This window comes from Coloeus monedula, assembly GCF_965178545.1.
Source record: "Coloeus monedula genome assembly, chromosome: 3".
Taxonomy (NCBI): domain Eukaryota; kingdom Metazoa; phylum Chordata; class Aves; order Passeriformes; family Corvidae; genus Coloeus; species Coloeus monedula.
This window is the reverse complement of record NC_138783.1, coordinates 33,028,116-33,100,204: the sequence shown is the minus strand read 5'-3', so window position 1 is coordinate 33,100,204 and position 72,089 is coordinate 33,028,116.

The window sequence follows — 72,089 nt, the reverse complement described above, 5'->3', positions numbered from 1 at the left end:
GTGTGGTAAAATATGTACATCAGTTTACCATATGTTTACACCAACTGAAATAATTTTATTCTCACTTGCTCCAAATTGTCAGGAAGCCGAAAAATCATGTACTCACACAGTAATCTTTACAAGAGCAGCCTGGCTATTTGTCTTGAGCTACCAACTGGAAAAGAAAAACTAATAGCATCTATATAGCAGTTAATATGCACTTGTGTTTAATTGGTAGCAGCAGCACTGTTAGAAAATTAAGTAAGTAGCCATTTAAGTAAGCAGAAACCTTCATTGCTGTGAGGCTGATATTGTTGTTGCTGTTATGCAGGACTCATAAGATGGGGATAGCTCTAGTACAACAACCCAACATTAATCAGCTCTCAAAAGCAATATTGTTCAACACCATCTTGCTTTCTGGCTTTCGTTTTAGATCTTCTGGAGCTTGGATACAAATAGATCATTTATATTCACACATTTGTTTTTAAATGGTTTCCTAATGAAGACTCTGTTCCCTTCCATTGGGGTGTGTGTGTGTTTCATTATTATAAACCAGAATGTGTGGAAGATTAGTTGTTCCTACTTGAAATGTAAATTGCGTAGTGTACCAAAAACATTGCTTATCCTCTGTAAATATTTTATTTGAATTTAATAATCTTGTACATCTGTATTAACAGACTTTCCCTGATTATAATTGGTTGTTTTATTTTTTTTCTTAGTTCCCCTTTTCAAACCTGGGGGCAAAACATGTTAACTCACAGTGGAATTTGTAAAATATTAAAAATGGCTATACTTGGCATTAGGGGGGCAGTTACATCAGAAAATCTGGACACACAAATACACTATTACACAGGCACATCACTTCACATCACACAGGTTAGGAATGTAAGACAGGCGCAGAAAAAATAATAAAAAAATATTATTTATCAGTGTAATGATAAGAGAGGATTAAATAATTTTAATATATTATTTTCAGTATCAACATTCAAACTAGTTTCAGTAGTGCAAACTGACATCTAAAATTGTTAAGTTTCAGGCCTTACCAAAGCAGTTACCAGTTTTAAAAATCATATTAAAAAACCCAAAACAAACAAACTAGTCCTTTGTTGTCTGTCTATGCTCTGGCACAGCCTTCTTATTGTAAATAATAAGCAAAAAACAGCTGGACAAGCTCTGAACCATAACATTATGACTGCACTGGAATAACCATTCGTACTTCCTCTATTCTCATTGTCCATATATTTCCTTAAAAAAAAAAGAAGATAGATTTTTAGACTGATTTCACATGATGTATGACTTAGGGTACATATCAAGCCAGGGTTTAAATCAGCATGGCCTTTTTTGCTCTTTTGTCAATTGAATACATTAAAAAATCACAGCTGAGAAGCAGGAGAACTTTAAGCAAATTTTCATTTATGAAGAAAATAAAAAAAATTTGACTAAAGAAAAATAATGGACACTTATTAGATTTCTCAAATGTTTACAAGTTTTGAATTTTGATCAAAGTTTCTGAGTAGAAAGAGATAAATCATTTTGCATTGTTCATATTCAAAGACAACTTGAGAAAGTAAATACACCAGAAACATTGGTTATGGGTGCCTTTCATACTGAGCACTTACAGAATATTTAACAGCTCTAAGTGATATCCTCATCTCATTCAATTAAAATATAATAGTTCTGTTTTGAACAGTAGAGTCAACACTGAGAAGCAGTAAGTGATGGGAATTGCTCAAAGAGTTAGAGTGAGTAGTACTCAGAAGTGGATTTTTTTGTTGGAGAACGAGTATGTAGCAATTGAAAAGAAGCAGTGAATTAATTTCCTGTTTTGCTTTGCTTGTGTGTGTGCTTTTGCTTTCCCTATTAAACTGTCTTTATTGCAACCCACAAGTTTTCTAGCATTTACCCTTCTGATTTCTTCCACTCTCCCACTGGTGGGAGAGTAAGTGAGCAGCTGCATGGGTCTTAGTTGCTGGCTGGGGTTAAACCACGACAGTTCTGTTAGAAATGATAAAAAATCTTTAGGAGGGTCAAAGCTGTTCAAGCTGCAGGGTGCTGCAGTATTGTAAACACAAAACCCCTCCTGCTAATTGTTATTTTTGGAATAGCAGCTAGCTCAGATTTGCCATTATTGAATATTATGAACTGTACCAAGGAAAATGAAGCTGCATTGGTTTCATTTATTAACTGCTTTGGCAGTTGACTTTCTGCCATCAGATGTTTCATGGCATAAGGGTTTGCTTTCCAGTGGTGTATGGTGGTTCACTTCAGCACTAATTTTAGGAGAAAGCTGAGAATACAGTTTTAACCAAGGAAGAGAAAACTTCGTAACTGTTGATGGATTTGGGTCTTCAGTACAGACTATACCCTGGCAAACTGTCAATGCACAATAATGTTTGTAGGTTAATTAGTTAGGGAGCACTTGTGTCTCAGAGGCTTAAATTCAGCTCTGAATTGCTCATCAGGCAATCCAATCGATTTTGGTGGAATTACAGAAGGTCTAAGAGTCAATTTTGCCCTAAGAACAGACAAAATGTGCAAGAGAGATTCAGTGCAACACAAACCATAGCCCACTGGCTTATCACCGAAAACTCACTCAGCTTTATTACCCTCAAGAGAGAGAAGGGAGGGCCCTCATGCAACTGAGGAATTATAAGTTCCTCATGCAACTAAGGAATTAGATAGCACCAGTGTGCTTTAAGTTATACAATATCACAGCTTGCTGTTAATGTTGCAAAGCTTGGTTTGTGCTTGCATTGGGGCACGGTTGTTTTTCTGTGGGTTTAAAAGCCTTAAACCTTCCCTCCTTCTGCTTTGGTGTTATAGCAGTGAGCATAGCTACCTTCCAAGCAGTTGATCAGGGCTGGATTCCTGGCCAAAGCACCAAAAAGACCCTAGTGGTATAACCCTGGATGGATGCCAGCCACCCACAAAAGGCTCTCCCTCCCTCCCCTCCACAGCTGTAGAGGGGAGAGAAAATATAATGAAGGCTCCATGAGTTGAGATAAGGTTTGGGAGAGTTCAATCACCAAACACCATCATGGGCAACAGGCTCAAATTAGAGATATTAATTTAATTTATTGTTAAAAAAATCAGAGCAGGATGATGAGAAGTAAAGTAAAACCTTGGAAATGCCTTCCTCCCATCCCTCCCTCCTTCTCAGCTCTACCTCCTCCCCGGCAGCACAGGGAGACAGGCAATGGGGGTCAGTTCATCAGCTGTTCTTTTTTCCACTGCTCAGGGGGAGGAATTCTTCCCCTGGTCCAGTGTGAGGTCCCTCCCATGGAAGATAGTTCTCCATTGAATTCTCCAACATGAGTCCATCCCACAGCCAGCAGTCCTCCCCAAACTGCTGCAGCATGGGTCACTCTTCCATAGGGTGCAGTCCTTCAAGGACAGGCTTGTGAGTGTGGGCCCCTCTCAACATGGGTTTCCCACAGAATCCCAGCCTCCTCCAGGCATCCACCTGCTCTGGTGTGGGTCTCCTCCACAGGCTGCAGGAGGATATCAGCATCCCCAGAGACCTCCATGAGCTGCAGGGGCACAGATGTCTCACCATGCTCATCCCCATGGGATGCATGGAGCACCTCCTCACCCTCCTTCTCCATTGACATTGGTGTCTGCAGAGTTGTTCCTCTCACATGTTCTCACCCCGCTCTTCTCTGGCCACAATTACAACTGTGCAGTAACTTTTTTTTCTTCTAAAATCTGTTACCAACATTTCTAACTGACCCAGCCTTGACCAGCAACACACCTGTCTTTGGAGCTGCTAGGGATTGGCTCTGCTGGACATGGAGGAAGCTTCTGGCAGCTTTTCACAGAATCCACCCCTCTAGCCACCCCGCTAACAAAGCTTGGCCATGCAAACCTGATACAGGGGAAAAGCCTTTGTTCACTTGTTTTGGGGCAAGTATAAGATCCACTCTTTATAATTTAACCTTACAAATAGACTGTGATTGGATAAAGTCATGGAAGATGTATTTACACAATAAACTTTGCAAGGAGGAACATGGTCACACCTGAGGTGGCTTCTCAAGGGAATGAAGGCTGGATAACAGTATCCTAGCACATCTAACAGCACACTCCCCCATTGTCAAGATTTGTATATGCAAACAAGTTATTCTGAAAATAATGCAGAATGAAACACAAAGCATCAGAGTATTTTTTGACCCAATTTTCTGCAAAGGGAGGAAAAAGTCATGAGCATTTGGAAAAGAATGGCAGCTTTATTATGTCTGTCTCTGCTTCCTTTTTCCTGGAAAGAGTGACAGCTGTTTATATTGGGGTCAGTGGATCTAATTTCGGTGGTCTAGTGGTCACTCTATCTTCAAGGAAAACAAAACCACACACAGTTCCTGGAAAGTTTAAATTTTAGTCCTGTTCAGAAAGGAGTCAGCCTTCTGAACTTGCAGACTTCTCCAGAAGTCATTGTCTAGGACACTGATAAGCTGCTTGAAAGAGGAGAGGTGATATTCTAATTACATTAAACACACTGGAGTAAATTGAGTCTTTAAAGTTAAGATAAGGACTTTTATTTTAAGGGGACCAGATGATTTATCAAATCACACTGGGGCTAAGGCATTCTGCAAAAAAACCTGTTAACAGATTTATAATTCATTCTTGCCATGTTAAGTGGAGGTACCCCATCTCTGCAACAGGCAACTCATCTCTGAAAAGTGTATTATGCTTGTTTTGTGTGTATTCCTAGCTGTTCGTGGAAGTCTCCACACTTCTGGGACCTGCAACTGCTGTCATTTTTAGGTACAGAAATCATGGCTTCTTTTTTGGGAAGGAGAACTTTTCCATTCTAGAAAATGTAAAATATGTCTAGTTTCTAGAAAAACAAAGCTATTAATTTACCAGCATGGAGATCTTTTGGGGGTCTTTAGTAGGGAAAAGAAAACAAGCAAGCAAAAAAATAAAAGGCTATTTCTTTTTGTGACACATATAGTTGGTTGAAACTATTATAGATTTGATGTTCCACCTACTCTTTTTCCTTTGTTTTTCAGGGGGAAAAAAAGATGAATTTTCTTTATTTTCCTTCCTTCCTTCCTTCCTTCCTTCCTTCCTTCCTTCCTTCCTTCCTTCCTTCCTTCCTTCCTTCCTTCCTTCCTTCCTTCCTTCCTTCCTTCCTTCCTTCCTTCCGAATTCCTTCCTTCCGAATTCCTTCCTTCCGAATTCCTTCCGAATTCCTTCCGAATTCCTTCCTTCCTTCCGAATTCCTCCCTTCCTTCCTTCCTTCCTTCATGTTAATATTTAAATAATTTTTTTTGGTATCGCACCAAAACTTTCTGGGCCCACACATTTTCATCCTGGAAGATGGAATGAATGAAACACTTTCTTATATTCTGTGCCGACCTTTTCTTTAGGACAAAGGAATTTTCATGTTACTTTCAAATAAGGAACACAGTTACATGAAAATAATTTACTGAAGATTAATTCAGTCCAGTCTGAAAGTCCAATTAATTCATGTAATCAAAAAATTAAAAAGAGGTCTCATAATCAGTGCAGTTTTTCACCTCATGATAGGAATGGAATGGAGGGAGGGAAGAGCCCTCAAGACTTCTTGACTGAATTTGCCTAATCCTTTGGTTTATAAAATGAAGGGAACAGCCTGGTGCATGACGGCGAACAATTCATTTCCACTTGAATGAGTACAGGAAGAGAAAGTGCCCTTTTTAATCAGACAGATTAAATAGGAGCTGTTTCATGGCAAATCAGTGACTTCAGCAATTATAAAAGAAACTGGACATGAACACAGAACCTGTTCCAATTAGTTTCCATTAATGAGTTCCTTGAAGTAGTTTGTGAAAGCAGTAAACAAATGAAACTAAGAACATTTGCAATGTTTTTCATTATCTTAAATACTTTACTTTCTTGAAGAATCTTAATAGCAGCTCTCTGAGTCTGAAACTAATTTAGATACTCATATTATCTACCTTTCCCCTCACACCCCCCTCTTAGCTGATGTTTATGACCTGGAATCTCATTCCACTTTTTAGCATATGCACAAAACATATCCTTTTCACCTTTACTTACAAACTGTGCTGTGTGTATGTTTGTGAGTGTGTATGTGTGTATGTGTCTCCAGGGATGAGGTATCCAGGGAGAGTGAGGATCCAGGAGTACTTATTGGATGGACTGTGTCCAGGGCCATCTCCTGGGGGATGATTACTGGGTGATAATGGGGCTCTGTAGCCTTTGTTGGAGATTCACAAATGATCCTGGCTCAGAACATCCCTAGACATTGTTCAGAAGACTGGTATTCATCTTGGACTAAAGCTTCAGAAACTATATGAACAATCTGATGGTATGAATTTTGTTGGATCAGTACAAAGCCTCTCCCTCCCTCTCCTTCTTTTCTTTTTTCTTTTTTCTTTTTTCTTTTCTTTTCTTTTCTTTTCTTTTCTTTTCTTTTCTTTTCTTTTCTTTTCTTTTCTTTTCTTTTCTTTTCTTTTCTTTTCTTTTCTTTTCTTTTCTTTTCTTTTCTTTCTTCTTTTCTTTTCTTTTCTTTTCTTTTCTTTTCTTTTCTTTTCTTTTCTTTTCTTTTCTTTTCTTTTCTTTTCTTTTCTTTTCTTTTCTTTTCTTTTCTTTTCTTTTCTTTTCTTTTCTTTTCTTTTCTTTTCTTTTCTTTTCTTTTCTTTTCTTTTCTTTTCTTTTCCCTTTCCCTTTCTTTTCCCTTCCTTTTCCTTTTCCTTTTCCTTTTCCTTTTCCTTTTCCTTTTCCTTTTCCTTTTCCTTTTCCTTTTCCTTTTCCTTTTCCTTTTCCTTTTCCTTTTCCTTTTCCTTTTCCTTTTCCTTTTCCCTTTCCCTTTCCCTCTCCTCTCCTCTCCTCTCCTCTCCTCTCCTCTCCTCTCCTCTCCTCTCCTCTCCTCTCCTCTCCTCTCCTCTCCTCTCCTCTCCTCTCCTCTCCTCTCCTCTCCTCTCCTCTCCTCTCCTCTCCTCTCCTCTCCTCTCCTCTCCTCTCCTCTCCTCTCCTCTCCTCTCCTCTCCTCTCCTCTCCTCTCCTCTCCTCTCCTCTCCTCTCCTCTCCTCTCCTCTCCTCTCCTCTCCTCTCCTCTCCTTTCCTCCTTTCCTCCTTTCCTTCTTTCCTTCTTTCCTTCTTTCCTTTTTTCCTTTTTTCCTTTTTTTCCCTTTTTTTCCCTTTTTTCCTTTTTTCCTTTTTTCCTTTTTTTTCCCCTTTTTTCCTTTTTTCCTTTCCTTTTTTCTTTTCCTTTTTCCTTTCCTTTCCTTTTTTCTTTTCTTCTTTTCTCCTTTTATTTTTCCTTTGGCTGTATTTTTTTTTTTTTTTTAAGTTGGTTGTGGGAAGGGGTTGTTGTGGTTGGTTGGTTGGTTTGCTTTGTGTATATAGATAAAAGGCCCCAAGTGTGTACACCCAGATACCCATAGCCATCATGATTTCACCAGACAGCTCTTTCCTATTAACTTTCAACTGAGATTGGCTTTTCTGTAATACAAAATGGATTTGTCGTTATTCTTGGTGTTGGCCCCCAGAGTGTCTTTAGACATATGAGCAAATACTCCATCTCTTCCTACCTGGTTCAGTTATGTCTCTCCATGCTTCTCATCATGACGACACTGTCTGCTTTAAAATACCTCAAGCGAAAGCTGAAGAGACATTAATGGTAATCTTCCTATTTTCCCAAATTAAATGAAACTCCTGCTAGTTATTAGTTGCTACCTTGTTTTCCCCAGTTCATTGCACAGAGAGTCCTCCTGTACTGGCAAAGGAGACAGACTACTTCTCCTTCTGCTAAACTTCCTTTTGGCTCAAAACTTCTTTTCCACTGTGTTTTCTTTTTTTGGCTTTGATATTACCTGTTCATAAAAGTGTATGGAGAACCAAATAGTTGTCTCCTATTGTATTCTCCCAACTTTAAGGCAAAAGCAAAGTAGATGCCTCAAGTCTCAGAAATCTTTCTTAGTCTTTTCATTTGTCATAAATATTAGCCATTGCTTTTTGATTTTTTTTTTTTCCATCTATAACCTTTAATTGGAAAATAGCGGTTTGTTGTTGTAGTTGTTGTTTGCCTATTTTGTTTTTCCCAAACTCATATTTCAACATAACATGCCTTCAACTGCTTTTAGAAAGAAGCATTTAAGGTACAATAGCTCCTTCTTCTGTAGATCCCTAGGCCTCACTTGTGGAATAGCTTACTTTGGAACCTCCCACAGAGGACACAGGTGAAATTTTCCTTGTGGGAAATTCTGTTTGGGCTCAGATAGCACACAGCAGGTCTAACCTGCCCCAGACCCTGTACAGGCATACCATGTTCTGTGAATGCAGTCCTAGTTCTCACCCTTCACTCCCAACCCTTTTCTCATTATGCAAGTTTTCGGCTCTTTGTATTCCCTATTGTCACCCACACATTCCTTGAGTTAAAACAAACTTCAGAGCACAAGCACATTTTGTTCATCTCTTGCAGACAGTGAGGGAAACACTGCATGTATAAAAACATGATTTCAGACTAGACATAAGAGCCACCCTAGAATCCATAAAGTCCAGCACCAGCTCAAGCAAATGATACCCATTCCCAATGCAAATGACACCCATTCCCAATGCAAATTAAATTCCATTTTTTTCAACGAGAAAGCTACTAAAGTAAAAAATGAGATGCTCATTGAGGTGCTTTTGTGTTCATTATGTGTGAGACTGTTATATTGAAAAATCTCACTTAAATATTAATTTCTTTAAGTTGCAAAAACAGATGGTTTGTCCCAGCATCTCAAATGCATAAAATTTTAAGCATAAAAATTTTCAACCCTTGACCCTCTGTTTTGTGCTATACAAGACTGGTTTTTTGTGTTATTTTTTCAGACTCTTGCTCTGTCTCTAATGCAAGTATAATATTATTACTTCAACAAACTAGTATTATTGCAATTGCATTTTAAGATCCCCCATTTTGGTGAATGAAAACTCTGATATTCCAGTCTGACCTGAGTTAGAGTTTGGCAAGCAACAGATCAATATTGGGTAATCCTCTTTATATTTGGAGGAGTCTGTTATTATGAGGTAGAGTTAACAAATATGGAAATTACTGGAAACTAAAGACCCCTCCAGAGGAGCTGCAGAACTTGTAATTCTATTCAAGACCTATTTGTTGTGGTTTCATCTGCACAGTATAAAATGTAGCTAGCCAAGCATCTGCTAACAGAAATGTACAGAATGAAAATGCAGAGAGCCTTCCCTCTGACTGGGGAGATCTAGAAGCTCTCTAATCCTGCTCTCATGGTTTGGCAGGAAAGGTACAATACTGGCAGGAAAAGAAATAGGCTGTATCCCTTCTGTGCCTTGGAACCCTCTACCCTGCAACAAACATAGCAATGAAATCAAGGCTTTACCCCTCTACCACTGAATTCAGAGAGCTGAGGAAAATCATCAGCATAGTTTTAAAACATCCTAACTGGGGACTTTGAGTCTAGTAATGAAAATATACAATAAGGTTTAGAAACAAAACTGTTGGTAGAGATTTACAGTTACAAAGTCTCTCTGTAAGACTGGGCAGGGTTAGTAATAAAAATAATGAGGTTTCTGTATGCATGGACAAGGATTTTTATTTATTCTTATGCTTCTCAAGATTCCATTGAACATGTTGTGCCTGCTTTTGGCAGTTGAACAGTGTTCATTCTTTGCACAGGGCATCTGTATCTAGCAAAGATATGGGAATGCAGATCAGAATCAACCTCTATGCGCTGTGTTTGATTTGATGTCACTAGAGAAACCTCAACATCTGTTATGCAAACTGCTATGGAAGAATTCAGCTTTTACCCATACAACTATCATAGGCGTTATTTCTGTCTGCAGTCATTCTTACTCTAAGGAAAGAGTGTCTCCTCAGGAAATTTGCTGATGGCACAAAGCTGGGAGGAGTGGACAATACCCCACAGGGCTGTACAGGCTGTCAGAAGGGCCTTGACAGGTTGGAGAGATGGGCAGAGAGGAACCTTCTGAAATTCAACAAAGGCAAAAAGTGCTTTTCCTGCACCTGGGAAAGAATAAACCCACGCAGCATCACAGCCTGGGGGCTTACCTGCTGGAAAGCAGCTCTGCAGAGAAGGACCTGGGGGTCCTGGTGGACAACAAGCTTCCCATGAGCCAGCACTGTGTCCTTGTGGCCAAGAAGGCCAATGGTATCCTGGGGTGAATTTTCAGCATGTCAAGAGTGGTGATCCTGCTCCTCTACTCAGCTCCAGTGAGGCCAAATCTGAAGTGCTGTGTGCAGTTCTAGGCACCTCAAGAGAGGTATGGGACTCCTGGAGCAGGTCCAGAAGAAGGTGACAAAGATGATTAGGGGACTGGACCAACTCTCTTACAAGAAAAGACTGACAGAGCTGGGTTTGTTCAGCCTCAAGAAGAGACTGAAGGGAGGGTGTCAAGAGGATGAAGCCAAGCTCTTCTTGGTGATGCCAAGGATTAGGACAAGAGACTAATGGGCAGAAACTGATGCACAGGAAGTTCCACCTGAACACAAGGAAGGCCTTTACTATGCGGGTGGTAGAACACTGGAACAGATTGACCACAGAGGTTGTGTAGTCTCCCTCACTGAATATAACTTAAGAACCACCAAGATACAATCCTGTGCAATGTTCTCAAGCATGACCCTGCTTGAGCAGGGAGGCTGGACCACTGTAGTAGTCCTTTTTGACCTTGTCCATTCTGTGATCCTCTGATTCTGTGAAAGAGTAGATGGAGATGGGAGGTGTTCTTCTTAGTATCAATGTAATCTGAAAAGAGATAGAAATGTCATGAGTTTATCACTGAATATCAGTCCATTTATACTTGCATGAAATCTGAGTACCAAAAATGCCTGTTTAAAAGAATATTTGATATTTGTGTACTCTAGCACAAGGATCTTAGGCCATGCTATGGGACATAGCATCCCAAGAGGACCGTGAAACTAACAATGGTCTCAGAAAACACATCAGTGCTTTTCCTGCTCTGTCTGTATACGTTGCTTTCCCTCAAAAGGAAATTATTAATGTCAAAATACACTACCTGTTCCAAAATATCCCTTGATTACACATTGCTGAGGTATTGCATTACAACTAATATCCAGTAATATCACTGCTAATACTGAAAGATTGTGAAAAATAATGTGAAATAAAAATGCTTCTGCTTTTATGGATTAAGATACAGAATTTAATAATACAAAGAGAAACAGTTCATATGCTTCAAGTTTTAAAGTGCATTCAAACATATTATCCCAACAAAAAGAACTAGAAGGATTTTTAAAGCCTGGTATAGACATCTAATTTGTAATAGAACAGGGACAATGACCTAATGTCAAAAGGTCATTTAAAATTTCAGGCCAGTTTATCTTTCCAGTCAGGTATCAGTCCTCCAGTGGACATGTGTAATGTCTTCTTGCATTGCTTGCTGCAAGGATTTTTTTCCACATTTGCCTTCAAATGCTGATGGCTCTAGGGCTAAGTGAATGAAGGATCTGCAGCAGAAATGCTAGGGAATGAATTGCTGACAATCAGCTCTCTAACTAGTTTTGAGAATGTATGCATGTACTTCTACCTCAGCAGAGTAACGAATAAAGTGCATAGACATTAGTGTTTTATTGCCTTTTCTACATCTTGTCAGCAGTTTGTGATATGGAGTGGTGTATGCGTTTCTGAATTGTGCAGATAATGCCTGCCATGAATAAATATTTTGGCAGGGTAAGATTGCTTTCTTATGAGCCTTAATTTGCATTTTTTGTCTGCAAAAGCCATCAGTGTGCATACCTTGTATACAACTTCTCTTTTTGGAAGTACTATTGTTATTACAGAGTAGTTAGCAATGCTTATCCAGTCATATTACTCAAACAGCTGGCAGGTGGTTTGTTCTACAGATGGATAAACTCTAGCACACGGTAAACTGCAAGTATCTAGAAGTGTTTTGTCTCATCTTTGTTGACCATCCAACCATCTGCCTGATTTTCTTTAAAGTACAGCCCATGGTGATTTGACAGAAAGTGAAAGTGGTGTAGTATTTGTACTAAGGTGCTTAATCATCCCTATAACATCCCAGCAAACTCTTACTTGCCGAAATCTAAATTAGTTGGGCAGATGTATAGACTGCAAAGTATTCCAGATATTCTTTAAATAAATATAACCTTTAAAAGGTTCAATAGCAGCTGTAGTACAAGTGTGATCCTTGACTGCATAATCACATCAAATACTACCAAGGAAGTGCTTTGCATAACGTAGTGATGAGGAATTCAGACACTTGAAGGAAAGGAAAAATCATAAGATCCCAGCAGTCAGTCCTGCTCCACACTCTGTGAATTACTTAAATCCCAGGATGATATAACACTCATATCTACAGCAGTGTTGGCTAACTCATCCAGGTATCAGGAACATGCATTTCTAAAGGTTACATAGTCTTTAAAATAATTCATTTGAATTAATTTATTGAATAAAAGAATTCACCCAGGAATATTAAGCACAAAGACACCACCTGTGGCTCAGGAAACCAGTGGGACACAGAAGGCTGGATGACTGTGTGTGGGGAAGTACTGGTGTACAGCTGCACTGCTTTAGACTGTTTTCTAGTGTATGCCCTTTATTGCAAGTCTTAGGAGAGTGTATGTCCTATGATCTGATCTGATCCAAATGTTTTTTGTTCCCATTCCATAGCTGAGCTACTATAAGGAAATAATCATACTAGTATCTATTATTGCTCTTATTTTTCCTTCTGTATGGAGTATACGGTTTCTGGATCAGGAAGTAGATTCACCTGTGTGTTTGTTCAGTGCCTGGCAAAATGTAGCTGTGATTTCAAAGGGTACTTAGGAGCTTAAGTATTTAAAGCATATAGTATAAGTTTAAAGTATAATTATATAGCATTTAAAGTATAAATGCTCCTTTATATCCCTTAGGTAAAACTGTATACAGTGGCCTGGGAACTCCTAAGTCTGTTAAGAGAAGGAAATATACTAATTAAGCACTGTTTAGGAAATTCAGATGTTTTTATCTGTGTTTTTGATACCTAGGGGGATTCTTTTTTTTTTCATGATATCTCCTGTTTTGCTAAATGAAGAGCTGGAAATAGGAAGATCAGTTGTCAGGAGAAAACATCACAGCATAGCATTTAATTTTATTTTTTATTATGTCATTTTTCCTATCATCATTTTGGTTTAAGAATTATTTCTGGGAAAAAAAAGGGTAGGTCCAGTAACTAACACTGCTGAGTATACAAGTCTGGCTCCAAATTTTATGTATCTCTTAACTAACATAAATTCCCAAGAACTTTGGAAGCTAATGAAGGAATCACATTCTCTTAGCTCTGGATTCTCCTTTATCCTCTTTTCTCAGCAAATCTATGACTAAACAGTCAGTCATTCACGAGTAAGTGGCAAAACAGTGAAGAATGCTATCATTAGAGATTTTCTTGTCTTACCAGATGCTTTTTTTACTAGAAAAAACTTATAACGCAAGTGAAAATATTGGAATCCAAAGAGCTGGTTGTATGATTTTGTTTCTGTGGCTTACTCAACTTCAATAACAATGCATAAAAGCAGAGCAACAGATTCACTCTGCAAAACCAGTACAGTTCTAAATTCTGGCTATATCATTTTACAATTATTCTGTTTGAAAACTTGTTTTACATATGATGACTTTCATATCCACCTCTCTGAAAAACAGCTGTGCTGTAGTGAGAACAAGGCAAAGAACCATTTTCTTTCTCAGGAATTAAATTATTTTGCTTAACACTTTAGCTTTGAATTGTTACACTAAACACATATTTAGCTTTTCCTCTTGCTGCTGCTAAAGGTATGCTTCATGCATTGGTTAAAGAACTGCAGTTCCTTAAATCAAGACTCACCCATGCTATTTGGGCTCCTTGATCACCAGAGGTGATCAGGCAATCTCGCTTGGAAATGCCTGTGCTTTAAAACAACTAGTTAGCTCTGCACTTCAGAACTTCTGTTTATTGCCATTGCAAGGCAGCTACATCTTTTAGATTCCTCATCGATTGGGTCAGTAAGATTCCAAGTTGTAAGGAAAATACATTAATTTAATGATTAATGAGGTAAAAAAGGCTTCATCTAAGTTACCAAGAAACATTACAGAGCAGGCTAGAGTTGAAAACTGTGTTTAAATTGCTGTCTTAGGTCATTAAGTATATTTTTCTGTGTTAAAAGACTCAGAAGTTATTAAACATGTTTGTGGAAGCAAGAAATTGGGCCATTAAAATTCTTCCTTTCCTACAAAATAAAAATGTGGTTTCAAGGCTTAGCGAGTTTTTGATATGACATTTGGGCAGCTTAGAGCTCAAATAAATGCAGGGTCTTTGACATCACTTTAATACTTGGATAACTTTCTATATCCAGGTTTTCCTTTTTGAACTTGAGAGCACTACTGTGGGTAGGAGTGACTGGCAAAGGAAGGGATTTGCTGAACAAAAGCTTTACTATACCCTTCATTCATCTTCAAATAAAGGATCTGGGTTGTTCCTCAACTGTCCCATCTCCTTCTTTCCATTCCCCTTTTTCAGTCCAAAACACATTTATTCCAATTCATGCAAGAGAAAGTATTTGATTTATAAAAGCAAATTAGTTTTTGCTCATGTCCTTAGCTTTTCTTCTCTTTTACTGAGCAAGACTGGCTGTCCAGACCAATGTGTCAAGGCAACTGAAACTGCCTCCCACTGAAATCATTGGGAGCGAGCAGAAGAACCAACTCAAGGTACAGTTCTAATCCTAATATAGAAATGTATCATTGTTGATGAAGTTTATCATTGGTTCCAAAAATTATGGAATTAATCCAAGATTTGTACATGCAAGAAACATCAGCTTCTTGCAACAGAGATTCACTCTAATAATTGGAACAGGCAGTAAATCACACTTTTATAACTGTCTCTAAAAGTTTAGAAGAGTGGTAATTACCTTATCTTTTCACTTTTCCACTTATTATCTCTATCAGAGCGGGGAAAATGGCACCTGAGAACATAAGTTTCTGATCTTGTTCACACTAAAGTATTTTTGAATGCAGAGGAGAAATTTAAATAGAAATCTGTTCTACATGGTTGGAAATCCAGAAGGATGAACCTCGTAGGAGACCTCCGTAAAAAGATTGATTATGGCTCAAATGACTTATCAGGTGTTCAGAGGTGATGATTATTAGCAAGATCAGTCACAAATGTTAACTTTTCATTAAATTTTAGTGGACTGGCAAAGTCTGATTCTACCATCTTGGTGATTAATTTCAAAAAACATAAAACTACTTTTCTACTTTACACAGTTCTCTAACATCTGTATAGACGCTTATACTGGTTCCTTGGAAGCATAGATGGATTAAAACTCAAATGCATTATAGGTATTTCCATATGGGAAGATGAACATCTTAAGATAATCAGCTCTATACGTGCTGAGACACTGAAAAATGACACAACACTAACAAGTCCACCTTCCAGTCATGTCTAGAACATCATCACAGGTTATTCTGATGTATTGTGAAAGTTAGAACTCTGGCAATTATTTCAAGATTTGAAAACGGTGTTTGATTTCAGAAGGAAGGCAAAGCCTGAAAAGAAACATTATAATCTGGTAAAATTTATACATATTTTTGTGAGTTTATATTAGACTGTAAAGTGTTAAAGAATGTGGGAATGTATCTATTTGTTCCCATTAAGGAACTTATACTAGACTCTTATATTTACAGTCAGAATACTTCTGTTGTGAAACATCAATGGGAAATTAAGGTCTTTTTAATCATTAAAATCAATTTCCTTAAAAAATACCTACTGTTGTGCTTCTCAAGGAAGGCTCCATGCAATCAATAGAAAGAGACCCTCTAATGGAAGTGGCCTTTGCAGCATGCTTGGCTATAGTTTTTTCTTTGTATAAGGATCATCATAATCATCATCTATGGCATTTGTACATTTGTCAAGGTCAATAAAAGAGACCAATCTATTTTAATTTACTTTCAGTCAATTTCACTACATGTATCTTAGTGTTAACAGGTTCTAAAAGTAAATGCATTCAATTATGATATTTCACTGGTTGTATAAAAAAGGACAATGTTGTTTTAAAAGTGTATTTATGGGTACTATATTGACTTTTCTATCTATCAATCAGAGATGCTGGGATCAACTGCAGACCAAATTTCTCTGCTCCAGCTGGCAGTGGGTTGTAATTCTTGTCTAGAAATATCTGTATTATCTGCATATACTGTAGGCTAGCTAACGGAAACTCATTCCATCTGTCTGTTCTCTGTACAACATTTATGAAGAATGGATGTAAATATTAAATACCTCTAAGAATGCAGTATAATATTGAAGAATTTGACTATGTCCAATCACATTAATGGATTAAAGTCCCACATGTCCATGGTTGGCTGTGTATTCATAGAAGAGAAAATGCACTGAGATGTTGTGTTCCTGCAAAACAGGTTAGACTGGCTTCATGAACTGACAAGATTAATTGCAGACCTCTGAACCTGATATGTTTTCTTAATATCCAACATGGCTCTTACTTTCCTCATTCAGGCTGAAATGTGTGGCTTGCTCTTGCATAATTCAACACCAGTCTTCTCTGTGTGTGGCACTGTTTTTAGTCATTGTAAGTGCCTGCAAATTACTAAAGTCAGTGATATGATGCACAGCAGTTTGCTTAGAGTTATTTCAATGATTATGGAAAGAAAGAAAATAAGCTTCTTTCAAAACTGTCAGAACACTGCAGAAGAGGCAGCGGACATAATTTCTAGAATAGTACAAAACAAGTTTTCGAGGGTTTTTTTTTTTTGTGCATGTCCTCTTTACTTAGTGCGAAACAGTACAACATGTAGATTCCACTCTCTGGTCTGGCCCAAGTTCACTTTACATCTGCTAATTAAAGTAGTCCAATGTTTCTTCTGGAAGTTGATATTTTTATATTTATATTTAATTTTTTTTTTTTCAAAGAGTATGCTGACTTAATCTGTTAGGTGAAAAAACCCACACATATTTAGAAACTGGCTGTTACATAATATATAAAAAAACACTGCAAAACTAATCTCCTTAGTTGGGAACTATTCCAGTACTCTACAATGGTAAAAGAGCATGGAAGAAAAAAAAGGAAACATTACTTATGTGAAATATATCCAGCTTTATTAGCCCATAAGGTAAGGAATACAAGTGTTCCTGAAGACATAAGGCCCGAGTTTATCCTCTCTAACTGAAGATTTATATTGAAGGTGCTGAAGATATATGGGGGCATAGCAGCCATAGGATCTCTGTATAGTAAAAAGCAAGAGGCAGGTATAGACAAGAAAACAGAAAGCCAACAAATGATGTGAAATACTTGGTGGAAATATGGGGAAAATATACTTTATTTTGAAAAAGAAGTCTCATTTGTGAAATTTTAATTGAACTTGGGTATTGCTTCATCAGTCCCAAGATAGTGATGATTCAGTTTATAAAGGTTAAAACAATTCTGCTCCTTGGTCTCTAATATTCTGGTATATGCTTCAGTACCTGATCTCATTTTTCTCTTAATCCTATGATGCTATGATACTAATCCTAAATTAGTAAAATAGTGTGTGTGTTCTGTGGTGCAATTGTATGCACAACATAAATGAATAATTCATGAAATTTGTAGAGTGGTGTACTGAAGAAGAAACTGGGCTGGAAAGAATTTCAAGGTGGAACCTGATCTGAAACTGGACTTGATGACCTCCAGAGGTCCCCTCCAACCTAAAGTGTTCTGTGACTCTGCAATTCTGGGCTTGCAGAATTATTCCAAGAACATTAAACACTCCTAGGTAGACAATGATATGTTGAAGGCAGTGGAAATTTGACAATGTTAATCATCATTCATCAAAACATAGGGAGTGTCCCTATCCCCACGACTTTTCTAAAAAATCCAAAAATAAATTCTTTGCTTACATTTGTCATGAATGCAAAGTTCTTAGCAAATCTTAATTACAGTGATTTGAAGTCTAATTAGAATGCTTAGTGGTTTGTGACCAGTAGATTCATTCTTAATTCTGGTTATTAATTTTATGACAATTTTCCTGTTTAAGAAAATCAAAAACTAAATCTTCTAATGAAATATGTCAATTCTCCTGGAAAGTTTCTTTAGTCAGAACTGAACTTCCGAAATTCAGAACTGAATTTCCACATACATGTGTAACAGACAGACAAATGAACTGATGAATTTCAGCCCAGAATGATCAACCCACTGTTGGAAAACTTAACATGTTCATGATCAATGTTGAAGTCTCATATATGAATTAAAGAGAGGAGAACATGAGTCCCCTATATCAGTTTAACCATTGCAGAGCTCTATTCCCTTTTGTTGTTTCTTTCCAGGGTCATCCTATTTTCTTTTAAAGTAATTAAATTGGATTATTAGGGGTTTTTTAATCCAGTCCCGTGCTACTTATATATAAGTGTATCCTGATATAAGAGTGAGAAACCATCTGCATAGATTATCAATGCAGGAGAAAAAAATTTCATTTATATTAAAGTGATGATAAGAGTTCAGAATGTTCCACCTCAAAATTATGACATGACAGGACATGTACAAAAATATTTTAGATAATTAGGGATATTATAATGTGTTAATTTAATTACTCCTCTTCCTTTAGGTCCTGTAAGCAAAAATAATAACAGTAATTTAATGTCAAGCTTAAAACTTGATATTAATATTTTACCCATATTAAAATGTAAATTTTGTCTCCACTTCTTAGTTATAGAGATGCATCATACAAGAGTAATATACTCCTTGTAGATACCTGTGTAGAAATGGCAGATGAACACAATGTTCTGGGTTCCAGTTGGGCTATTCTATGCTATTATTTTCTGAACACGATAGATTCCTTTTTCATATGATTTATAACTTGTCATTACAGGACACTGTAGTCCTCCAGATAACATTAATCTACTGATGATTCTGAAGTGAAGACGTGATTGATGAAGTACCAGAAACTGGTGACGTAGGTAAGCTCTTCTTTTCTTTTCAAACCTTTCTTGATGAAATGTACAGCTGTACCTAGACTGGGATCACAAAACTATTCTAACTTCTGAGGCACAGAATACAAAATTCATTGAGACTCCCATTTGTTTTCACTTTTATTTTTAGGATAAAGCTATTTTTATTTTTTATTAGCTTTAAAAAAAACCACTTTAATTAAACAAAAATATCAGGTTTTATAACTTTTACCAAATGATTTTTAAGAATTTTTGGGTTGTTATCTCTAATCCACCTTGGGTTGACGTCTCTTTTATATTTCTTACTGAAATGGTTATCAACATATCTCCTTTCATTTTTCTCAAGGATTTTATAATAAATTCTCCTCTGCTGTTGCACAGAAATTTTGGAAAGGTACCAATGAAGTGATTGTCTTCTCTTGTTCTAAAATCAGCAGTAGGAGTGACACTTAGAGATTTAAAGACACAAATAAGGTTCTACTTTTAAATTCTCAAGTATTATGTTTCTACATCTTAAATGCTGTTTGGGTCACTAATAAACTTCTACACTCTTCCTCCTAGAAAATACCTCTTATATCCTCCACAGTCAGATAAGTTCTTCTTAATTGATTTTTGCAGAGGAGAGAAGAAAAACACTAAATGTAAATCCAAAGAGATACATTTAATCTACAATTGTCATACTCTGATCTTGTTGTGCATTTCAAGACCCTTCAGAGATACTATGTGAAAAGTTAAAAGGAACATTTCATGTCATTTGACTGCAGGGAGACTTTAACTTATTCCACAATGTAACATACAAAAAATCATTTACCTGATCAAAATGTGACTTAATTCACTGACAGCATTGCTACACATCTTTGAGCAGTAGAGATGACATCTAAAAATAATGGACATAGCACTAAAATCCAAAACTGGGAACAGGGCAAGTTTGTTAGCATGTAAAGCTGCTATCAGAAGGGTTAGGAGAGTACAGTGGGAGAAAAGCTGTAGTGACAAATCAACCACACTTAGGAAAACAGTATGAAAGGCATCCCATACACTAAGGTAAGATGTGTAACTGCATACTGTTCTCACTCTCCTGTCCACTGCCTGGTTGGGATCCTAATTGTTCATAGTACCACATAGCTACAGGTATGTTGTTGCTGTACCTAGCAGAATAGTTTATCCTACATTCAACTTCCTGATGCCTTCATTGTCTGCTGGGGCATGAAGAAATATTGTCAGCCTCAGTGTTGCTTTTGTGTATGTGGTGGGCTTGCCTTGGCTGGACACCAGGTGTTCACCAAATTCACTCTATCACTCTCTCCTCAGATTAATTTATTTCCAATCAAATCAGAGTAAGGTAATGGCCAGTGTTTGTCTGTCCTCTGCCAGCTGGCATTGGCTCTGTCTGACAACAGAAGCCACTCCTTTAGACCCCTGGTACCAAAACCTTGTCATGCAACTCTAATACAGGATATCAATAACTCTTTAATGACTGCCTGCGCAGTTATTGCAAATGTATGTTTATTAACTTCTGAACTGAATAACCTCTTTCAGTGATATACCCCAAAATAAGGTCATATTCCTATGAGTTCTGCTCTAGTTAGTGGGTGGAGGGAGATTCCTATGTGAAATGGGGCACGCTTTAGAGCAGGAGCCTAATTCTGAACATTGACCTTTGGAGATGTTGATTTTTCTCAATTGACTACAATTAAACTCAGGGCTCTTAAGCCTCCTGGAGCTAAAGCAAACCTGTATGACCACCTCCTCATGCCTTTGTTTGTTGGTGTTTTATCTTTATGCTAATTTCCATGCATCAACCATGCAAACAAATATCACATGTCTGAACACAGAGTATTTGATTTGCAATGATGACTTTGGCATTGCAAATACTGACTATAGAATGTGGCAAAGTCTAGAAGCTTATAACTGCAGTTTCAGACCTGACATATCAGTACCTTTAGGAAGGAGGCTGTTATCTTGTGCATGGAATGCATTCCAGCATAATACAGAGTGCTGCAGTCTTATCCTACATATTTCCCTGAGCAAATGAAGCATTGCCAGCAGGAGACCTTGAGGGATCAAGGACCTGTTGCTTCCAGAAGAATTTTGTAGGAGATATTTGGCAATATTTGCCTTTCTTTGGCTGTAGACTTTATGCTCTGGTCATTGAGAGGAAACCTAATCAGAAGTGACTGACATCTCACAAACCATGCAGCATAATCTGTTTGCTCAAAACTGCAACATTAGCGGCTGGGAAACTGAGTGTTTGAGCCCTGGAGGTGTTGCTGAGATTTTGGCCTTTGTTGATGATTTTTTTTCATTCTTTTAAACAGAATTTTATTTGCTCATTCTTCAGAGATCAGGTTAAGTGTTCTGTGTTCATTCTCAACCCTTTCTCTGCTATGTGAAGTCAGGTTCTTGGTAGCACCATTTGTCCATGAGAAGAAACACCAACAAAATAGTGGGGTGGAAATGCAGCATTCCAGTGTTTTCCAGTATGACTAATTTGGGAATGAGGACACATTCAGTTTCCAGTTGGCTTTCTTTAAGATTGTTCCAAATTATCTCTCTGAGCTAGAGCATAGACTTTGGAATTTACCTGGGGTTTTTTCTGAAAATGTAGAAGTATGCTGAAAGAGAAAAGTACAACTATCTTCCAAGATTTAGATCAACATGGTAAACACGATGCAAAGAGATCTAACCAACAGTGTGATTTTCTTTTTAAACTATTACTTTTGACTATTCCTATAAAAGTATCAAAATGATTCTTCATCTTTTAAATCAGACAAATATTGCACCAGTATTTTAAGGACCTTCAGGCCATTATGTCAGGCTCTTGAATATACTTCTGGTATCACATTGTGTGCTGTAAGTTTATTTTTTAATTGATTCATATATTTGGTGTATTGTATCAGTTAATTAAGGTTGGTTCTTATTCATAAATTACTTAGGTTGATATGTTTGGTGGAAAATTCAGGCTTAGAGCATGTAAATCATATAATCTCAATAGATTTAGTTGGAAGTTACCTATGGATGCTATTTGATCTTAACCACTCCAAATAAGGTCAATTTTAAATTAGAAATCTCTTCAAAGGGAAGGAAGAAGTAAATTGTTATCTATTTTTTTTTCTGGTTTTGTGTTTGTTGGTTGTGGGTTTTTTTTCTGAAATAAATATTAAAACATGTTTTGCAAGTTTTGCAGATTTTTTTCTGAAAGATAACATTTAAATTCACCAGAATTACTTTAAAATGTAAAATTAATTGCGTTCTAGTACCCACTTAGTTGTGAAATTAGAGTTTAGAAAGTCTAATGCTCTTCTATGTATTCAGAAATTCTCTCTCTTTACTTTTCACATGAAAAAGAAAAAAACTCTAAAACTAGACATGAATGAGTCACTTGACTCCATTCCATCTCAAATATGAAAAATGAGCAACAGGATAAGTACCTGAAATGAACTCAAAACATTAACAAGTAAGATGTGCAAAGGAAGTGTACATTTTCAAATTAGTTCATGTCTCTGCTAAAGACAGGGCAAGCAGAAATGTATTTGCTTCTTTAATGCAAATAACTTGACATTTTGACAATCAGAGAAGCTAGTCATTCCTAATGAAGCCATTGATCAGTACCTCTTCAGCATTTAGTACTTCAAAACTTTTATCTGCAGTCAAAGAACCTATTTCTAACTAGAAAACTTCATGAAGAAGAAGAAATGTTTTTCCTAATGTGATCTAGGACAGTACTATGAAATTTGCCTTGAGAAAACATAGAAAATTACTCCAACTGTGAGTGAATTTATGAATTAAAATATGCCAGAAAAGGCACTTTTAACTTTATCACATTGTATGTCCATCTTAAACAGGATGTCACAAACAAACCCCAGCGCTCTCCTCTTTATCTTCAGCTGTGCCAGTACAGCAATAACTCTCTGTCTTGGCATCATGATGTTCCTAACATGGAGAGAACTCTGGGTAATTACAGACGTGGTGTCATCCTTCCATGCTCCTTTCCTCTGTGTAGTAATGTGCTCACGGTTGTGCCTGCACTCCCAACTACCGGTTAGTCACTATGATCATGGTACACAAATCTGGAAAAGAAGGCGGATCCTGAAAGACTAATGCAAGCAAAATGGCAATTTGCCTCATTACTATTTCTGCAGAAGCCAACCGTTCCTGGATAATTTGTGTTCTCACAGTGAGTGGCATCTTCTTAAGCGGTATTTTGGTGCTTTCCTTGGTAGAAGGATTGCGATAAACAGATTTTTCTTGGAAGTAGGACCTATGCTGGAAGTAATATCCCAGGTGCTGTGAATTCTCAGAAGATTGGTATTGATAATCTTTTGCTTTTAGTCATTTACATTGGACTTGTCAATTTATTCCTGAGGACTGTAGTCATTCCCTATGGCCACTGACAAAAAAGAGGTGGAACTACAACCAGAAGCTTGGATTTGAGACTAAAAAAATATTGTGTTTCTGTGTTCTAGGACAGAGAGGAGCATTTAGCTGTACTAATAATTAAAATTCCATTACAAAATGCAGTGTCTAGACTTCCAACTAGTTTCTTATGTCTAGGATGGGAAAGATTTTATTAGTTGTAAATGAAAGAAAACTAATTAGTGTAATTTGTGCACTATATGCTGATGCAGTCAAACTCTTTTAATACCAATTAAACGTGTTAAAACAAAATGCTTTGTCAAATTAAAGATTAATCTATTAAAAAAGAAATAGATTGGCTCAGCTCCTGATTAGCCTTCTGGGTTTACCCTAATATATTCTTACTTTTAACTTTGTTTGTAATTGTCAAATATCATCTGTAACATTCAAAGTTATAACACAGGGATTCAAACTAAAGGCCCAGGTTTCTTTGTCATCATCACCACAGATTAACAAAATGATAGTAAAGAAGATGCCTTGCAATCACAGCATCCATATTATCCAGAAGGGCAAGCAGCCCTAGTATTAAGAGATGTTCCCTCGGGAGAAGAGTCTTTGATTTAGCAATTATGTTCAATATAGTAAGGCTGAATTACTTCAATCACTAAATAAATTACCAGAGTTAGAGTTATAATGAAAATTCGGATTGAAAATAAGGAGCTGGAATAGCACAGAAAGAAGCTAGGTGAAATCAAAGCAAAGGGAGCAATATAGACATGTGTTTGAAAAGGACTAGCTGCCCTGGCTAAGACTTACACAGTCATGACTTGGGATTTGGGATGTCTTTTATTTCTAGAAAGGGACTTTTGCAGTTGGACCAATGGATGTTTGACACTTCTAAGACAATAGATGAAGCTGATTACTTTAAATCAGATGCAAGTTGCTAGAAAAATCCATGCTATTATACACAATATTTGTGAAGGAGATTAATGTCCAATTTCCTGCAGCTTAATTGTTTAAATAATTTTTGTGTTGGTGTTATGCTTTCCCACATACTCTCTTATGAGACCATCACGCTTTATACAATAATTTATTAATGAATATTGAGATGAGCAAAAGGCTAATAAGTAAAAAAAAAAAAACCTTTGTAAAAGTTGACATTTATTTAAATGACAATGATGTTAATTGGGAGGTCTGGAATCAACCCAGTGCTGAAGAGTGGCAACACTGGATGATTTTTTTTCCCCTTATTTTTTAGCTTTTGAGATCTGACAGTACATAATAGTGACTCATATATCAGGAATACTTCTGCTCTTTTCAAGTAGGTAAAAAAAGAGAATAAGGAAGCTGCATTGTGAATACAATTAATTTGAACAAAATTAACATGAACATCGATGAAGCAAGCTGGGTGAATGCAAGCATATGTAACTGACTTATAATTACATTTGAGCACTCTACCCTTTGACTCTACCATTCTACTGAAAATTCTCACACAAAGTCACTGCACTGTGACTGGTGATGAGGAAGTCCCAAAGGGAGAAAAATGTTAGGCACTAGACTAACTGTAATATTTTTTTACACTTTCACTACTCTGATGCAAGTCATGAACAATATTAATTTCAATGTCATCGCTATTTTTTATGCTCTATAATTTCCACCTTACCGTGTCACCACTTGGTTTATGTTTCTCGAATTTGTCAAAGACGAGGCTACAGTAACTGAAGTAAAGCTGAAACTGCATCTTTTTCCAGCAGATATAATCTCCTCTGCCGCTATGGGAAAAAATAAATCTGTTACACTGGAGATTTTTGTTTGTTTTTTTCTGTTTCTTGGGGTTTTTTTTGGTTTTGCTCTGTGGGTTTTCCATATCTCAGTTAAAGTTGTGGTCACGTTGTTTCTTTAATCCTTTCTTCCTCCATGGAAATGAATTACATGGGGTTTTTTCAATTAATGAGGACTAGCTTTATTTTATATTGAGAGAGATGTGTTGCATTGCAGAGCAGTACTGAACATGTGGCATTACCACAGTTTCCTAATTTTTCCTTTGCATTCTTAGGTCTAAGATGTTACAGAGGGAATCTGATGCTTGTCATCTTCATTCTTAAAAGTCCAAAGGAGATATGGGGGGAGAAATAGGGGGATCAAGAAAAATATAGAAGTGGATTCACATTTGCCTTCTACCTCACAGAGTTTACATGGGGCCAGGGAAATAATATGAAAGAAACCCATTGATAGTTTATGATGATTCTGAATACAAATCTCCAGGGACACAGATTTCCAGTGCAGAATATCTGAATTCTAGGTTCTGAGCAATGAGGGAGGATGAAGGACACTGTTGAGGTACCATGTCACAGTGGGAAATGGAAATAATGTCTGCTAATGGATGTGTTCAAGGCCAGGCTGAATGGGACCCTGAGCAACCTGGTCTAGTGGAAGGTATCCCTGCCCATGGCAAGGAGGCTAAAACTAGATGGTCTTTAAGGTCCCTTCCAAACCAAAGCATACTAGGTTTCTGTGATTCTGTGTTTTTACTGGAAAGAAGAACAATATTACTCCTCTTTGCTCTGAAAATTCAGAAAAATCCATTTAGTTCCTTAAGTGATACAGGGCCAAAGTGCAGGGACATATTTTGGAATCTCTTACTGTTAATCCCATAGCTAATTTTTTTCCATCAGATCTACATTCCTTGCAGTCAGCCACCAAGACACAAGGAAATCTAAGAGATCTCACAAAGCCCTCTGCTGACTTCTCCTTCTAACCACTGTTTTAGCTTTCTTTTCAATACACAACACTCATATTATATTGTTTAAATTGCCATCTAACCTTGGAGGAGTGAGACAGTTTCAGGCAGCATCATTCTGAGCTTGAAGTATTTCTTCAAATGCCTTAGAAAATAATGAGGTGATGAAATGGTGACCATGCTGTGATCCTGGGTATAGTGAAAGCTATTATCATGCAGCAGTGGAGGAGCAAATACACACACTTGTCTTTAAATCTGGTGACAGCCTAAATTCTGTGCTGAATGGTCAAAGCATCACAGTATTCGTGCTCGAAAAAGAGATAGACCTGACCTCTGCAGACCATCTTACCCTTTTGTAAAATGATCAGGGAAACATGGAACATCTGTGCTGGGGAAAAAAACACCATTATTGCAATCTGTGCTCGTAGATTACTTGTAGTGAAAATGACTAATAGCAGGATCTGAGTGACTACATGTCATAGCCTTGGTGAGGCGTGTCTGTTTTACGTTCTTGTTTTTGTTGCTCTACCCAAAATATAGTAGGTGAAATAATTGAATTTGTTTAATATTACTGAGTCAGAAACACTTCTTTAGCTGTTTATTTACTTCATTCTTTAAACACAGTCATGTGAAACAGAATGAAAGGGTTTTAGGAAGAAGTGCATCTATCCCATTTTGTTTTGCACGCTCAAGCCATTTGATACTGGAGCAAATTATGCAAACCATCCTCCCCTATGTCTTTTCAAAACAGGATGCAAAGCTGAGATGGGCTTCTAAAATAATAATATAGTGTATGTTCGTGTGTGGGTTGATCAAAATAAATACTTTTCTTTTTCTTCTTGCATGATTTTGTGCTGAAGAATGTCAGAGTTAATATGAAATTCTGATCTATGTGACTCTCACATAAACTTGAGGTTATTCCAGAGAAGCCATTAAGCTTGACATAGATTCCTCTGAGATCATAATTTGGCTTGTCTTCAGGTGTTGGGCTTTTTCCTGCTCCAAAACTCATATGAGTGTCATTCACTTACACGAGATATCTTGTAATGTCTCCTTTTACATAAAATAGAACCTCACAGATATTTTTAGTGGAAGATTGGTATGAGAAAGCAAGCCCTTAATCAGTTGCTTATGGCCTCCATATCAGATGAGGCTTACTAGCAGAAAGATGAATGGAAGAGCTGCCAAACTCTTAATGTGATCTGACTATCCTGTTTTATACAGTCAAATCCCGTACTTGCTGTGCTTTGCCTATATAAATTCTTCTCCCCCAATTTTTTTACAGCAACTAGTTGCAATCACGGAAAGTTAATTTATGTCTATACGGGAGGCTGAGTGATGTCAACCACAAAAGTGGCTTTAGCAAACTTGTGGATAAATCACAAATATACATTAGATCCGATGCCAGGTGTGCTGGGTAATGTTCAGGCATAAAACAACACTAGCTGGCCCGGGTTACATCTGAGACATTGGACCTACTTTTGCATGCACACTTATATGTGCACGCATGATTGCCCTCCCCGGGCCTAGATTTTAATATGTAAAATCTGGCAACCATGCTGAGCAGCTTAATTTATTGATTGTCCCACTTGTTTCCATCTGGAAGAGACCCAGGAGGGTAAACAGAATGAAAAAAGCTTTCTCTAATAGAAAGCTGAAAAAATTATTGATAATATTCCATCAAGAAAAGTTTGCATTGAAAATCTATTTTCACTTTTGTTTTGCTAGTAAACCAAATATGTAATTTGCTTTGATTTTCTCTCTCTCTCTCTTTTTTTTTTCTTAATTGTCATAGGAATAATTATGCTGAAAAAAGAAGTTGAAATCTTGCATTTTTTCTAGCATGTCTAATAACTTTTTCAGAAAGAACAGGAGAAATTGTCAGCCTTGCTTTTCTATGGAAAATATTTTTCCACAGAAATAATATGGAATTGAAACAGAAAGTTTTCAATTTATGAACAGAAACACATACCATTACTTCTAATTTCAAACGAGATGAAATTGGTTTGTCTTCACCTCCCTTGGCTTTGTGCTCTCCTTTTTTCTTTCTCTTATTCTTCCTTGCCTTGGTTATTTGATGTCCAGGGATTAGGAAAAAAACACCCCACCAACAAAAAAGCAAAACCACAAAGCATCAAAAATGTTTTGTAAAGAAATATCAAGAAATTAAAATATGGAAAACAAATTTCAAATCTTTTTACTCTTTCTTGGGTGGTATGTCATCCAGCATGAAGGAAAAGTGGAATTTTATTGGTTTGTTTGAAGATTCTGCCTGTTTATTCCCATTTGGCCAAGTTTATTATTTATACCTTGGGTTTGATGATGGAGTACCCCAACTAAACTGAAATAAAATTCTGTTTGACTTAGAAAACTTTAAACAGTAAATAGCAAAATATAATAGTATTTTCAATATTACACAATGCACTAGCTTGCTATTAATATATTTTTAGCATTATTTTTGTTAATCTTTGGTTATGCAATGTTTTTTAGGGAACAGTATGAATCCAACTGATCAATCTGATTTCTTTTCTTTTTCCTTGGACTCTTTTCATATTTAGCTATGTGTTTGTCTACTGGATTTAGCTCCAAATAAGCATTGAAAACTTTAATTTATTTAGCTTTATTTACATAACTTTTCCTAGCAGTTCAAGTGAAGAAGACAGGTGGCAGTCTCTACAGAAATTACACTTGTTTTTCAGCCATTCCTGCTGCTCTCGTAAAAACAGATTTGTGGATAATCCATATTGCAGTCAGATATTCGCAATTTAGAAAGTGAACAGAAGAAAAGAGACTATACGTAATCCCTGAAAGTAAGTAGCAATATACTGGCTTTTGGAGTATGCCCACTGCCACTGCCATGAATGCTGTGAAATCTCCATTGTATCACAGTTTTTGACAGAATTACTGCTAAAATTATGTAATAGTCTATACAGGAAAACATGTAGGATAATTCATGATTTCTGGTTTCTTGATGAGCATGGGTTTAATATTTGAGCACTCAACTCTGCCTGAAATAGGCGGATGCCTTTTTTTCCTATTATCATTTTATATAATTGTTATTATTTTTTACAATATGCTATCATCCAACCTATTCACAATAATGTGAGTAGTATCATGATAGCTGAAGTCTATTTCGTGCCATTCAGGAATGCAGATCAGTTCTGGAATGGACTGTTTAAATGTTTATAGGTCAGCTGAAAGCTATTAAAGGAATTGCCAGATAAATCTTTTAAAAGTCTGTTTTCATTTATTTACAACATGAGCAAACTTTAATTAGTGGGACTATTTTTCTCTTTTGGGGGGAAAAAAAACAGGACATCAATAATTGACAAAGAATGAATACTCCTACAGACATTTTCAATCCAAGTGGTTCAGCAACTTTCTGGAAAAACGGTTTCTGCTCTCTCTGACATTAGAAGAAACTTTCCTACTTTCATAAATGGCAGTGACCTTATCCTGATAAATACATAAAGGCAGCATTTGAAACCCAGACTGACTATTGTTAAGTGTACATCTGCTAAAATTTGATTAAATAAGAAATCTCTGAAAAAAAATTGTATTAGGCAAAGTCGTAGGTTCAGACAAACACTGTGGATGTGATATAACCTTTTAAAAGCCCTTCTGTATCTCATCAATAAGTTTATTTCCATATTCCTTTTCCACTACAATAGATCTGGGCTAGACATCAGCTGTGGAGTGGAGACAAGGAAGAATGTCCCCAGTGTCAAACATTTGTCTAGCTTTCACTTGGAGAAGAACTTCAGAGTTATTGCCCCCTCTTACATGTTCAAAATATAAATCTTGGAAGCCTGATTTTGAAGATTTTGGAACTGCTACTGTGTTTAGAAAACACATGATGAAATCTTATAAAAGCATTTTGATAGCAGAGTTTTTTTCCCCATCCTCCTGTCTTGTTTTGGAGCTGGACTGCATAACTTTTCCTCATAAACATTTTTACTTTTTTTGTTTTCTTTTTTTATAAGATAACTTTCTAGAATGAAAGGGATCATATCATGTTTCAAAGCCTTTACTGTGACATTAAACCTTTGAACTACTGCTAAGGAAATTATTTCCCTAAGGCTAAATCTCTGAAAGGTTATTAAAAATTTAATTTCACAAATGTTACCTAGACTAAAAAATAATAATATCTAAACACTACTTAAAACCTTGATTGCCTAATCTTATAAATCCCACTGCTCCTTACTTTTAAATAAAGCAGAAATTACTATTAAAATACAGAAACTTTTCATAACAGGATTTCAGAAGGAGCATGGAGATGCTATGTCCTATATCTTTTATGTTGGTCAAAACTGCACAGGTATTGTGTCTGTGACTTCTGCGTGGAGTCAGTTTTAAAATTCAGTTCTTTTAAAGCAGTTATAAAGAAAGTGTACTTCGCCTTTAGGTCATGAACCCACATAGGAGGCCATTAGTGGGAATACTTGAATAATTTTGAAAAGGGGATATAGGTGTTTCATAAAACCAAAGAATGGTTTGGAGTGGAAGGGACCTTAGAGATCATCTAGCTCCAACTATCCTGCCACGGGCAGAGCACCTTCTAGTGAGTTATATGATCCCACGACTAATTTGACAAAGAGATTCTTGTTAGGAGTGTAGTCTCCCTTGACTTGCGACGTAGAGGGTAACTTTCCAGTCATTATCTGAAGGCTTTTCGTGCTCTCTCTGACATTAGAAAAAGTCTAAAGAAAAGCTACTAGATTCTAGACTGCTAACTTCTTCAATCCAATGGAGTACTTCCAGCATGAGTCAAAATGTTCTGTCCTCTAAACCCATACTGCCATGCTACCAGGGCTATGCTCTTAATCATATACTGAAAGCCTTCTCTGTTTTCAGCAATTTATTTGTATGGATCTCACCTCTGGTTTATGACATCAGGTTTAGTGTGGCTTTCAGGATTTTCTCCTTCTTCAAGATTTTTTCCTTCTTGTGATTTTCTGTGGTTTTTGGCATTATTCTCACTGCAGTTATCTGTACTCCATTTCTTAGTGTATCACTTGTGAGTTGTTTTGTTTAAAAATAAAACAACAAAGCAAAACGTGTTGACCTTCCCCAAAAGCAATGTACTCAGACATTCTGAATGTGAGGCATACCTCTTCACTTGTCTCTTTCTATCCTCCTCTCTTCCTAATATTTTTTTTTCCTGTAATAACTACACTTAACAGTGTGCTCCACTGTGTGCTTGGTGGCTTCATACCCTTTTAACGCCATAGAGCATGAGCAAGCCTCAGGTGCTCTGGATATGGACTGTGGCTCTCTTTGGTAGATGTGCTTTTGTGGCTTTGAAGGTTCTGCATGTCAGTTTATTCCGTCTTTTTTTAACAACCTGAACCATACAAAAGCCTGCACCAAGCTGGAAGGAGCAAGCAATGTGCTGGAGGTCTGTCATCCAATGGAGCCTCTACAGGTTGGCCAGAACCTCATGAAATTCAGCAGAGGTGAATGCAGAGTCACACATCTGCCATACACCCATACAAGTGAGGGACTGAAAATTATTACTTATTCTTAACAGGTTGTACTTGTACACTTTAGGTACAAAGAAACAAGTTGTTTGTTGTTTTTTCTTTTTTTCTAGTTAACATCTGATTAGTTCATGATAAACTTCTCAAGCTTAATGAAAACTTTTCCTATTTTAATTACTAGTAAACTGTTTTTCCTGTCATATATTTGTAGTAAAATAAAATAATTGGTAGAAGCTTGGAGATGAAATTCTTTCCAGTGTGATTTTGACACTTCAGAGATGAAACACCATAAGAATAATTAATAAATTGATAGGAATTAAAAAAAAAAAAAAAAAAAGGTATTAGAACAACAAAGCCCACACAGAAAGGTATACATATAACACAAACAGAAACGTAAAATGACAACACACATGCAGGTGCATTTCTATTCCAGTGTTCTTATTTTAAATATAAATCCAAAATCCAGTGGTGAACTAAAATCCCATCTATATTACATTATATATGATAATACCTTATGTTATATATATTTCTCCAAAATGGGTGATTCCTCTGTTTTAAAACCATTTTTCTATGACTGAGTGGAAATACCTATGGTTTGATGTATAGTGTGGCATTCTATGTATATTTAATAATTTTTTCTGTCTGCATAATAGCTTGTCCAGCAAGTTATCATGCTTCATGAAAAGAGAGTAAATTTGTCTAAATTTTATTTCATATCTTCTGATTTATTTTTGTTTTTACACACAAATGTAAGAAACGAGTATTTTAATAAAAATTTATCAGTGTTAGAAATACCTTTTCCTTTCTCCAGGATTTCATGGCTATTCTGAATATTGATAGAATGGCAGGGATAAGTTTTATCACTGTACATTAAATAAATGTAGTGTGATGTTGGTGTCTGAACATTTTAAGTAATCTTAACAAAGGCCTGGATTTTTATTATGGTTGTTCAATTATTTTAGTTTTCTGGAGTCATACTTAGGGACTTTTTTGGGGGGAGGTTTTGTGTCTTTGCATGAATGGTAGTTTTTCACCTGATTCATGTGGAACATATAGACTCTGTAAGGAAACCTTAGAAGGATATTGTATTTTGCATCCGTATAACTTTATGTAACTTTCTAGTTCACAAAGATAGGGTTGCAGAGTTGTACAACATGTGCAATACATAAAAGTTATGTTATAATAACCTTGTCTTGATATGTTACTTGAAAAAAATTCTTTCATTTTCTTTAACCATGGCAAATTGTCAGAACAGAAAGTTCAAAAGTGAGACTGCATAAGAACATTAACTGACATAATTTACTTCTGTGGTTTTGCCAATTAGTGTGTGTAAATATCACTTTCTTGAGAGACTAGAAGAATAAGAGACAAACCCACAGCTCTGTCACTCATGAAACAAAAGCTCACACAAATAAACACCTCCTGGAGAAGATAGGACTGGCCCCTGAGAGTAATGATTCCTTGTGCATTTTGAAACACTGCCATTTCAACCTTTAAATTCCTTTTATGAACTGATGCAATAATCGAGGCTGTGAAGATACTACATCATATTGCAAAATTATGCTCCAGAACCTGCTAGAAACTCCTTTAGAACAGTTTTCAGTACCAAAAGTCAATGAGAGAACCTTGAAAACAATGAGTAAGCAAAGATTCAGGATCAGCGTCTTGATGCTCCAAATGATCATGAAGCAACAGATCTGGAAGACACTAAAATATTTTCTGGGATACTCTCTCCATGGGGAAAATTTTGAGAATAGACATCAAAAATGCTAACAGCTGTCATATTTTTATCCTGTGGATATTTTCTTTCTGAAAACTTGGTCCTGATTCTTGTCTTCATCCCATTTGTTTTGCTGTTATCGAGGGTAATCTGTCTGAAGAAAAGGGTTGCTTGATTTAACAAATTTGCATGTATTTACAGTTCAGCTGGCCTAGATGTTTCAGCCTTCTCCATAATCCATGGAAACGCTGAGATGAAGCATGTCTTTGTGTCCCTTTTACTTTTATTAAGTCTGAGAAGATGAAGGACTTGTAGTTCAGAGGTAGAGATCTGCCCTAGAACAGGTAACTTTGTCACAAAAACTTACGATTTTTTTCCCTAACAAGTTGAATTCGGGAGCACTCAGGATGTCAGTCAAACTACCCTTTTCATATGGACTAGTAAAGCTCAGGCTGGGAAGAATTCATACAAATATCTGGTCTGATCCATTCATTGATAGCCTAAATGTCCTACTCAAGCTCCTCTGAAGTCTGTACCTACCTTTATTTGAGGTAGATTGTATCTTCTTGAAAGATTTTTAGCCATTGACATTATTAAACAGGGAGTCCCAGGTGCTATTTTCTTGTCAAAAAATGTGTACCTTCTCTCTTATATGTGTCTGTTTAACTTCAATTCCCACCTGTTTGATGTTACCAATACATTTTTTTCCTCATGAAATAAACAGAAAGAGAGTTGACTGGATATTAGAAAGAAATTCTTTACAGTGAGGGTGGTGATGCACTTGAGTAAGTTGTGCAGAGAAGCTGTGCCAGCTCCATCCCTGGAAGTGTTCAAGGCCAGGATGGATGCAGTTTTAAAAAACCTGGTCTAATGGAAGATGCCCCTGCCCATGATGGAAAGTTTAGAATTACATTGTCTTGAAGGTCCCTTCCAACCTAAACCATTCAAGCATTCTATAAAAGAATAATCAGCTATTAGAAACCTCTTTAGTGTAGAGGTTTTTTAGCAGATGACATAGTACTAGATAGATAGAATTTATCTATTAAATTAAGGTTTTTAGTTTCTCATTGTGTGCTCACCAGTCTGTAGGTTTGTGTGTGATTTGGTTTGTGTTTTTCTTTTTTTTCTTTCAAACCTTTTAAAATGTTTATCTCACTCATTTATATGGCAGAATAAGCAAATTAGACAAAGTCTTCATTTTTTTTCTAAGTCAACAGACTGTTTGCACTCCATATGAGGGTGCTGGGATCTTGATTAGTTTGAGTATGTGAGTAATATGAATTGCTCATAAACAATCAATTTTCCATACACCTTACAAGTGCACTATATTGAAATAAGACCCACTTGCCATGCTTTAATTACTTTTTTGTCTACAAATTTTGCCAACCATTATTTTCTATTTTGTTACACACAATTTCCAAACTTAATGAATGACACGAAGCTGAGACCAACCTCTGAGATAACCCACTTAAAGCATTCTCACTCCCTTATGGTTCCCCATTTTAAGTGACATTCTGAAATCTAATGATTTGTTCCATTTGATTTTTTATTTTGCCATTTATAATATTTTACTTTCTATTAAGCTTTATTCGAACATCCTGTGATATTCTACCCAGCATTTTTGTACAGACCAAACTTTCACTCCTATAAAAGGCAAAAATATTGTGTGACAGTATGTAACACCCTTAAAACCATTTATGCAACTTTGATTTCATTATCAATGTGAGCTTTTGCTGTTGACATCCCACCTTGTTTTACATGATTTTGCTTGAGACTGGATTGAAATTAAATGACATAATCCTTATTTATCTTTTTCTTAGATACTGCAATGACACCAGTTAATTTCTGGTTCTCTCAGACCTTTCAGTATTAACTACTTGTTAAAATTCAGCAGCACAGATTCAGAGAGTTTTGTTTGTCAGAAAATTTATGATTATTCAACTGAGATATTTGAATTGATTAAACTGGAAATTTTTAGTAGCTTGTCTTCAATAGAGATCTTGATTACTAATGGAGAAAAAATATTTCTTTTTCTATAAGGAACACAGAGTCTGGTCCTTTTTAACACTGCATTTAGAAATCCTGTTGACAGACAGGTTTTTATTTTCCTTAGATTTTTTTTTTTATTACTCATTCTGAAATGTGTGTGAAAGTTTGAACACTTGCTGTAGGAAGAATAATTTAGGATATAATTCGTTCTCTATTGTACTTGTTTTAATTAATGTCATACAGATTAAAATTTGGAAATCAGATTAGAATTTGATGACGAGAACTGATTTGGAGTTTACAGAAGACAATGGATACACTCTTCTTGGGATGGATGGACTTCAGAAAGAAAAAAACATGTGGCATAGAGGGGTTATGAGATCTGTGGAATCATCAGCACCAGTTTGAGGTGCAGCAGGAGGTGAAGAGATAGAAGTAACAAGCAAGACCAGTAACACTGTAATCTCTGTGAAATGAGTCTAATTACGTGGCATTTTAATATCCTGTGAAGTGTAATTTGATGAGCAGGAAATTGCCTCCAATGCATCATCATCTGCTGAACTCTGCCTTACTCTTTATTTGGACATCTAGGAGAAGTAAAGTAGAGGAGATGGGTGACACCTAAACTTTATCTGTAGAAGCAAAATAGTTCCCTAATCTTCTTTTCTAATCTGTGATTTATGTTTTAAATAGAATTGAAATTACTTCAGAGAAAGATAATAACTGAAACACTGCAATTCCTTACTGAGATTCTTATATTTTTTTTTCTTTTTTTTTTTCAGTAAGTAGTAGTGCTAAGAGTTTTATCTCCTGAAGCCTAAACAGGTAATCTCACGGATTTGGTAACTTCCTAAAGAATTGATCTCTTGCTTGCCAGGTTTGGGAGCAATCAGCTGCTGTAAAAGAAGGTCTTTTGCAAAGGAGCAGTGTCAGAAACTAAAACCCATACCAGGGTGACGTCCAAGCTTCAATTTCTATTTTATCAGGAAGAAAAATATTCTATCCCAATTTAAGAAGAACATTTGGAAAATTTCACCCTAGAGTAATGCCATCTTGCTGAGTCTGCAGAAAACTTGGAATATCTCAGAGGGTTTGGACTATTGTCTTCTGGAGTTCTGAGTGCTGAAGGACCATACCAGAAGTAATGAGAGGAAAAGAGGGTATTTAACAGTCTTCCAACACACCTATATTGACTGCTGTAATGTTCAAGCTATTGACATCACCATGCCCAAACACAGAAGGAAATTTCTTTCCCTTCTCAAACCTTCTACCGCTCCTCTGGGGATGAGCACTGTTAGCTAAAAACATCTTTGGTGTCCCAGCCTCCACAGTTCACTCATAGTCTTCTTGTGTTCGGGGATGCACCAAACTTCAAGATCACTAGCACTACTACATCAAGCTCATATTTTATATCAATTACATTAAATCTACTTTTTCCTATGGAAACACACTTACACGAAATTCCCTCAACTCCCAGCATCCACTCTTTGCACACACTGGGTATTTTTATCAAAACCCCCTAGAAGAAGAATTTTATCAATAAAATGGATGTTTGTTTGCAGTTTCCAGCATTTTTTCTAGAACTATTTACTTGTGAGTCTCCATTAAAACTCTCTTATCCATTCATCTCACTCAATCATTATATTTAAATTTGAGCTTCTCCAAGGTCTTGCAAACCAGTTAAAGTTTGTTTCAGTTCTTCGAGATCCTATGACATCACATGACATCAGAATAGCACTGCTTATTAGACTGAGTTTAAGACACATGAAACAGAAAAGAAAATGCAATTGGAGTACCTGGTGAATTGTACACACTGGGAAAATTATTATCTAGTGAAGACCTTATTCCAAGGAATTCTAATTGTTTCAAAATATTTCAAACTAAACTGAGTACTGTTTGAAACAAACTCTCACTGGAAACAGGATGATTATGTGATGGAATATGTTGTTAGGGAAGTGAGAATTCGTACCTCCTAACAGTACCTCCTAACAAATGTTTCTATGGGTCAGTTCTGCTGGCCAGGGTTAAACCACAGCAGGGTTAAACTAGCAGAATACATGGGTGAAGTTTCACAGCTGCCTCTTCATTCCTCCAATTAAAACAAACAAACAAACAAACAAAAAAAATCCTTAGGAAAAAAATAGGCTTGTCCTCAGCCTCTCTCTTTCGAAATACTTGGAGCTCTTGCTGCAGTCAGAGTAGAGACAGAAAAGAAGATTTATATCTGCAATTTTTTCAGCATTCTAGTGGCACAATAGTGTCATTCAGATTTCCAGTATTAATCCTGAAAGAATTTTAGATTCTTTGTTAATTTTCTCATACATAGATCTGAAAGCATCCTTAGGATAGTGTTGATTGCCTACAGGGAGAGAAAATTTAGCGATGAAACCCAGCAATCTTGCTATCTCCTCATTAAGATTGACAATTGTCAACTTATATGCCTATCAATCATGAGAACATTCTTGGAAGCTTGTGACATTTGATCCTTCTGCTGTTTTTTAAGAGAAAAAAGAAGAAAATTTTGATATAGATTGTGAACTGATGCATCCTTCTTTCTTTCTTTTTCTTTCTTTCGTTCTTTCTCCCTTTCTTTTCTCTTTGTTTCTCTTTTTATTTCTTTTCTCTTTCTTTCTTTCTTTTTCTCTTTCTTTTTTCTCTCTTTCCCCCTTTCTTTCTTTTTTCTTTCTTTCTCACTTTCTTTTCTCTTTCTTGCTTTCTTTTTCTGTTCTATTTCTCTTCCTCTTTGTCCCCTTCTCCCAATCCTCTTCCTAAGTTAAATGAAATTACTTGCACAGAACTGTGTTTTCACAGCATATCAGCAGGTAATGTTGGAACTCAGAAATGGAAACAAACGAACCATCTAGAGATTGAAACATCTCAAATACTGAAAAACAAAAAGGAGATGGCATCAGCAAGAGCTTCCAAATCTGCTTTCAAAAACTTGTCCTTTCATTATTAAGCTAATACATGTTGATCATCACAACAGAGACATTGAGTGAATCTTGATTGTTTCTGTATAGAGGAAAAGAATAAAAAGCATTTGCACAAATCAATCATACATGTTATTTAAATGTTAAATTGCAAATTTTCTCTGCAGAAAGTCTGCCAGGGAGCAGTATCATATACAGCATGTATAAGTACAAGTGACTAAGCAACTCAGCAGTGATAACTCTGGACCACAGGATCATTCTCAGCCCCCCAGATTCAAACCAGATATACCATACCCAGGATTTCTGCAGTTTTTAAAAGGATTGTGCAAATCATTCAACGAGTTTGAAGATGCCATATGCAAGATATTTTCTTGCTGTTATAGTGGAAAAATTCTGACACAACTGTTTAAAAACTCTGATTTTTCTGATTACCCTTAGGACAATGATGACTTCCCTAAGACTGGAAAGGCAATTTTAAATAAAGCATTCTATAGGGTGTCCACATAACTAATTGGCTGGTGACCAGGCAGCATTCTAGAAAAGTAGGGTTATCATGATTTGTGTTTCAGGTGCAGGGACAAATGGACTTTAACTATCTAAGGAGGGGAAAAAGAAAGCATGAGGCTTATCTTGGGGCCCTATAGTTTTACATCTCCACAACTTCACATTATTCTTGTAGCCACTGATTCATTTAGAACATTTGAATTCTAGACTAACTTTTGGCTTGCACTTCAGTTTAGATGAGAAACCAAATTTCCACATTTCAGACAAAGTCCTGAAAAAAATCTGCCAATCTCAATTCTGTCTATGGCCATTGAATATTTATTTGTCAGAGAAAAAGTGTGATAAAAACCCTTGGGAACTCTGCATTAAAATGTGTGGAAAAACATTCTTCCCTTAGAACGTATATTTAGAAAAGCTGCTTTGTTGCCTATATTAAAGCTCCTCGTTAAGAAGGCAGAAGCAATCAGGCTCTTGAGCGACATAGCTGATGAAGAGTTTTATCATTTATATACCATAATTATATGTAAGATATCGTGTCAGGGTTTACCTTGAACACAGGAGAAGGATCATGATTTAGTAAATGGATAATAAGGCAATAAGCCTTGTAATGTGTTGATTTGTTAGCTTAGACTTGTGCATAGAGCACATACAAGGGATGTGTTAGCACCAACGGCTCTGATGGGATGGCTATGAAATCAAGCTGTGCTGACACCAAACAATTTTAGATACTTCCAAGGCCAAGCTCTGATAATGATACTTTGGTGACCCTCAAACCCTCATTAGTGTTTACGTGACTTAAACGGAATGCTTAGCCAGTATATTATACTCTAATATATTCCGTATATATCCATAAATGAATATGTATGGTTTGAAATTGTTTTCCTAACAACTTGCTTCTGCCAGCCCAAGGGATTTTGAGCATGGGAAATTATTCAAGGTTTTATGTTGTTCAAGAAATGCTTGCCTCACTTCAGCAAACAGGAGGGTGAAGCCTTACATCTTGTTTAAGTTTACTATGCAAGCATGCAACACCTTGTATAGTATTTACCAAAAATTCCATGTGTTTTTTAGAGGGGCAGACCCAAAAAGGGTGTGCCACAAACACACCGTTATTAACAGGTGATTTAGGGCATTTCTGCTTTTCATTAAGTTTTTCTTTTAAGCACTTGTTTTCAAATATTCTCTCTAATTTTGCATATTCTTTTCCACATTTCATTGTTGTATCAGTTCTTGTTCAATTGGCAACAGCTTATTTCTCTTGCTTCTTCTAAATGTAGACACCCTACTCTTAAATTTCCTTGTGGATGTAAATCCTTTCAGAATAATACTTCCAGCTTTTTCTTACACAACAATAAGACCAGAATTCTTTCCGGTTCCCCTCCCCCCCCCCCCCCCCCCCTTGGTGTCTATTTATTTATTTATTTATTTTGAATGTAATCAGAATTTTATCTTGCTAACATTCCCTCCCAGAAACTGCATATATTAAAATGCTTCAGATAGCATAAACCTGAATACAATAGTGAAAATTAATGACAATTAGAATTTTTAGGACATGGTTTTACCCTTCCTGAAAAACATTTTTTTTTTTTCCCCAAAGACATCTGGCTTGAGCTTTGAATTCTGTGTTCTACCTGCACGTTTTTATTTTGAGGGCAGATAGTTTGTTTGAGACCCAATTGTCAGGACATTCCTGTGTCCTTCTGTTGCATTATGCACTTAAGGGGAATATGTCTCCATCACAGTAAATCAATCAGGTTTGAAGTTAGATGGGACTAATCCAGCCCCCAAAGCTCACCCTAGGTGAGGAGCTAGGAAGAGGAACTGTACTGAAATGCAATAACTTTGAATATTTTTCTGATCAGACCACTGAGACACACAGTACTAATAAACCACATTATCGACACATGACATTTACAGAATTTAAACACCATTAAATTGTTGTCCACTTGTTTTATTCATTGGAAAAACTTGTATCTGTGCTTCTACCTAGTTCCAATGATCAGATGAACAAGGGCCAAGACTATTTCATTTTACAATGTTACTCTCATTTAACATTTTCAATGTTTCTGTTTGTTATAACTTAAGTATGATTTATTTTTTCAAATCTGGACAAATAGGTATTCCTAGTGCAAATATTAAGACACCAAATGTAAGGCAGCCTGTTTGTGTCAGGTAAAACTTTTGATTTGACTGAAAATTAAAAAATACTGTGAATTATTACACTAGATTTTTAAAATTTACTTTGGTTCAGTTCATGGATCAGATTTAAACAATATTCAGTCCAGAAGACAATTACTTTGTATTTGCTGCAACAAAGCCTGGACTATACTTACCATAATTACATTTATCTGAGAAAATTGTAACTCCTCAGAAACCTATCCATAGCACGTCACAGAATGACAAATTACTTCAGAGAAAGTTGGCAGCAACAAAATTATATTGAAGAAGGAGCTTGATCTTTCATCCTATCTGGAACTGAAGGCTTGCAAGAGATCTGCAGTTGTCATTGATTATTAATTATATATCTTTGAAGCTGAACAATGGTATACTCAGCAGTCCTGCACCATGTGGGTTTTTTTCTGGATATGAAGTTATATTACATATTCTCCCATGTTTGTTAAAATTCTCCTGCTGGGCTGTCATTGGACGTCTATAATAAACTGTGAGAGAACTCTGCCAGAGGGCACTCAGAATTCAGGGCCACCAGAAGGATCCAAGATCAAAGAGAAAATTATTTTGTTACTTTGGGTAACATAATCCATACTGGCCTCCTGCAGAAGAAATTAAATGCTCTAACCATTAAATGCTTTTCCACCTTGCATCAACATTAGATAGTTTTATACCACGGGAATTACCCACAGAAAAATAACTTTTAATCATTTCTGTGACTGATGGCCAGTAATAGATTCAACATTCATGTTTTGTAACAACTTTACTTGCTTAGGTAGTTATGACTTTCTACTGTGCCTAAGAATAATGAGGTTACATTATACCCGTCTGCCTCCCCCAAATAATCTGTCATTTGGCAGATGTTGGATATTCCTTCCATCTTCTTAAGAGATTGGTCTCATAACTGCACCATCAGTTTTTGTACCCTTCCAGAATTCTTTTCCTGGCATTAACTTGTATGTTCTGCTTGTTAAAGCTTGTAATAGTTCCCTCAAAAAATCCCATAGCTAAATCAATATCCTTCTTCTGCTGCCCTTGACTTCAGTAGTAAATCTCCCTTTGACTGTGCTGTCATATAGAATTGTGCTAAACTAAAACACTAATTTCAATTGGTAATCAAAGGTATTAGCTCCCAGATAAATTCATAGTAAGACATATTAGCAAGTGTCTGTAGTAATCACGTTCCACTACCAAGGGAGTTTCAGATAATGGAAAGTTTAGTCTCCTTCAATATGTGTCTACTTTTATGACACATTAGTACAACTGATGTTTTAGCAGCTTGTCACTAGAGTAATGAATTCACAAATTAAACTTGCTTAACTTCATGAAATTTTATAAACTTTTTTTTTTTTTTTTTAACATATTGTCTCTTCCCTGCCTTATTTCTTTGCTATTTATCAGTGGACACCTGTCAGGTTAGGTATCATGAAGATGAGATGTCTGTGGCAATTTGCTTTTTTGTATCTGGGAAATATATTCAGACCCTGATCAATGTCTATTGAAATTTAGCAGAAGATTGCTGTTGAACCAGTCTGACAGCGTTCTGACCACACCTGTTCTGCTCTTCAAACAAGTTCATATATGTCCGTCATTATACACAGAAGAAAGCTGGGCAAAAGTGGCTTGCACACTCACTCCATCCCTTCCATGGCCTCTCTTTATCCTCCTCCTCTGCACTAGAGGGAGAGAAAAAGCAGAGTGAAACACAGCTGCTGCCATCGAACAGGACAAGAGACAGTGCCCTGGGTCTGCTCCATGAGAGCTGGGATTGAGAAGGCAGTGAGGAGGGAACTGGCTTTCAGCACTCTTCTGTGAGCTTTGGCACAATCCAACTCCACGGCTTCCTTGTCACATTCCCTTCTCATCTCAAAAAGAGAATGAGGGCTCCCTCTGTCCTGTCCTGAGAAGTAGGGAGAAACTGAGCTCTTGCTGCGGTGCCATCCAGCTTGCACGCTGTCCTGGCACCTGGCAATCTTCTGCCTGTTCCAAGAGGGGAGGATGGAAACCGGTCACGGCACAGGAGGACAGCCGAAGCACCTGCTGGGGTTGGCCTTGTCCACCGATGGCAAAGGCGCGCGAAGGAGGTAGGAAAGAAGCAGAAGGACTTCTTCGTGATGGGAGAGTTTTTATTGGGGAGAAAAATCCACAGAGAAAGCCGAAGCCACGTGCCTTGCAGGGAGTCTTGTACGCCCCCAATCAGGGCGTGGAAAACACACTGTAACCAATGGAACATCAGCCAGGGGGTGTTACCGAGGCGGGGAGAAGGAATTACAGCAAATGGGAGAAGGGGTAGGCAGGGAGGGATAACAAGGACCAATTAACTACGGAAGAACATGGAACTCTCTGGAAAGACAACCTAATATGAGAAATAAGGGGAGGGGAGGGCTGTGGCCAATGGTAAGGCACGGCTTTGTATATTTTTTTACAGCATTATGAATGCTTAAGACTTTTGGCTGTGGAAGCATCAAGCCAATGGCCCTTTTGGTCCACTTGATCCAGCTGATCCTGGCTCGCTGCAACATCCTCTTGCTTGGGAATCAGTTTAATGCTGAGATGGGAACATTCAGCTGAGATGTCAGATGTCTCTGGTATCTGTGTCAAATTCTATATCTACCTAGCTATTTACATGCATATTGATAAACATAAAAATCCCCAGGAATCTTAAATAGTTTGCATTAATTGTTGTCCCTTTGGAAGGGATCCAACATGCTGCGTACTATCTTTTCTGAAACTGTATTCCTCATTTGGCTTTTAGGTTTTTTAGTTGAATAGAGTTCATCTGAATCTACACATTACCTACCTTTTGAGTGAGAACCATCCTATCTGGGCTATGTCTAAACTGCCCAATATGTGCCTTTCTGCTAGATTTTTAATGGAATTAATTTTTTTGTTTGTTTGTTTTAAATTATGGTCATTCTTTTTGTTTTTTAAACACTTGTCATCCCTTAAATTCTTAGCATGCCAAATATGATGGTCTTTTACCCGTCATGTCCTCTCAGCCACTGTTCATCTTGGATCAGGTATGAAGATTTCCCAAAAGAAACCCCCAGTGAGGTGCTCAAGGAAAAATCTAACCGGAGAGAGAAAGCCTGCTGAGCACTTGCAATCCAAGTAGGAAAAAGTACTGGGTTTTTCAGTAGTTCAAGGACTTCTGCTCCTACCTTGGGGCCCTGCCGTCCTTTATACACAGTAAACACAAGTTGGAGTTGCTTCTTTGCCTATAACTTTTGTGTCTCACAGGGAATACTAGCCGATTTCCTACCTTAGCAGGCAGTTTTGCTATTTATTCTTGGAATAATGGAACGGGGGCAGCAGCTCTCACAGCTGTCATAATTGATTTTTCTTCCCTCTCCAAACAATCATTCATTAGCACTAAATAATAAGCACTCCAGATGATCCATTACTATTTCTGTCATTTTGAAAAATAGCTGACATACAGTCAGTCCAGTTGGGCTTCCCCACCCATGAATTTCAGAGTTTGTTGATAAAACATTTGATTTCATTGATCGAGCTCAGTACAACTTTAACAAGGTCCTAGCTGGTCACTCTCTGTAGATATCATCATACCATAATATTAAAATATAATTTTCCTTCATTTATTTATTCACCGTTGTTCATATTGACATCATCTCTTAACCTCAAATGCTGCAAGGTTTTGAGACTCAGAACTGGAAGCGCTGTGTTCAAACAGCTGGCTGTTCATTCCCAAATATTCTCATTTTCAGCCACTTTACAAGAAAGGTTTTGTGCTAAATAAATTGATTTGGTTAGACAGAGTGTAAAACATCCTACATTAATTTGAAATTATTTTTCATAAAGTAACTGCTTCTGAAAGAAACTGAACACCAGAACTGCAAATATAATCTAGCTCAGTTGCTCCAGAAGCAATTTCATTGACAGAAGTTGGAAAATACTTGAAAAATTAGGTTTTACAGTCTTCTTTTGGAAACTGACCCCAGTTAAACACACACACACACAAACACACTCAGAGCTGGTTAATTTTAGTCCAGATTCATTCAACCTATTTTACTATATACTGATTTAAGTGCTAGTGTCCTCATGAAGCAGGAAAAAATACAGGGGGAAAAAAACATCAGCAGAACTGAGAGGAAAGCCAAACTCACCCCATTCCCAACGTCAGAACGAGCTGACCACAGCTTATAGATGTCATGAAAGTTTAGTGTAGCCAAGCATATCTCTTTTAAAACTAATGATAAATTATTTGCACTTGGGACTGAGTCTTACTTCCTCCATAATTATTGGTAAATTATGACTCCTTGGTTTCTGGGGGCTGTGTTGGCTCTACTACTCAATGGAGACCCTGCCTTAACAACATCTCTTGTTCCGTGCCTTGTTTACACAGCTGACAGTCCCCTTCCTTGAAAAACAAAGTAATTTTTTTTACCTGTGATCTCTGACAATAAAAGCCAAGTTAAGACAAGTAACAGCAGTGGGATTTAGGTCTTTAATTTTGTTGATTTCAGCAATTTATTCTAAATCCTTTATTCAATGTCCATTGTGGTCACTTGTTTGCTTTGAGACTTTTGTCAGGCTGCATCTTTCTATAGTGGAGTTTTATTCCTCACTGGGCTTATTAAAAAAATCAAACCTGTTGCCAGGACTTCATATATCTTAGCATTTTCTCTTGAGGTCAGTCTTATAAACTCAATAAGCAGAAAAAGACAAACATAGTGAGTGAGAATTTTCCACTGGTTCCAGGAAGAAGTATGAAAATTTCTGCATTATAGTTCAGTCCTTGAGACAGATTTTGTGGGTGGTTTAATTTTTAAGAAATTTTTTTAATGTAGTAATTTTGGAGAGAACTATGAAGAAACTACAGTAAGAGTTAGCCCAGTGTCAATCCCTTAAACCCATAGGGGTAACACAAATTTGTTTCCATATATTTTTGGAAGCTGCACTCTTGCATAAATAGTTTTTCAGTAGTCTAATAATTTCCTAGGTTTTTTTTAAAAAAAAGGTGATTTTATGTGACTGTTTTAATACAGATGGCTTTAAAAGTATATAAAATAATTTCTGTAAGAAACTATTATCAAATCATTATCTTATCCCTTTTTTGTAGATAAGTGCAGTTCCTGAAGAATAGCTGTGGAGTCAAAATAAATGTGTTGCTACTACAATCACAAGAACTCAATCAATCACCAACTCCAATGGCAATATGAGTCCATTCCTTTGTTGAGTCAGGTGATCACATCACACAGTCATAAACCAATTATCTGCATCATGGAATTTTTTGCAAAGTTGATGATATTTGCTTCTTTCCTCATGTATTATTAAAAAGATCTCCCAAAAATTTTTGCTTTGATGGGTTGAGTCCTTCTAATTTCCATCCTAAATTTATTTAGACCATTTACATCCCTCTTCTCTGCCAAACATTGTTCTTGGCCTTTAAGGGAATTTTTTTTTACATCTCTAGTGTTTATTCCCCTGACACATTTGTTTATGTGACAAAGCATCACTCTCAGAACCCTCTATTTTATGACTCTTTTCTCCATTTTCTACATTTTTATCTTTCTGCTATCTATCCTGTAGTCTCTTCCTGTATTTATTCTAGATTGTTTAACTGTTCCTAAATGTGAGTAATCACAATACTACATTATATTCAGGATCTCAGGTTTTTTGTCAGCATTGTATTCTCTACATAATTTTCTATTCAAATGACCTTGTTATTTATATTGCAAATTTTCACCCCACTTCTCTTATTCCAGGCTTTACAGTTCATCTTGCAGAATGCTCCCCCTTCTCTGTACTGGTGATGCCTTCCCAGTTTGCATCGTTTGTGAATAGGACTTTTAAACCACTTTAGGTCATGCCATGATTACAAATATTAAATTAGGTAATTTCCAGACTCGTACTTGAGATATTCCAGTAAGTTCTTTCCAGCCTAGTAGGTTATACTTTCTCTTTTCTTTAATTTGTACTCCACCTTATAATATTTCTGCTAATTCCATCTTTTGCATTTTTGTTTCAGCTGTTGTCATAAATTCTGGGCAGATGAAATATTACTTATATTCTTTAACCTAAAAATATAGTATAGCACTCTATACAAAAAAGGTGTAAGGTCATCCCGGCTTAATAGACCTTTAGTAAATCCAAATGTATCTGATTAAAGTGTTACAGCATTTGCAGACGAAACATATGGCTTGAAACAGATCTGCTTATGAAGATTCATTTCTGGATGTCTTCAGAAAAAGTGGCACTCTTTGTAGGTTTGTTAAATTGTGTAATTTCTCCTGAAAAGATTGATGAAAGTAAAATAAAAGCAATCTTCTTCGAACATTTTGCATTAGAGATATTGAACTTCTGTGTCAACCTTCATTTGCTTCCTCTTTCATATTTTTACTGTATATACTAAGCATTCATTAACTCACCCATTTGACTACTATAACATTGTTTTTTAAGGAAATTCAATTTACTAGATCTTACTCAATTAACTTAGATGAAGGTGAACCACTTCTTTGCATGCACCAACTCATGCTTCCAGGAGTAAAATGGACATAAGGAAAACCCAGAGGCAAACTGAGCTACACAGCTCTGTTCAGTAGAGATTTTATACCTGGGAGAAGCTCAGAATAAGAGGATTTTATTGAAGGTCTTTTATGGATAAATCAGTGTCTTCCCATTTGTTACACCTGTAGTCAAAAAATTATTCATTGACTAACAAAAGTCAGTGACTACAATTTTAGGTTAATCTCTTCTCCTTAGCTGTGTTTTGAGATAGTAAATAAAGTGACGAACCTAAAACTAGGAAATAAATTATTCAGTTAATGAATATTACACAATCCTCATAAAGAAATTTTTCTTCTTCTAATCACCTCTGTATAGAGAGTAATGTCTGATAAAAGACTGTAAACACATTCACGTGCAAGTAGCATGCTTTTGGGTATAAAAGTATGTGCAGCTGGAGAAAAAGAACTAGAAAAAGGAAAAAGAATGAGAAAAAGAGGAGAAAGATGAAAGAAAGAGAAAGAGAAAGAAAGGAAAAAAGGAAAAGGAAGAGAAAAAGAAAAAAAAAATGAAAAGGGCAAAAGGGAAAAATGGAAAAAATGGGAAAAAAGTAAATGAAAAAAAAAATTAGGAGTAATAAAAAAAGAAATGGTGTTTAGAGAGACATGTTTCCTCTCATGTCTGGTACCAATAGTGATCCCAATTCCAGAAAGACTTCAAAACTTCTTGCCTTATGTAATAGGAGTCAGCCTATTTCTTGAAATTAGACCTTTTTTAAAAAATTTCTCTCTTCCATTTAATTCCTTTTGGGACACCATTTTGAAAGAGTCAGACACAGAGAGGCATATTCTTCCAATTCAAATTTTGAAAATGATAGGAAAATGCCTCTCTTTGTGGACACATACACACACACACACATTCACGTAAAGACATATGCACAAGTAAACCCAGAGAGGCTTTAAGATTCTCTTGCTATATGCAGAATTTCTCGATGTTCAGTATACTCAGAAATGTCATTATCATGTTGATACAAAGTATATTTTATTGTAGCAGTAATTTGTGTCATTTGCCAGTAATTTCTCTAACAATACTAGGAAAAGCTTATTTTTAACTATGTGAATAAATCGACTACATTTTTAAACAATAAATAAAAGCCAACATGTTAGAATGCAAAACTCTAATTGCTGTTTCATGCAGTTAGCAACAGATTTTTAAGATATATTAGCATTTTCTAGTTTCCCTGACCTCTTTTTCCATTCTCTCCTCCCACAAACACCATTTTATTTTGGTGGGTTTTTTTTGTTTTTTTTTTAATTGATGTGTGTGAGTATTAATACTGTAGTGCAGACAAATTAAGGAAATAACCTTTTACCCTTTTTAGGGTTGTTATTATTATTTGTTTATACTGACTTAAAAATAAATATGGACTGTTATCCCCAGGTGCCTTTGGTGAGGGAAGAGGTAGGGAAGACAACAAAAATCTGAAAAAATCTGGAAAGGAGAGATGCAAATCTCCCTCTTGACCTGTGGTCTTTTTTATTAGGGTTGTTATTGGTCCTCCCAAACTGGAACACAGACTTGTAATCCTGCAGTTTATGGTTTGCCATGCAGGTGTGCTTTCACTCCAAAACAATGGAGTTCATGTCATGAAACATTTTATGTTTTTGCAACATCTAGAAGTATGATTCCAATTGACATGATATTTTTCATTTAAACTCTCTTAACATTTTATGAAATAGCATGGTATAAACCTAGTATGCAGATAAAACCCATAATTTTGGAATTAGGAATTAGTATTTTATTCTGAAAGTGAATTTAACATGCCTTCTGTAAAGAAACTTCCAACAATATTAAAAATCTCATTACATCTGAAACCTTTGTGTTTGTTTTCCTCTTAATAAATATTTTTTTGCAAAATTGCAATACTCTATCATGATGCTTTAATTACCTTTAAGAACAGAACTTTGCTTCTTTATTAGCACTGGATTCTTCTTGAGGGCTGGATATTTTAAATCTTATGTAAATGTAATAAACCTTAATACTATACCAAACCAAGCTGAAGCTCCAGTGGGATGCTTCCAAAGACCTGAATATATGTTAAGAACATATTCTCTTTTTTCCTAGCTTTATCTGTTGATCTATATGATCAACTAATTTATTGTAGTTTTTCCACAAATCCAGAGTGTCCTTAGAGCAAATTCTGATGATTTTTTGCTTATTTCCAGCCTAGCCTGATTCCTCCTTATTCCTGGCCACACATCCCAACATCTCCAGTGGCTGCTACAATGCAGATCCCTCATGTCAGCGCATAAGCCACAATGATGCTGAATCAAACTTTTGTATGAATCATTTGGGATTTTCTTTCAATATCAGTGGTGGAGTAACATCTACTACAAAGAATTGCTGGATAGAAATGTGTCCTTCAAAATATCTGTGGTCTCCTCTTCTCTTTAATGACAGTGATTCTAAATGCATCCTGAAAAATGTCGGTTCTTTCTGCTGTCACCATCACTCTTTATTTCTGCTATCATCTGGTGGTGAGGCAGCCTCAGGCCAAACTAGCATCCCTGACACCATAGCAAAACAAACATTTTTCCTGATGTTAGAAAACTTGGCTTTACTCTTGGTTAAAAAGAACAACAAGAAAATGAAAAATTAGTGCAAAATAGTACAATATTTTATATCATCAGTTTTATGACAAAAAAGTCCTTAATGCAAAGGAATGGGGTTTATGGATTAAAAATAATGCCAAAAAGCATGACATCTTGTTTTGAGCTTTTAGGTTTTCACCTAAAAACTTTAAAACAATATTTAACTATGATTTTTATGAAACCCTACATTGTTATTCAAAATTCTATGTCATCATAAAGTATGAATATTGCACTGATGATATAAGATGTCCATTTAAAGGATAGTAATAATGATATATTGAACCTTCCTTTCAAAAATCATGCATTAATACTCTTCTAATCACTCAACCATCTCCTCTTTTTCTCTCCTACAAATAGCTAAACAAATAAATAAATAATTAATCCAGATTCTTCGTGATATTCATTGCATTTCACCAAGCACACAGATGAATGGATATTTCATGAAGTACTATTTTTTCCCTCAGAAAATTAAGAAAATCCAGTGAATGGAAAATCGGGGTCATTCTGTGTTGCATTGCAAAGTAATAATTATTGGAGTATTGAATCCACTAACAGGAACATTTGAAAATGAGGAAGAGCATTCAGACAGGAAACCAGAAAGCTGGGAGAGGTGAAAAGGGGAAACTGGAAGCCTTGTGCTAGGCTGATAGCAAGTGTAATAGCAAAAATGATTGCTTTGTTTCCCAGGATGGAGAGGAAGGGCTGGAGACATTGCTGCTCTTTGTCTCATATGGGGAAAAAAATCCTCATTTCCCCTTAGCAGGGGCAGTCTGTGCTGCTCCGAGGGTGATTTACCTTGAGAAGAATAAACAGTTCAGAAAATCTTCACCTGACAATGTTGTAAGTAAAACAAATCTGAAACCTGGCTGGAATCAAATGAGCAATTTAATGTCTGATATATCCTCAAGATATATCTACTTGGGCAGGGAACTGCTGTGGGTTTGGTGACTCAGTCACTGAGCTTTTATGCCCAACTTCAATGGCAGTACTGTTAAACCCTGGCTCTGAATTTAATTGATGCTTATTTATGTGTGGTTGTCAAAGAACTCAGATGGAGTACAGGTAGCTATAAATATTACACACTGTGAGTCTGTGAGTATAGCCAATGGTTGCTATTCATTTTCAAGTTCTGAAATAAGCAAGTGGATTATGATATTCAATAAATGTTTATGTGTTTTTCATTAAATGATCAGTGCATTAAATCCTTAAGCATTTAAAAATGAAGATCTAGTCTTATTCTCTTTCTCTGAAGTGACCCACCACACTAAAAATATAATATGTTTTTTTTTTCTCTTTCTCTGTTAATTCATAAGTCCCTTTTTCATTCCTAAGGGAAAAAACCAAAGTAAAAGGACCAAATATTTTAAAATGAAAAAGCATTTTGTGAAGCCTGGACAGAATACAGAATTTATCTTGCAACACTGGTCAGACTCTTGTCTTCTAGGGAGAAAAACAAAATCTATTTTCTAAGAATAATTAAAATTTTCAAGCTAGAATATTTTCAGATAGATATTTTTGGTGGGTGTTTTTAATTTTTTTTTCTCTATTTTGAAGTCATAGAAGCAACTTGAAAGAAATATCTGGAGTAACTGCTTATTTAAATTAGCCACCCTTCTTTTCTCCTTTGAGAAATGTGCTATATAAGTAGAACATACCTCTAGGTGTACTTATTAAATCACTAAACGTGCATTATTTGCTTTGGTATAATAACAAGTGTGCCTATTATTAAGCACAGCATGCTGCCATGTACTAGAAATTCACACTAGAATCGATAGAGAGGAATTAACCCCTGCCGTGGGGCATCACTCCTGTTGTGTGGAGCATACGTCTCATGATGGGACAAATCACTCTCTGAAAGGGGCTATGATGCCTACACCGTTAAATATAAAAGGTTTTTACATGAACAACTTTGATTAGCTGATTAACTCTTAGGTAAAATCAGGTAAGATTACTATCCCATTTAGATATTAAATTCCAAGAAGAATTTTGTACTAATCAGTATTTAGAAGTCCAGTTAAAGCTTTTATGGGAACATGAGCATCATTTGCTTGCACTGTGTTTTCAACATACTTTTAAAAAGTCATGTGGTATTTTGCCTAAAATCTATCCAGGGACACAAGTACCTCCATATTTTCACTGGGTACAACCAAACAATTATCTTCTGCAAATACCGGTTTGCAATTTTTTCTCATGGCTGAAATCTTAAAAGCAGATCAAATATGTTTAGCAAGGTATCTTTCTAGAAACATCAAGTCGAGTCATAGGCAACGTTTCCCCAGGCCCCAAATATTGAGGCAGAATCAGGACATTTTTGGTTTACCTACACTTATCTGGACCTTTTCATATTATTCACGTGCCCTCATTGCTAAACACAAAACAATTTAATGCTATCAGTTAAATTCCAGTGGTACTTTCATTATGAATGCATGAAGCTACACAAAGTCTGAATACAAAACCCTGCAGGTCATTAAAGACAGGTCCTGGTGCCAAATGAGTTTTCATTTGGATCAAGCAAGAAGAGGCAGTTTAATACAATCTGATATAATGCACCAATACACAAACTTTTAAGAAATAATGCTGCCATTTAAGCATTCTTTGTTGTTTTTTCTTTTCCCTTTTCCAATCTTCAGTCCATGTAATGCACTGTTCACATCCAAGACCATTCAAATTATTTTTTCATTTTCAATCATTTTCATTGCCAAGGATGCTTTTATTAATCTTAAATATTTTAAGGCAAATTACACTGCAGCTTTAATGGAATGTATGACAGTTCTCTAGAGCTCGAAGTACAGCAGTTCATGGAATAATTAATACGATAACATGGAAGGAAAATTGTTATCTAAAATTTAATAAAATAACTTACCAGCCCAAAACACACGAATATGAGTTCTGGGAATTTTTGGTACTGTTGAAATTGAACATCTCTCCTCTTTGCAAATAATAAAACCAGTGTTTGTGAGGCAATATCCTGATGATGGTTCAAATAATGTAGACTTTTTAGACTCTCTGCATGCAGCCTTTCATTTTCAAATTTTCTAGTTTCATTCTTAATGCATAAATTGTATGAAGAAATATCCAGAGTACTGAATTATTCCAGAGCACTGAATTATACCAGAGCATCTGTTGATCTGTCTCAGAATTGTTGTTGGATAATTTTAGCCTTCCAAGAAAAAAAAGAAAGAAAGAAGGAGAAAGAAAGTTAGAGGTTTGGATGAAACAAATAGGTGTTAGGTAATCTCATCTGCCTTTCCCACAAAAATTTGGACCAAATAATCTTTTGAGGCCACTCCCAAATTTGGCTCTTTTATGAGAATATAATTGAAAATGTAGTTTCTAATAGTAGAAGTCATACAAACCCCACTTATTTATCAATACTATTTACCTTTATTATCTCCTGCCATCTGAGTTATAACACTTCAATTTATACATGAAATGACTAGAGGGCTGGGATTATCTGTCTTCCTGTTTTTATAGGGACAATTAAATTGGTTTGTATAAGGACAGTTATGAAGGGCATACTGAACTTCTATATGCAAAAAATGTGTGTGCAGGTGTCAAAAAACTGGAAGAACTCTTTGATATTTGCAGTTTTGTATAGTTTTACATACATACATAGTTTCACTTTGGAGAGAAGTGCTGGGACACAGACTGTTCCTACAAAGATTTTGCTCAACTGTACCCTTACAAGAAATTTAACTAGTTTGAATAACATCCCATAAAATAAAATAAATATGTTGTTACTTTATTACTGATTGGAACAAAACATCAAAATCCAACATATTTAGAGCTTTGTCTTGTTCGTCACAAACAGGCAAAAATCAAGAATCTTGAGATTTATTTCAATCTTCATAACAAAGATAATTTTTAATGAGAATAAAGAGCCCCTATAAAATTATTTAATTTTGAAATGACCTTTTATTCACTTGATAGTTGTTTTCTATTGAATTTTTCCACTGAATTCCAATTTCTACCTCTATAGATAAATTACTTAATATTTGTTTTTATTTGTATTATTTTTTTTCAATAGGTATATACATGTCTTAACCATCCACATTGACAATTCAATAAAAATAATTTTATAGCTAAGGGCCAGGATAAGGCCCGTAAACAAACAAACAAACAAACAAACAAACAAACCAAAAAACCCCAACAAATTATGTCTTTGTCAGAGTTCACTTCCTAAACTCTGTTTTTCAGAAGGATATGTTTTGTCTCCTTCTCTTTCATGTCTTTTGGGTCTTGACCCTAAAGACATGAGAGAAATAGAACAGAGGAGCAAGGCTGAATTTGACCATGTCTGTTTAAAAAGTCATTAACTTTCACATCTCTTCTTCACGTCTGCTTAACAAAGTAGTTACTTCTCAAGGAAGTAAAAAACAAAGAACAATTATTAGCTTTTTTGTTTTAAAAAAAAAAAAATTAGTCCTTTCATACATCCTTTTTTGAAAGTTTGTACTTCATTATTATCATTATTTCCTTACTTGAGACAAGTTTGTGGCACTTTAATTATTATCCATTATCTTGCTCATTCAAAGACAAATAAAAAACTTATTTCATATTTCAGCATAATTTATAGTCTTTGCCCATGATAAAACATAATGATGTTACAATAAATTTTAATGTTTAACCTCTGTCTTTGGAAATAAACCTGAAATATGTATGGTGACAAGTGCTGCATGCTGCCATTTCTGGGACACAGATTTCATATGGAAGAATAAAAAGTTGCTTGTTAAACATTTATTTTTTAATTAGGAAATATATGTATACATATAAGACACGCACACACACACCAAAATTAAAAGTAAAATCAGAAAAAAATGCCTCTGCCTTGGACTAATCTGATATTTTAGAGCTTTGGAAGGCGTATTCAGATTATATACTTGGTTTATTATGAGAAAGAAGCAGCTTAAAGTAATTGCCAGTGTGTAGCATTGAATTCAGCTCTTCTGGTAACTGGAGGACAGGCAAGTTTGTAACTCTGCAAGAAATACCTGACTTACAAAGAGATTACTTACTTCTGCATTCACCTGGTAAGGAGAAAATTAATTTCATTGGTAATTTCTCTTTTGCTTACTAAATATAGTGTGAGTAAACTGGGATAGCAAAGAAATTTATCCAAAATATTTGTTTTCCTGCAGTGAAAGCAAAATAAATAGCTGCACCATTAACGCAGCAAGAGCAGTAAAGAGCAAGACCCTGGCAAGGTAAGCATTACTGATCAGTGAAATGTGCTGGCTTTAGCAGAGCAAATCTCCTACTTCCCTCTGGAAATGGGGAAGAAAAGTAAGGCTGATCAGGTGGTTGATAGAAGAGGATATATTTCATTTCCCCCAGAAGGACATTCTCCCTCTACTAAGCATTTTCTATCTCCTTGTTCTCTGTTTCCACTCTTTGGCTTCTTTCTTTTTAATTCTGAAAGATTTCTGAGGACGTTTCTATATGATGCATTAAGAACAGTTTTGTGCTTTGTTTTGTGTTGTGATTTTCCTTCAGCCTATACAAATGTAGGCCTGTTTTCTCTAAAAAATACTCCTTGATTTCTTAAAGGAAATAAGAGATGATTTCACAAAGCTTAAGTAATTAAAAAAAGGGGAAAAATGGCCTACAGAAATTGTCTGTCAACATTCCAGATCACAGCTGATAACAGTCACCTGCCATCCCCCAGCATGCTTAAAAATACATCGTTCTCTTGGGAGCTCTGAAGAGTTATGAATACAAAGACTAATTAGCTTTTTGAACTCAGAAGTTCAATTTCTTAGATTGGATTTAAGTTTTGGATTAAATGTTTTGATGAGTATATATTTGTGTACATGAGATGATTTCACTCACTGTGGTCTTTGTGAGCATCTCTTGCATCAGTTTGCTGCAATGCACCCCTTTTTACAAATAGAGACTGGATTTAATTTCTTAATCAGTTTAATTTAGTACAAGTCTAGAGAGTTTAGAGTTGCAGAAATCTAGGAAGAGATGCTCTTTTCTTTTTTTTAAGCCAGTGTCAATAACTTCACCTTTTATAAAAATGAAATTTCTCCTTTAGTGGAGCCAGAGTTTTTGTTTCATTTCACATCAAATCAGAATCAAAATTACTGTAATGATGTGATAAAAACTTGTAATGAATGTAAGGGAAACTTTTTTTCCTACAGTGTTTCTCTTAAAATGTATTGAAAATAGACATAGCCTTTCAAGCAAATATCCAAGACTTGACTTAACAGCAAGGTAGGCAATAGCAGGCCTTATTCACCACTCCAATTAATTAGGAAGATTCATCTGAAGTTGTTTTTTTTTTTGGTTCCAAGAGCTTTCCAGTGCCAGATAAGAGAAGTGAAATTACTGTCAACTCTTCATAAAGATAATACTGCCTGGAAATCAATATTAGCTGTACCAGATACCTGTGTATCCTATATTGCAGCAAAATATATTAGAATTTTTTCTATGGGTTTCCTGGTGTTCAAAGTATCCTTTGTGCTTTTCAAACATATAAAACTACCAAAGAAACACAGTCCTAAAGGAAAAAAATATTATTTGAAGCCTTATACCTGACAGTATTAAGAACTTTAGATTCAAAAAATAGAAATAAAAAACATGGGGTTTGTTTTCTTTTTTTTCTATTAGGGACTCTCCTTAGAAAATGAAATATCTGTATTTTTAATTATTTGCAGTTTTATGGAACAAAAAATTATTGCAGTGAAAAAGTGCTTTAGCTTGAATGGGAGTACCATGTGATTTTCAGGAAAAATTAATATTCCAGAGGAAAAAAAAGAGCTGCTAAAATCTAGGTATTACCACTTCCATATTTGTATATTTTTTATCAGAATATTAAATCTATCTCGAGTCATATTGAATTTTGATCCTTTCAAGGAAAGAAGTACAAGCTGCCCAATCCAGAACGTCATATAAAGTAGTGCCAGATGCAGGTTCAAGATATTTAGGTTTGGAATATAGGCACAAGTATCTTGTTCAATAGGCTACTGGATAAAAAAATAAGCCATGGTAATTTTTTAAATTATATTGGAAGGGTACTTTGATTGGTTGGTTTGGTTAATGATCCATCTATCAAATTCTGTTGAATTCATAAATGAATTCTTTTTAATGAATGATTTATTAAAAATACCTGTTCATCCCCACCAAATCAACCTTTTTCTGACTTCTAGGAAGAAGACAGTATTGTACTGGAGAAACGGGATTCTGTGTATCTTCACAAATCACAAATAAGACATTCTGTCACTAAATAACATTCCAGATTTGTTATCAAAGAATCATTTATCACAGAAAAAAAAAAAGTGGGAAAATAAGATATTTATTATTAGCATAAAGAAAATGTTGTGCAAATGAAGTGCCAATCCAAATAATTTCCACTTTTTTTTTTTCATTTAGATTATAATGAAGCTGTATATTTTTATATTCAGGAGAATAAAATGATCAACAGCATAAAACAAAACAAGCAAAAAACCACAAAACAAAATCAGCGAACTGCTAGCTAACTAGTTTCAAAACCTAGTCCTCTACTTCCATGAAGTTTCTTTTAAAGCCTATGATTATATGTGAGATCAATCACAACAGATATTTTCAGAATTCAATGACTCTGGGAGGTTTATATCATGATGTTTCTACAAAGGATCAAGTTTTTAAATCCTTGGTACATGAACATTCCCCTTACAGGTATTATCTGAAATTTGGGTTTTAACTACTCTGATCAGCAGAGTAATAGTCATCTGGGTACAAACTCAGGATCTGTATTTAATAAGCCAGATTTTGAATTCCAAGAGCAGGGAGAAAAATCCCACTGATTTTTAGGAACTGGGAGAATCACCACATCTGTCCTTTTTGTGCACTGATCAAAGTGTGTTCCTAACCAGATACAAACTTGACATTTTTAAAAACAACACATGGTCTTAAGTCATGAGGATCTACTGAAACACAATGAGTGTGTTTGGCCAGCATTCATACCCTGTGCTTGCTTTTGCAAGGGAAAAGCTGCATTCAATTCATCAGCATTCCTTTCTGCTTTCCAAATCTGTCTGATTCCAGTTACAATCTGTGGCTTATTTAGTTTTTAATTTGTTTTCCACAGATACTGTTTTTAGATGCATATGTATTTTGCCGGAGTTCCACTGAATTACAATTTTTCTAACACACAGAAAAGAAAAATAAATGTACCCATTATTCCAGCATTATTTTTCTGTCCCAATGGGATTTGTATTTCCACAAACTGAGTGCCTGAAAAGACTGAAATATGTATCCTATGGATGATTTGAAACTGAGGATGGAAGTTCTAGATTGCATAATTAAAATATCTAAATTATTCACCCACTCATGTGAATTCTGCATACCATGACTGCACTCCTTCCCTTGGTTCTCAGAGCTGTAGCTCTGGGAGGAAGATAAGGTTTTCAGGATCTGGTTGTATCCACAGTGCTGAAGCTCAGGAAGGGTTGAGCACACCCAATTCATTGTGACCCAGTTGAAGCTGAAAATCTTTGCCATGGGGAATTCAGGTCTTTTCTCAGGGGTTTACTTTTCCCTTCATCCAAGCCACCAAGACACTTTAAGGATATATTGATCATTTGAGCCTGCAAAGACATAAAAAGCAAAAGCATAATCCAAATGTTATTTTTGCATCCTTTTTTATTTTTAAGAATATAGTGAAGAATGCAGTTCACATAAAACGTACTGACAGCAATGAGCAAGTGAGATACTTGACCAAGAAAACAGCTGGTGTTTTATACTTTATGCTGAGCTTGGTGCAAAGGGAATGTGGTACCTGATACTTCAGTTTAATACTACTGTGGATGACTAGTGTGTCCCTATATACCAAGTCATCACAGCCTCTTCTTTTGTGCCATTTCTTTTTTTTTTTAACATTTGCTCTTCCTCCTGTAGGTATATAATCTGCTGAATTTGAGAATATGAGGCTAGAATTTGCTCTTTAGGTTCATATCAGTTTAAGTCAGGAATAGCTAAAGAGATTTTTCAGCTGCATGTTGGTAAATACACACTCTGCTCACAATTTGTATTCACAAAGATTACATTTATTCAGTTCTGTTTGCTTATAATGCAGAATGGGTTAGCTTTAAAAAACTGCCAGTGCCCTGAAAGAGCTCTGGTAACAATGTAAAAGTACTGAAATAAAATAACAGTGCGGAGAAGCATTTGTATTATTAATAATTCAGTGTATACATCCTTGAGGCAGAGAGAGAAGTTGATTTTTAACATGATACTTCTAAATCCTGGAAGACACAGTGGACACAGAAATTACACGTGTATTTCTCAGCTTTTTGTGCTTTAAACCTGGTTACAATAGCTATGCATGACTGACAGTTTTCATGCAGCATGAGTCAGGAACAGCTTATGAAATTCCAGATTATTTCAATATTACAGAGTATTTGCAGTACTTAAGCATTTGCACTGCTTTAATAGCTGAAAGCTTTATAAATGAGCATCAGCTAAAACTCAAAATGGTTTTGCTTTGAAAATATCAAAGATCAGGCTAGGAAAATACCACCTTGACCTGCAGGCAAACATGCTGAACAAGTTCAGTCTGTCTCAAAGTTGTAAATGGTATGGGATGACACCTATAGCACAGAAAAACTCCCATCTATCTGTTTTCTACCTTTAATAATCTAAAGGTATCTGGGGGAGAATATATCAAAGGAGGTGGCTGAGACCTGACAAAAAATGTGATGCAGCTGAAGTGCTAATGCATTAGCTTGTGAGGACAAAATAATATTTAAGGATTGTGGTTGATGATTTTATTATACACCCACACAATGTGGGATCTGAAGAAGATGCAGAGTCCTTTTGCTTACCCATTGCTAGTGCCTCCTCATTAATTTGGTGTCCTCCAGCCATGGTGTTGCATTGCCTGGTGCCACACTGATGGCTTTGTTTTCAGTGCTGTTTAGGCTGTACTCACACTGGTCACAGACCCCTCGGTTTCCCTGTGTGCAGCATTCCATCACAGACCTGGATCATGGTGAGGGCAATGAGTTGACCTCTGAAGTGGCCTGTAGTAATTGATTTGACAGGGCTGCAAAAAGCTACTCATCCTCTGACCTTGTCATATTAAGACTGACATGGTTTTAATGTTGTACGTCACTGTTAATTCATTCATCGGCAAGAACATTTTACTGGTCTGTCACAGCAACCACACCAGTCGGGGTTTCTTTCATAGAAGCTTAAAAGGCATCCTTTTTCCACAAAATTTGTTCACATCACAGATGACCTTTTTATTGTAGCTCTGGGCTTTGGCAGGGGAGGTGACCCTGGCAGTTGCAGTTTACTTTACTCTCTCTCTCTTTAAACTTTTCTCATAATTGAAGTGCGTTGCTTTATTGGCAGTGGGGGTGAGTATCTCTCCTTGGCTTTGATCTTCCTTTTTCTAGGTGCAGGACTTCGGTAAGGCCAGGGAAATACAGTATATAACATTGCAAATAAAGTCAGAACAAAAAGATACTGAAATTATGAAGATAAAATAGACCATAGACCATCTTACTGGGCAGGACGTGCTTCAAATAATGGCACTCACATTGAATATTTCACTGAAACAAAATGTTGAAATGAAATGTTTTGATTTAGATAAAGCTGTGATGTCTTTTTAGCTGAAAACTGTTATGAAAAGATTTTAGTAACTTGTAACTCAAATTTTTAAATAGTTCTCGGAAGAAAAAAGTGAAAAACAAAATGTATAAAACCCAACCCTCTGAAAGATGCAAATTGTCCTTATTGAAAATCAAACCTGATTTTTATGCACGTAGGGCAAACTATTCTGTACTTGCTCTTAAAAAGCAATGGTTTGCTGAAATCTTTAATTTTTTTTTTTTTTTTTTTTTTGCAAAAGCAATATTTGCAGGATAAGTTGCTACTCTATGTGAAAAAGGATGACACAGGATAGATGGTTCTGTGAGAGTAGTAAATGCAGTGAAGAATAGAAAATTTAAAACTTTGTATTTACTTCACAAAAGCACAGGCTAACATGCTGTTAAGAAGGCAAATACAAATACAGCAGATTTAATGAGATTATATTCTGTTTTAAGAGGTAAATAAGGAAAACCAATAGACAAGAACAATAAACACATTACTTGTAGCTAAGTTATGAATGAACCACTCTCATGTGTTTCAATTGCCATGAATTTGCAGTTTAATTATTTCATTCTAAAATGCTTTGCTTTGAGGAAAGACCACAGTGACTGAAGAAATTTCATTAAATGCATACAAAGCATTAAAATCCTGAGTCCTTTGGGTCTGGCCACACAAAACTCTTAAGAGAACTGATGGATTTTCAGTGTTCTGCTTAACAAACAGAGGTCAAATCTACAAGCAATTTAAAATAGAAGCAAGGTGCAGAAATATAAGGACTGATTTCCACAAATTGTTTTATCTAATAGAAGGGATATTATGCCTGGAGACACCTCTACTATGAGCTTTAAGCCAGTTCAGCATCTTCACAACAGCAGGGCGGAGGCATCTGACAGCATAGCAGAGCATTCCTAGCACATGTGGTGCTTTTCAGTGTGTGCAGTGGGATTGACAAACTGGTTAGGATGCAATCAGGAAGGAGATGTGCCTGAAGGTATTTCTCATATTTCAATTCATGTGTTCAATTCCTATTTTGAAAAAATATGCTGCTCTCCAGTACCTTCAGTTCTAGAGTTATACATCAGGCATGAAGAGGTCTGTTTCAGGTGGTCAGATCTGAGGGGCATCTCATATATCTGATACAACCTTTGCCTCTAGGTGTTTTGCAAAGGACTGCTTCAAATTCTTCTGCATTTGCAAACCCATTTCTCATTATCCTCCTCCTCTGTCACTCTGCCTAGTTTTCTTTTCATTGCCTCTATGTATGTCTCATTTCCATTCTGCATCCCCTGAAAAGTTGGCTGAGGTCTGAAACTGCATGGTTTGCAGTCCACAAAATAGATTTTCCCTAATTTTTCTAGAAGACAAATCACATATGCAATTCAGTGGGTGTTAAATATATTGTTCTCAATATCTCCAAAGCCTTCTCAAACCATACAAAACAAGGCTTCAAATATCACTCTGGTCAACATGGATTAAAATACCTGGATTTGAAAGGATTTGAAAATTCCTTGCAGTTTTTGTGGAAAGGATCTTACCTTTATATATATTCTCAAATGTTAAGAAGTTTAGTAGTTCCCAGCATGATTTCTTAGCTTGATTTAAATTTTTTGTTAGTCTCCACTACCTACTTTTCCATAAAAGAACACAGAATACATCATGAATTCATGAATACATCATCTGATATGAGCTAGATGGGGTGTTTCATAAGGAATATTCTTATTGCATCCTAACATTATCAGATGAGAAATTATTGGCAAAATGCTTGCAAAATCAATGCTAATACAAACAATTTGAAAGGTGAAAAGTGAATTGGGATGTGTTAATACCAAATGTACTGGAGAAGATGTGGTGTAGTAAACATCAGAATTATTAAACACCTTGTTATGATGAAATGTGAATAAAATTCCTTTAATACTTAAATCCATGGATACTTAAATATCAAATTCAATATAATAAATAGGGAAAAATCCAGTGTTATAAAAACCTTTGTAGGTAAGCATATGAGCCTAATTTCTTAGTTGTTAAAGAAGGTTTTCTAAAATCAGTGTCATTTAGCTTCTTTTATTTTTATAGTTAACACTTGAGAACTAATGAAAATTAACAAACTGCAGCAGCTTCTAAGCTAACATCCTGTGATCATCACAAGCTCTTTTCTTGACAGCTTCATCCAAGGAATCAGGATAAATGTTAATTCTCTGATTTTCATATTTTAGCAACTTGGCTCTCTTATCAGTTACTGTTAGACAGACTTTCTCATGAAAATGGACAGAAAATGACAAATTAGAGATAGAGCTTCTTTAAAGTCTTGTCTGCCTTCTAAGAGGCACAAGTATGTTTCTTCTGCTATTAAAACATGACTTGCCTGGACAACCAATGAACAAAATAGTGTTGGGTCTGTAAAGACACCTACAAATTGTCCTTCTATCTTGCCAATCCAATTTCTTTAGGTCTGACATTAGAAGCTGCTTTGTACCATGATGTCTTTTGCCATTCCCATTAAAGCACTGGTCGACTTGCTATCTCACTTCTTTAAAATTCCTTTTTTCCTAACATTTCATCCTAAAGTGCGGCAGTGCTTGAGGCCCCTATTAATGATCCTTAAGTATTAAACAGTTTTCATAAGGTTAGAGGCAGATGCCTCCTCCATTCACATTTATGTTTCTTGAAAGCTCCTTTTTATCCTCAACTCTGTGAAGCTTACTGGTATGGAAATTACATTTTATGTTTTTTCCACATGCCATCCTCTTTTAATTTCCTTCTTCTTTTTCCTTCTCTTCTTGTTCTTTAGAACATGAACCTCAAGAGGAGCCTTGTCAAAGAGTGATAATTGGTGGTTTGGGTTGGAATGGATCTTAAAGATCATCCAGTTCCAACCCCCCTGCCATGGGCAGGGATACCTTCCACTAGACCAGGTTGCTCAAAGGCCTTCCAAGTTGCCCTTCATTCCTCATGGCCATGAAGAATGAATGTTCTAGATTCAATTTTTAGAGAAACGTTGAAAAAATTGAAATATCCATTATCTTTATTAAAGTATAATAAATAGTTTGCTAATGAAAAGTAATTTAATGGAGAAGAGTGTTCTTTCATTGGCCACACGTCTCTAAAAATACAAACCCATCTGAAAATTTGAAAAGAGGTAGGAGAACAGATTGGTGATGCAGGATGGTTATGATAAGGCATTTTAGTCTACAAAGCTCTTTAAAATGTAGGCCAAAAGCCAAAATAGGGATTGAACTCAGTTTTGTTACAGGTTCCTTGTATCTGCCTGATCTCCATGCTCCCTGTCCAGCTACTCTGTTTCTTCTCTTCTTCATTTTGGGCTCCCACCAAACCAACTTGTTATGCAAATTTTCAATGTACAAGAGGGGAATTCTCACACCCACCAGAGTCCTTCTGCAGTATAAAAAAGTGTTTCATCTGTATTGCGTTCTAATGCCTTAATTTCCATCACTAAATTGGAGTATTTTCCTATGAGGAATCACTATACCAAGAAGCTAATGGTGTATGACTGGTTTATAAGGCTATATTTTTCTGAGAAGTTTGGTTAAAATAAGAGATTCAGGAAAAAACCAACAACTATCTGGAAATAGTTTTGTAATAATTCTTAATAAATGCTATTAGTTTTAAGAATAATGTAGAACACCCACTTTCAGAGTGCAGGGAACAAGCTTGAATCTCCCAGTAGCAATAGAAAAAACAGACTTCTCATTGTTACTTATTTTTATTTTAGCCTTCACCAAAGCTGACAGTATCTCTGTGAATTTCATAAGCAGACCTCTGCAAGCTGTTCAGAATTGCAAATATATACGGTGAGCATTCCAAAGCAATAACATCCTAATCCAGTGATTAGTCCTGCTGTTATCACAGTGTGGGTTGTAAAAAAAAGTAAGTTTTTAAAATACATGAAGAAATAAATAAATGCCCAGACCCACCCCAACTTCCTCATTTTCTGTGAAGAATTAATATTTCTGCTAGGAGTTATGAACTCTTTTCTTGTTTGCCTAATGCTGGCATTGCCTTAGTACACAGTGCAGGGTGGTAGCCAAATCTCAGCCTGCTGAGTATAAGGAATTATGGTGATCACCACTGACCAACCTGTTAGACCTTTGGGTGCCGGAAAAGAGTCTGATGACTGGATAATACATACTACAGCAGTATAGCTTGTGGCCAGATATAAGCCAGATGTGAGCTGAAAGCTACACATGCACGTTAGCACTCCTGTGCATCTTTTTCTTTTAAAGGCATCAGAGGCACAGAACACAGGCACTGCCTTATTACGTGTGACTTCCAGACCAGGCTGGCACACACCTGAGACCTTCAGAGACAGGTGTCAAGCCTGCAGCTGTGTGGTGCTGTTCTGGAAGACAAGCCAAAACATGCTGAACTATGATTATCAAAATGAGCTGGAACTGAAATTTAAAGAATCGTATCTTACTGTAAAAAATTGTAGTTCTCACCCTGTATATATTCGTACCTGCTGTTAATGAACTGTCAAGGATACTGTACAGTATTTTCAGAAATACAGACCCCCAGTATAACATACTAATGGGAAAGCCTTGATTGTGTGTTCTAAGGGCTGAGAATAAAGATAGCACCCTCCAATCACAGCTTTCTCAGATACGAACAAACCAGGGAACATTTCTGTAATGAAAGAGCAGAAGACTGAAGTAATTTAAATTAAAAGAGTATATAGCTTTTTTCTTCTTAAAAACAGTTCACGATCTAAAAAAAAAAGTCAAAGCCATAATAAATTTAAAAAAAAAACTTATGCAAATGGAATACCAGTGTTTTCAGTAGGGTGATAAATAACCAAATATATTTTCTGTTTATTAAATGTTCTGCAAGTTGCCTTGTTTTTACATTTTAAATTAAGTGTCTGAGGTTTTGTGCAATGTGGTAAGGAAAATACTATGAAATTACATTGTCCTTGTTAATTGTATACATTATTTCAAAATGTTGCATTATATGTGGTTATCTACAGATGCTGAGAGGAAATTTGTGCTATTTCTGACCCTAAGTGTGAGGATATTTGGAATCTGAGAAGCCGATATTCAGGGGTTGGTGGAATGCTAATAAATAATGACAGAAAATGCATCTTTAGTTTAAATAAGGTCAAGATAAATTTCCAGTTAAGGCTATCCATCTGGTGTACCACAGAGCAAGCTGCCTCCTGCCTTTACTTATTTGAGCCTCTTGCATCTAAGCTAAGCATTTTCAAGGGTTCTTATTCATGGACCTGCATTAGCATGACCCCTACCCAGGCATCCAGTGTTCAGGAGTCCCATTTCAGCTCAGCCCTGGGACCTGAGCTCTGTCATAGATGTACCTGTCTTCTGCCCCAGCCTTTGCCAGCCCTTGCTTGTTGACTTGACTTGAGGAATGACTTGCCACTTCCCATTTGTATGTTGTTGGTTGGGCTGTTGGTGAACCTGCCCCTAAGCAGCTCTGCAGATCATCTTGCACAGATAGACTGGGAAGGTGTCCCTGGTGGTCAAGTTGTCACCCTTTCCTGGGTTGTGGACTGTTCATGCCTTGTCCTTCCTTGCTGAGGTACTCCAGTCTTGAAGCTTTGGACTATAACAAGAACTTTCCTATTGAAATTAGGATTACTGCATACTTAGAAGTAACAGGTGAAGGAAAAGTTTGCCAGCTTTCAGAATCATACTGAATTCTAACAGACTTGGCAACCTGTATTTTTATCCTGTTGCTTCTGCATGAGCAATGGTGTTATGATGCTCAATCATTTATTAGGAAATAATCACAGAATCAGTATGTAGGGCTTGCTTCTGAGAGCCCTAAACTGCTCTATGTAGCAGTGAACACAAACAAAGACAGTTATTATTAAACACTTAAATGTGCCTGAAAACAGACCTAAAAGAATTCCTCATTTGAATTCAGAAAGGTGTAATAAAGTGTAAACGTGTTCACAGTGTTTATTTACTTGACTTACACAGTTCCTTTGTGGTTTTGAGAACGCTTTGGTACTTCATTAATCAAGCTGTTATTCCTCCGTAATAAGACATTTTATGATTTTTAAATACTTGCCTTTTTTTTCTTTTTTGACTATGTGGTGAGTTTCATCTCCTTCCAGATATTCACAATTGCTTGTGGAACTTCAGGGTAATTTCTTGACAAGGGGAGGTGTAGTGGGAGGCTATCTTCTTTCCATAAGAAAAAGTCTTATGAGAGTGACCTGTGATTTTTTTCTTCTTCTGTCCAGCAACTTTAGAAACTGTCGGTCAGTTGCAGCTAAACTCCATAGTTACTTCAGGGAAGAAAAAATATTGCAAGGAATATTAGATGCCAAATAGGCATCAGAGTTTGTCTGTTAGCTGGAGACCACATGCACTATTGGCTTTGGCTAGTAATTAAGGGGGTTGAATCTGGCCTGGTGTCATACTGTTGCTGATGTGGATATACAAACACCATAACAGAGAGCCTGTGACAAAAGTTCTTATAATTTTAGGGTGAGAGCTTAGTCATATTACATATGTAAAACACCCATAGTCTGCACAAAGCTGCATGTAGGTCACCACTCTGATAGTGGTGGGAGACAATACACAGGGAAAATTTGCCAGCCTGGACACCATCTTTCTCAATACCCAGCATCAGGGTTGTGTGATAATGGATGAGAATCCTTAATCCCTATTGCACATGAAGTAGTCTAATTATTTTTCCAACCTAATTATGTTGTCTGTCTCCAAGGAGTTTGTTTGCCTCTTTGTTTTGTTACTATGATTAATGACATCATTCCATACCAACCCATATATACCAGGGAGCACAGAATCATAAAATTATTTGGTTGGAAAAGACAATAAAATGTCATCTGGCCCAATCTCATTTTTCACTACTTTCATTTTATCAGGTTGCTCAAAGTGATTCCAGGGATGAGGCAGCCACAACTTTTCTGAACAACCTGTGCCTGTGTCCCAGCAACATCGTAATAAAAAAAATCTTCATTATGTCGAATCCAAACCTACCTGCTTAGAGTTTAAAACTATTGCCCCTTGTCCAGTCATTATGGGTTTTGGGAAAAGCTTGTCCTCTCTTGTAGCCCTGTTTATTGACAGGAAGGAGCTCTAAGGTCTCCCCAGAGCCCTTTCTTCTCCACGCCAAATAACCCCAACTCTCTCAGCCTGTCTTAATAGCAGAGATTCCATCTCTCATTTGTGGAAAGGGCAAGAGAAGAGACAAATGAGACAAAGCTGGGGTTTGCAGCAAGGTCAGTTAAGTCACCTGTCCAAAATTAAACCTCAGTAGGTGAGAATCCTAGTGCTCCCATTTCCCCCTTTGTGAAGAAAATGACACTGTCATTTTGTCTGGTTTTGTTTTGCATCACACTATTTTGAATTTCTTGAGTCGTTCTGAGAGATTGATTTACTTTTTTATTAACCAAGTTAGTTGTTTTGTTGGGTTAAAATCTCTTAAAACCTCTTAAAACCTCTATTTCTCATGTCCAGGAGGTTTTTATCAGCATATAGAAATAATATTTTTGACACTTGTATGGGGGGAAGATCCTCTAAAATAAAAGTCATAAAACACTTTCCCCGTGAAGTCAGGAATCCAGGATTCATTGTATCGTTGCTTGAAAGTAGAAACTACTGGAATGCTCTGACTGGAGTATTAGAAAAATACTCCTCCTCTCCCCACACATTAAGGGTTCTCATAATTTTGTTTTAAAAAAATTATTTTTAAAATGAAAGAAAGTCACTAAATTAGTATTTGGGGTATTTTTTTATATATACTTCAAGTGTAGAACCACATGAAGAGTAAGAAAACTATTACCTGAACAACAAAAAAACACCCCATCCCACCCCCAATGCTTAAGAAAACCTTGATTTTCAATAGTGTAATTAATTCTTTCCTGTAATATGTAATCAGCTATAGCTATTTAATCAAAAAATGACATTTCCTGATACCGATTTTTTTTTGACTTCCAACGTTCCGACCAAGAAATTTTCATTTTGACATACTGTTCAGTAAGATGCATTGTGATAATTCAAGAGATCCAAAAGGGAAAATATCCACAAGTTTTACCACTTTTTGATGCTGAATTTCCCCTCTTCTAAAGTAAGAGTACCTGGTTTTAATCAAGACTTGAAGTTTGAGTAACAAACTGGTTTACATAGTCTTACAGCAGAGGAATTAAATGTTGAAACTCATGGCAAGGAAGGAGCACCATGTTTTTGAAATGGGACTTTCCAGCTCATGGGTCTAGATTTCCTGGGTTGAACATGTGGGAAAAAAATGAAATCTCTGAAGCGTTCCAACAGCTCCTCCAGTGGCACTCACTGAGTGTAGGGCGTCAGGGCAGACCATGGAATTCACCAGCCATGCTCTCTAAATGTAGCCTAGGCATACTTCCTTATATACACAGGTGCTTTACAAACTGTAACAGCATATATATACTAAGTGCCATAATCTCCAGCTAAAGTGATTTTTTCCCATTAAAAGAAAAAAATGATAATTTTTGAAACAAGCACAACTTTTAAACTATTTATTCTGTGTGCTAATTGGGTATTCAACCTCACTTCTAAATGAAGCTCAAAAGTACTGAGGAGTTTCTAGGCTGAATCTAAGCCATCTGCCTTCAGAGACACACGATTCTCAAAGTCAGTGCTTCTCTCCTCAATGCCTCTCGCTAAATGATGCCAGGTAACAGAAGCTGAAGCATGGTCTGGCCCAAAGACAACCTTGTGGCAGAGAGGGAAATGGGTACAAAATTGAGATGTGTGTAATTTTTTACACAATTTCAATAAGAGCTTCTGTGCCTGCTTTGAATGTAGCATCATCTTTTGGTGGCGTCCTTTGAAGAGAGGTTTTACCAACATAAGACAACAAAATTAACGCTAACATGCTGTTATTTTGAATTAAGTCTCTTATTCCCAAGACTATGCTAGTCCATCTGGGAATCAGTAGTTTGGTGTATACATGACGATATCAGAAGAAGGCTGATCCCATTTCTTCTGTCTACTATTGCTGCCTGCCAGAGAGGAAACAAAATCCCAGCCTCCTTTATCCCCAAATGTTTCTGCTTTATCCCAAACTGACCTGCAAACTACAAAAGCAAGCATCTCCTTTTGCTCATTATGGAGTAAACACCATTTCTTCCTAGATGGTTCAATATTTCTCGTGTCTTTGGTAACTGACACTACATTTGTGAATTACAATACAGTTTTTCACAATATGTGACTAGCTGCAAATAATTTGAAGCAAGCAAATTATCAATTTTCATTTTACTGGCAATTTGTTTTGTTAGGGGTTTACATTAAGTGCTTCAAGAATTGTCAATTTGTGTGGGGTTATCCTTTCTTAGTTTAATTGTCTTGGTATTGAATAATTAACTTTCTCACACTCTTCTATGTACTACTTCAATATGTTTAAAAGCTGCAGCTTTTACTCCTTGTTCACATTAAGACAGTATAATTACCTGACCTTTCTGCATTGTGTTGCAATTATTTAGGTTTTTCAAACATTTTCACAACCATGTATTGATTCCAATTAATGTTTCTTTCTGACTCGTTTTAGTTCATAGCTCATTGGCCTCCACATTTAAGTTCTTTTGTTGGTTTATATGCAAAAGCCATTCTATTCTTCTGTGATTCTATGACTTTTTTGTTTATTATTGCTTTTTCCCCTGTGTGAATCACCTTCTTTTGAAAAAATAGTCAGTAGAAAACTGTCCTGCTAATTTCTGTGTTGGAATTTTTTGGAGGAAAAGAACCAGATAATTTTTTCTTGACATTTTCTGGGACATATCAGATCCATTAATTGATTATTGGCCTCATACATCTTTCCAAGATTTTTTTTTTCCAGTTTTACTAGTTTCTTAGTCTCCATTCTGCCGTTTATTATTCTGCTTTACACTAGCAACTGGAGGCTTCATCAAATTGAAGCCCTCATTGTGTTAAGAATTTGGGAAATGCAGTGCAAACTATGTCCTTGAACCAATATTTATGACGTTTGAGGACATACCTAGAGTGTAATATACAAACCTAATGTTGATTGTCATTTAGGTGGATTGTTCCTCTCTAAGATACTAACATGGCTGTCATGACTTCATAATATTACCTGCAACTTATCAAAAAGTCTTCAATAATGTGAATATTGAGGAATTTCAATAAGCTTTATATATTTAGTTGCCTAGAAGATTTTATTCTCATCAAACTGGCATAAAATCATTCAGGCAATCTGCATCAAAAGGGTATTGAACCTCAGCCAAAACCTCAAACTATTGATATTATCTGAACATTGTAGAATTTCCTGTGTGCTAATCAAAGAATTTTTTTAAATTTTGTTGGATAAAATTCAGGAGATGGATGGAGCTATTTTTTTTCTCCCAAATTAAAATTTTCTAATCTTACAATAAGTAAAAAAAAAAACCTTGCCAGGAATGATTGACATTTTATTGAGTACCAGTGGAAAAGTAATTTGGAGTTCTTTTCTCCAATGAGTAAGCTACAATGGGTTTTGTTTAAAAAGAAGAACTAAACAGTATCTGATTAAATTCTGAAAAAATAAATATCTAAAAAGAGTGCCCATTCAAGGGGGGAGGTCTAGTATTTTCTAGAACTTAGAAGGACAGATGTCTCATCCTTATTTTTATTTATGAGATCTAAGTAAATTCTCAGCCTTCATAGAAAAGATGGCCAGATCATACAATCCTAATGACAAAAACCTTATTTATTGCACAATAAATTATCAGAGTTTTGTGGTGAGTGTTTAGGAATATGCTAAATCAGGAGGTCTACATATAATCTGGTGGAGAAGAATTTGTGTTTGGATGAGAAGCATTGAAAAAGTATTTTTGATAAGAGACTGCTGCACCAGCTTCTAAATTGCGATCAAGTTCACCAAGTCCAACTAAAGATTAGCCACTGTTCACCAGTTAGAATGAAAATTTTAACAGGTGGATTCTTTTCTTAGTCTTGCTGAATCTAACTGGGACATATTCCCAGGATACTAGAGACCCCATCAGGCGTGTTGGAGCCCAGGGTAAATGGCATGACAGTAACATTTTACGGACAGAGGATGCTGCTGTTTCTGACAAGGATGCTCAGCTTCCTGCAATGATTGCACTTGGTCATGCTTGAGAGAGTAAATTGAAAGCTGAATACTTCTGTTTTAGACTTTACTTGCAAGGATATGAGAGTTGAATAGCTCAGCATAAAATGATGCTTTAGCATTGGGGTGATCCTGGAGCAACTTTCAAGGAGTGCTTAGCAGGTGCCTCAGGGGGACAGGGAATGAAAGAATAGATTCAGGGGAAATAAATTGCATCAAAAGCTTCAATGTGGGAACAGTTTTTGAATATAGAGTGTGGGAGATGTAGAATTATTCCTGCTGTCAGTATTTTATTTTGCTTATCTGTGTCATTAGTTGCAGTAGAAATAAATAATTGGATTGTTTTCATCTGGAAAACGATGTAGGTGGTTTATAAGAAATTATTCCCCTTGGAAAGGCTATGGAGCTAAGGAACTAAGCATTATGGTGATAAAAAAAATTGTCTTCCATGTTAAAACACCTGTACAAGGAAGTACAGAGACAGGAGATAGTACTTTGCAGTGATCTGTATGTGAGAAGTGGATGGTTCAACGTTGTGCTCTTGTATAGTGATAATGGAAGAAATTT